Source organism: Lolium perenne, chromosome 7 (assembly GCF_019359855.2).
Source record: "Lolium perenne isolate Kyuss_39 chromosome 7, Kyuss_2.0, whole genome shotgun sequence".
NCBI classification, from domain to species: domain Eukaryota; kingdom Viridiplantae; phylum Streptophyta; class Magnoliopsida; order Poales; family Poaceae; genus Lolium; species Lolium perenne.
This window is the reverse complement of record NC_067250.2, coordinates 137,174,960-137,245,391: the sequence shown is the minus strand read 5'-3', so window position 1 is coordinate 137,245,391 and position 70,432 is coordinate 137,174,960. Positions and strand designations below refer to the sequence as shown.

Sequence of the window (70,432 nt, the reverse complement as noted above, 5' to 3'; positions counted from 1 at the left end):
CATTTCCATGGTAAGTACCTTACTAAGTACCATTATTGCACTTTTGGTAGTAAGGGAAAACAAAGACCTATTTACCAATTAGGAGTATGTTATCAAATTAGTCTTCAGTTGAGACTAGCAGCACCAGAAGAAGTCCCAATCATTGAATCTTCAATGAAAAAGGAAACAAGCTTATAATATTGGAGGAAATCATGGAAGTAAAGGAAGTAATAGTTGTTTGATGTCAAACCCTAATGGATTCCAGGAAGAATCTGGACAAGGGATATATTCAATTATATCAAGTGAGATCACCACGGAGTTCGAGAAAAGTCGTAGTCTGCACAAGTCAGATCCACACTCCGGAAACGTGAGAGAGTTCAAACTTCGAGGACGAAGTTTAGTTTAAGGGGTAGAGACTGTAATATCCCAGGTAATGGGGTTACAAAAATAGAGGAAACAGATGTGTGCATTGCATTCATGCATAGAAAATCTGGGGAATTTTCGCGCTTTAAAGTAAAACAGTCACAGTAACTGAAGTTTCACTTGACCTTGGTGGAATTGAAGTAGCTCATCAAGTCAAGCGCTACAAACCTCAACGTGACTTTGTTAAAACCTTGTTTTGGGTAAAGATGATTTGATCTAAGGGGTTAGATCAAATGGAACTAATAATCAACACAACAACACTTTACTCATAAAATCAACTACTTGATCTTATTGAAGATCACAACATGATATTCCTTGACATAACATATGAACATCCATTTAATTGGAAATCAAGTAACAGTAACTGGAGAAACTATTCTTCACTTATCTTCTCCATGTCTTAACACTATCCATGATCCTACCATGAAACCTCATGGTATTCATTCCACTTCAACATTGGAATTATCACAAGGAGATCCACTCAAGAAGTATATACTCTTCTACATTCCAAATTATTATACATGAAACCTAGAGAAGTGAGAGTTCTATATTATTTATTAGATAAGCAATGGCAAACCTTGGATATAAATATCCATATGATCACAACATCATTTTCAAGAGGAACCATAGAGTAGTATTCAAGTCCTTTCCAAATAAGAGAGACCATTCATATCAATCCTAGCTTTACCTATTTAAGAATAAAAGACAACCATTGAACTAAAGTATTAGGTTATAAACCATTTCACCATGGAATGGTTAGATAACCTATTATCATATGGAATAATACCATATCCATGAATTGATAAGGTAAGGAAGAGATTAACTCAATCAAGATAGCCAAGTGGAGTTTTAGACTTAACACCTATTGAGATATTGTGAGTACACCATAAACTCTAGAATAAACCATTCCTTTATAAGAGAGCCCCAAGCTATGGTGTTTCACTTAAGTAGTTGAGGCAACAATTGAATATGAGGGAGAGAACTATCCATATACTAGATGGTTATATCATCATTGATTAAGTAGAACCCTAACATAATATCTCAGACATTCTCCTGGGATACAAACTAATGAAGCAACCATAGCCATGTCCATCCTAGAAAGTAAAATAGAAGTGCTATACCTTAATTGATCAAGACAATGCTTGATCATGGAGGTGAGAACCTCATTTAATGAGAGATACCTTAGGAAGCCAAACCTTGATCATTATAAATTGAGTAATTATCATAAACCCTAAGAACTTGAGGTAAAGATATTAAGAACAAGTTGATCATGCCTAATCCATGATCATGCTCTTGAGATATGTGAGGATAAGTTAAATCCTACTTGAATAAGTAGATATCATTCACCACATGAAATCTTAGGGTAGTAACTAGTAAGAAACCCTAGGCTTATATCCCAACCTTAACTTATGAATCACTTGGTGATCATAAGTGCAACCCTATCACATCTATATTCCATTTATTCCTCAATTAAAAGACCTAAGAAAACCTTAGAGTCAAACTCCATACTTTACATAGTGAGAAACCATCCATTCATATGACCAAAGTTAACTATAAAAAGAACTATAACCAATGTAGTTACTTTAATGATAAATTGAGGAAAATAATAGAAGTTAATTGGTAGAAGATAAAACCAATTCTCAAATCCTTAGTAACTAGAGAAGCACATGAAATATTAAGCAAGTAACCATTTTATCATGCATTGGGAAGAGTAAATCTAGCCAATACAATATGGTGGTATCTCCTCTCTAGAAATAGGATTGCATCCCCATTAATATCTTATGCTTCAATTCATGAACATAAGAAAACCTTGTGCTATGTTTTCTAATTAAAACCCATAAGTGGTGATCAACCACTTATTCTCATAATTAAGACCAACCCATAATGAGAGTAGTATCTACTTTAGGTGTTATTAAATCTAATCCTAGTACCACCCTTGAAATATGGTTATAATCAAATCTACAAAACCTTAACAAGCAAGTGCTCACATAAAATTATGTACAAGTGACAACATTCCCAAATAAGAGGTCAAATCCTTAGACACATTTTAGTACATGAAATCATGCCATTAAAGCCACCTTCTTATTTGCAATTCAGTAATAAATATTACCTAGAAATTGTTTCTTGCAAAGTAATACCAAATAAAACTTACATATCACTAAGTGAGAAAATTATCATCGGAAAATAATTTGAATACTTTCAAGATGATATTCAAATTAATGTCCATAGGAATATTTAAATCCAAATAACCATAGTAATTAAGAAACCAATGTTTTAGTACATATTAAATTTGTTAATACACAACAGTAGTCTTTAAGTGCCTGGAATGAATATTACTTGAATTCAATCTATCAAATTTACAAAATTTGATTGAATTCATAACAGTATCTAAATTAACAAAATGGAAAACAGAAAAAAGCAAAACTGAAATAAATGAAGATGGAGAAACAAGCTCACCTGGCCGGAGCAGCCCAAGATAGCTCAAGAGAGCAGCCCAAAGAAGAACCCAAAGAGCAGCCCAAAGAAGAGCCCACCAGGCCAACCCAATCCAACTTAAATACCTGTTCACTTGCTTTAATAATCGTGCGAAGACGTGGTCTTCGTCTTCCTCGCATGGACGACACGGCGAAGGCGTGCACCACTTCGCCGGCCACCTCCTCGTCGAGGATAAGGGCGGACGGACGCCAAGGATCAAGCCTGAGGTGCTCATAACCCCTCACGCGTCCACCGCATCCAAAACCGCCAAGATTCGCGCCCAGTAGTAACACTGAACAAGTTGTGCATCCCGGCCAGTCGTCGCCGTCGTGCCGACGTTGCCGACCTCCCCGTGAGCTATAAAACCACCTGGAGGAGCGCCGTTGAATGCTTGATCTTCGACGCCTCACCACAATCTCTCTCAGGCCCTCAATCTCTCTCATTCTTCTTCAAACACCGGGGTCACTGTCGGAGAATTCTCCGGCTAGCCGCCGATTCAAGCCACCCCGGAGACCAGGGTTATGTCCAGCAGATGCACCTCGACTCGTAGAGCTTCTGGGAGGAAGCACGCATCCAGGGGAGCTTGGAGGAGTACGAATTTCGGTGTTCCCTTTCGCCTGGGTTCGCCGGGAAACTGGAGCTTGCCGTCGTCTCCGATCACAATCGAGGTCGTGTTGCGGTCAGAAACCCACCGGCGAGCAGCGACGGGCAACACAGGAGAGCCGGGAGCAACTTAGGGCTGCGGCTGGCCCTGGTCCCTCCGAGCGACGGCCCGCAAAGACTCTGGCACGCACGTCCGATGCTGGTGCAAGGGCGTGCCACCTGACCTATACCTGGTCAGGAAGGTGATGGAGATGCCTCGCTTAGTTTCCTGCATGGCATACACGTAAACATTAAATACGAGCCTCGGTCGGCTCTCAGGTTGTCCTGTGAATCGGCTCAAGGAGCCGATCCACCCATGATTCGCACGAGGTGTACGAATATATGGTGGTCCTGCTTGATCAAGATAAAGCTAAAACGATCTACGACGATTTGGGGTTTTCACCGCATAATCGGATCATCCTACTCGTGATTGGGCCTCGCGGTCACGCACGGTGATCGTAAGCCGATCCTAGACAAGGCCTAAAAACCAACACGAGGTTGATCCCCGGAACATCCTGTCTAGGGCTAGCAAACTACACCCTACGCGTCGCTGGATCCTCCAACCCTTTGTAAGGCCTAACTATGCAGATATTAAACTAATCCTTGAAGAACAAGGAGCAACCATAACGGATCGGATCTACTAAATAATGATCAAGCGGGGTGCCGCCCCTACACCTAAGATAGGTGTAAGGGCGGCTAGATGTCTAAGGGTTGCACTACGACAGCATATGATACGAAGAACAATGCTAACCCTAACACATCTAAGATAACTACGTTGCTCGCCATAAAAAAGGCTTCAGTACGAGCAACGCATGAACAACGAATAAACTTGTACTGCCTAGATCGCAAGATGCGATCTAGGCAGCATGATGCTTACCCGGAAGAAACCCTCGAGACAAGGGAGTTGGCGATGCGCCTAGATTGATTTGTGGTGAACGTGATTGTTGTTTATTTCATAAAGCCTAGATACATATTTATAGTCCGTAGACTTTCTAACGTGGGAACAATCCCCACCATGCACGAGACAAACTCTAACTAACCGACACGTATCCTACTATATTACAGATACACGGGCAAACTAGCCCAAACTTTGCATAACAGGCCGATTCACGTATTTCTTCCATGTATATTCTTCAAGTCCATCTTGATCGCGGCCCACCTCTGACTCGGTCAAATTCTGGTGATAACACATGCCCCCCTGGTTTTGGAATTGATAATTCCAAAATCACTCTGTTCTTTCTTCGTCGGGTCATGTCGTGGCAGAACCATCGCAGTATCCTTCATCATGATGCCTTGCCTTCTCAACTTCTCCGCGTGACACAGCGGTTTTTTGTTAAGCATCACTTCCTCGGAAACTGCTGTGGCATTGAATTTCCACTATATCCCCTTTTATTTAACCGCTCCAAACAGTTCGCTTCCGCATCCCCTTCGCATTAGCACTCCAAAAGCCCTCCTGCGCCACCATGTCTTCTTCCTCCTCTGCTTCATCGGATCTTTCCACCCAGTCCTCCTCTTCCCGCGAGCCGACGCCGAAGCAGAACCCGGAGGAGGTCCATGCGGCCAACACTCGCCGCGCCATCGAGGCCGGGGAGGAATCTAGCCATGATTTCTCCGTCTGGTCTGAGGACGACAAGTCCTTGACCGACGGGGAAAGTGACCTCCGCTTCCTCGCCGACGGGGAAACGGAGGAGGAGAGCGATGACGATCGCTTCTCCTGCGACGACTTCACCTCTCTCGAGGAGGAGGAGGAGGAGGAGGAGGAGGACGACACCTCCTCCGACGAGCCGCCGGCCAAACGCTTCTGTCCCTGGCCGGGAAACCTCAGCGACTTCGACAGCGACGACGATGACGCTGACGAGGAGGATGAGGACAATGAGGGCCCGGCCGGCGGCCGCTGGAGCAGCGACGACGAGCCCGCCGGGAGTAGCGCCGATAGCGGCGACGACGGCGACGACGAGGGCAGCGACGGCCCATAGATAGGACCATTAGCATAGGATCAGTAGTAGTAGACGGGGCAATGTATCCCCTAGTACTTCCTTTTGGGAGCAATCAGCTCTTTATGTAAGAAATCTTGCTTATCAATGAAGAATTTCCCCAATTTGATTTTGCCGATTTCCCTTGAGCCAATTTAGCCGATTTCCCCTCATACTGATTTTGCCGATTTGTCCACTTAGCCAATGCTTAATGAGCCGATAGCAACGCATCGGTCCTCTACAATCCATCCTTCAATTCTTCAACTGATGACCTTGAGATCTGGTGGATAATGTGGAGTCTTCAAGAGAGCCTTTAAATTCTTCCCACCAGGCCCAATGATCTTCTTCTGCAAGAACTCACCACTTTTGAAGAAGGTTGCAATGAAGGATCAGCCGATGACGCCCCAATCGGCTTCTAAAACAGAGCATCTACCGGGCCAGCTGCCCCCCGAGCCTCAGCCAAGGCGAGAATACTGGTGAGGATGCACAGATCAGACAAAAGGCTTTGAACTCAGGTAATTCTGAGACAGCCACCCTGCCGATTCAGCCGCTCTTGACCCCATTGATTGCCTCTTCCTCCGTTGAAAGCCGATATTGCAGACGAAACACCAACGGCTTAACGAGCAAAAGACCGCCTTGTACGCCAAAACTGACTTCTGACAGTCCTGCTGCAATCGGCTCATTGCAGCTGAGGAAGCTCTCACTGTTTGCCCCCTCGAGGAAGTAGAGGGCCTCACAGATGAACTGGACTTGGTGAAAATCCGCGTCTTGAACACGCAGCAGGTAGATCCTGTGTAATTGTACTAGAGTCGATGGCTGTGCATCGGCTTCGTTTCTTAGTTCTAAAGTCGATGTCCTTGCATCGGCTGTATATCATGAATTTTTTTTTACTGGCCGATTTTTTCTATCGGCCCCCAACATTTCACTGCACACATGTTCATCTGCACATGTTCATCTGATTAGGTGCCCCCCGAGCCGAATCTGTCAGGTAACTGCAGATATCGGCTCTGTAGTTAGCCAAGGCACTGTATTTGCACGTCGGCTCTGGTAGGACCAATGTTGATTTTTCCTAACTCATCAGCCGACGTAAAACCGCTGCCCAGTAGATCGATGTTGAACACAAGCAGAACATGTGGTGAGGATAATTTTGGCCGATTGCTGGAATCGGCCTCCATATTGAATCGCTCAACGAAGGTTTTGTAATGTTCCTTCATAGATCTTTGGGGCCGATCCCAAGGATTGGCCTCGCCACGTTTGCTCATCAGTTTGTTCTTGCTACACGGTCAGGCCGGTGGATAAGACCAGCCTAACCCTGCCCTTCGTCACGTCGATGCACTCGCAGTCGTCCAAATTGATACCTGAGAGTGGCTCTTGGCCTGCTGTTTCCCAAGCGTTCATGCCAGCCGTTGAAATCTCGGCTGAGTCATCGGCCTGGACGACCTCTACCTCATCTCCATCCCACTGTATTACGCATTGGTGCATCGTGGAGGGAATGCAACAGTTGGCGTGGATCCAATCTCTTCCTAGCAGAACAGCATAGGTGCTCTCGCTATCGACGATGAAGAATGTCGTAGGGATAGTTTTCCTTCCTACGGTCAGATCCACGTTCAGAACACCTTGTGCGTCAGACGCTTGGCCATTGAAATCGCTCAATGTCACGTTGGTCTTGATCAGATCCGAGCTAGAGCGTCCCAACCGACGTAGCATAGAGTATGGCATAATGTTGACTGCCGCTCCGGTGTCCACCAGCATCTTATTGACAGGCCTCCCATCGATATAACCTCGCAAATACAGGGCCTTCAGATGTCTGTAGCTTCTTTCTCGTGGCTTCTCAAAGATAACCGGCCGTGGGCCGCAGTCAAGTTGTGCCACAGGTGCCTCATCTAATCCTGGAGCACTGAACTCCGTAGGAAGGATGAACACCATGTTTGTGCCAGCCGATGTTTCATCATCGGCTTTCCTTTGCTTGGGGCGCCACTCCATTTTTTGAGGTCGACCCTCTTCATCCAGGGTTCGCTGAACTTTCGTGGCCAGATCAGGCCGCGCCTTCCTTAGCGTGTGCAGGTATAACCTTTCGGCTTCCTCCAAGCCGCGCAGTCGCTGAACCCTACGCTTTTGGGAACGGCTGAGTCCATCAGGGCACCACCTTGGCCGGTGGTACCTGTCTTCTTCTTCTTCTTCATCGTCTTCCAAATCCTCGAGATCTTCCACCCGAGGGGACTCAGCGTGTTTGCTTCGAGGTGGGAGAGGCCCTAGACGTTTGAACACGGACACGTTAGCTGCATCCTTCCTCTTCTGTCTACATTCAGGCGATTGCCGATTGTAGGCAATCGGCTCATTCCTGAATCCCAGCAGTGTCTGAAGAAGGGGCAGTCCCAGTGCCTATCCTCGTCGTCTTGCTTCCTCGATTCTTCCTTGGCACGGCGCTCGTACTCCTCCTCATCGCGATCATGCCGATGATGTCTCCTGGCGTCCCTAGCCAGACGGTCTTTATCATCATCGTCGCTGGATCGTCGGCGTCGGCTATATTGACTCATGTACTTGTTGAGGAGGTGATCGGAGAGAGGTCGCTGATATCTTACATTCTTTACTTCTCCCTCTGTGATGTAGCGCTTGCCATCGTGACAGAGCCGATCGCGTGGAGCGGCCTCCTCTGTGCCCTTGCTACGAGAGCAGCTGCCCTCGTCTCCGTCCTTGCCAGAGTGGTGTCCAGGTCCTACCATGTTGATGTTGAACGAGAATCCTGGCTGGCTGATACGTCTCCAACGTATCGATAATTTCTTATGTTCCATGCCACATTATTGATGTTATCTATATGTTTTATGCACACTTTATGTCATATTCGTGCATTTTCTGGAACTAACCTATTAACAAGATGCCGAAGTGCCGATTCTTTGTTTTTACTGTTTTTGGTTTGAGAAATCCTAGTAAGGAAATATTCTCGGAATTGGACGAAATCAACGCCCGGGGGCCTATTTTGCCACGAAGCTTCCGGAAGTCCGAAGACGAAACGAAGTGGGGCCACGGGGTGCCCAAACCCTAGGGCGGCGCGGCCCCCCTTGGCCGCGCCGGCCTATGGTGTGGGGCCCTGTGCCCCTCCCCGACTTGCCCTTCCGCCTACTTAAAGCCTCCGTGACGAAACCCCCGCATCGAGAGCCACGATACGGAAAACCTTCCAGAGACGCCGCCAACGCCGATCCCATCTCGGGGGATCCAGGAGATCGCCTCCGGCACCCTGCCGGAGAGGGGAATCATCTCCCGGAGGACTCTACGCCGCCATGGTCGCCTCCGGTGTGATGTGTGAGTAGTCTACCCCTGGACTATGGGTCCATAGCAGTAGCTAGATGGTTGTCTTCTCCCCATTGTGCTATCATTGTCGGATCTTGTGAGCTGCCTAACATGATCAAGATCATCTATCTGTAATTCTATATGTTGCGTTTGTTGGGATCCGATGAATAGAGAATACTTGTTATGTTGCTTATCAAAGTTATATCTATGTGTTGTTTATGATCTTGCATGCTCTCCGTTACTAGTAGATGCTCTGGCCAAGTAGATGCTTGTAACTCCAAGAGGGAGTATTTATGCTCGATAGTGGGTTCATGCCCGCATTGACACACGGGACGATGTGAGAAAGTTCTAAGGTTGTGTTGTCTTTGTTGTCACTAGGGATAAAACATTGATGCTATGTCTAAGGATGTAGTTGTTGATTACATTACGCACCATACTTAATGCAATTGTCTGTTGCTTTGCAACTTAATACTGGAAGGGGTTCGGATGATAACCTGAAGGTGGACTTTTTAGGCATAGATGCAGTTGGATGGCGGTCTATGTACTTTGTCGTAATGCCCAATTAAATCTCACTATACTCATCATGATATGTATGTGCATGGTCATGCCCTCTTTATTTGTCAATTGCCCAACTGTAATTTGTTCACCCAACATGCTGTTTATCTTATGGGAGAGACACCTCTAGTGAACTGTGGACCCCGGTCCAATTCTCTTTACTGAAATACAATCTCTGCAATACTTGTTTTACTGTTTTCGCAAACAATCATCTTCCACACAATACGGTTAATCCTTTGTTACAGCAAGCCGGTGAGATTGACAACCTCATCAAGCTTTCGTTGGGGCAAAGTACTTTGGTTGTGTTGTGCAGGTTCCACGTTGGCGCCGGAATCCCTGGTGTTGCGCCGCACTACATCCCGCCGCCATCAACCTTCAACGTGCTTCTTGGCTCCTCCTGGTTCGATAAACCTTGGTTTCTTTCTGAGGGAAAACTTGCTGCTGTGCGCATCATACCTTCCTCTTGGGGTTCCCAACGAACGTGTGAGTTACACGCCATCACTGGCAACCTTCAGGGTAAGTGCACTCCACCATGTTAACGGCGGGGAAGGGGTGGGTGTCGACCTTCATGGCGTACTGGTTAAAAATCAGACGTCCTTGTTCTATCGCCATTTGGATCTGCTGACGCCACACCCTGCAGTCGTTGGTGGCATGGGAGAACGAGTTATGCCATTTGCAGTATGGCTTTCCGTTCAGCTCCTGTACCGTGGGGATTTTGAGGCCTTCGGGTAACTTCAATCGCTTCTCCTTGAGTAGGAGGTCGAAGATTTGCTCAGTTTTAGTCACATCAAAATCGAACCCTGCGGGCGGACCTAGTGGCTTAACCCATTTGCGGTGGACACGGGGTTGCCTCCCGAGTCCATTCAGCCTTGCTACTTCTTGATCTCCCGCATGAGCCTTCGTCTTCATCCGCCTCAACCAGGACTACCGCACGCTTGAATTTGTCCTGGTACAAGTCCGGGTGGCGCTGTTCATATAACGACAGTTTCTGAACCATGTGCGCCAGTGAAGGGTAGTCTGCTTGGGAGGCCATATCCTTGATTTGTGATGCAAGGCCCACCACTGCCAACTCGACTGCTTCCTTTTCAGTCACACGAGCCGAATAACATCGGTGCCTTAGATTTCTGAAGCGCTGGACGTATTCTGCCACGGTTTCTCCACGCTTCTGACGTATTTGTGCTAGATCGGCAAGGCCAGACTCGGAAGCCTCTGAGTGATACTGCATGTGGAACTGTTCTTCCAACTGCTTCCAAGTCCGGATCGAGTCTGGTGGCAACGAAGTGTACCACCCGAAAGCCGATCCTGTGAGGGACTGTGCGAAGAACCTCACACGTAGCTCATCTGCTGCTGAGATCGTGCCCAGCTGTGCCAAGTATCGGCTCACATGCTCGATGGAGCTGGAACCATCTGATCCATTGAACTTGGAGAAATCAAGGAGCCGATATTTGGGTGGTAGCGGGATTAACTCGTACTCGTTGGGGTACGGCTTGGAATAGCCGATTGTCCTCCTTTTCGGCACCATGCCGAACTGGTCTCTCGATATGGTGCGATTTGATCCGCGTCTGGGCTGCAGGAGTCGAACTACGAAGATTCGCCGGAGTGGCATACTTAGCCAGCCATGCTTGCTTTTCCATCTCTCGAGCCAACCGCAGGAGCTGAGCTCTGGAGGTTTGTTGGAGTGGCGTACTTAGCTAGCCACGTCTGCTTCTCAAGATCTATCGCTGAAGTTCCTCCTGCTTTTCCAGAAGTCCCTGCTGTTGCGGCCTGGTTTGTGAGCGCCCAGTTACCGCAGTCTGGCACGTATGTGCACGTGTACCCGTGAGGGATCTTCTTAGGCGCCTCGTGCAAGAACTGGTAGTCACTAGGGTCACCACCGATCTTGTAGACGACGAATGCCGGTGAATTCGGCACTTCTGGTGCTGCCAACGCGAATGGCAGCGGTGGACGGGACTGGAGTGGCATCTCTCCTTGGTATGTCCCGAGAGCTGGTCCTGACGGAGAGTACTGGTGCCTCATGATCTCCTGGATCACCCGAAGAGCAACACGCTCCAAAGTGTTCACCAGGTTCTCAGAGTGGCGGTGCAGCGAGTGAGCCACCATGTAGTTAATCTCCTGACGCAGGGATCTGGTGCGTTCTTCTGACGGGGCGGACAGGTCTATTCCATCGAGCGCACCTTCAGGCGAGAACCCTTTCCACCTGATGCCATGTGAGCGGGTTCTGTGAAAGGAGCCGATGAGGTCGGCTTCGAGGATCGCTTTGACCTCGTCATACTTCTTCTTGAGCTCCTCGGTCAGATCCTCGTACGTGGATCGGAGTGCCGTCCGCCATCTCAGATGTAGATGGCGATGTGGTTGATGTCGAAGATTGTCCCACCGGGCGTGCCAGAATGTGTTGCGGTCAGAAACCCACCGGCGAGCAGCGACGGGCAACACAGGAGAGCCGGGAGCAACTTAGGGCTGCGGCTGGCCCTGGTCCTGATAGAATACGTGTTTGTTACGTATTAGGTGTTGTAACATGTAATCATGTAACTCTTGTAATCCCCTATATATATATACATCATATGGAGGCCGGCCGGTTTGTGCCGTGCAACTCACCCAAAACCAATCTTCCCTAAACTCTTTCATGGTATCAGAGCTTTGCTCCTGACCTAAACCTAATCCTCTCTTCCGCCTTCCTCCGCCGCCGCCATCTCGAGATCGCGTCATGGGCTCTTCGCCTGTTGCATCGGTGGCCACCACGGCCGCTCTCACGGTCTCCACTCGCCGGCCACTGAACAGCTCGTCCTCCGGATCCGCCGTGTATGCGCCGGCTGCGCCCGTCGTCTCTCGGCGTCGGCGATCACCATCAAGCTCACGGGAGAAAACTACCTATTCTCGGCGAGCTCAAGTCGCTCCTCTCGCTGCGGAGCCATCTTCTCATGGGGTACGTCGATGGGACGAAGCCCCGCCTCGCTTGAGATCGCCGTGTCCAATGGTGAGACCACGGTGCAGCAGCCTAACCCGGCGTACTCACTCTGGGTTCAGCAAGATCAATCCATCCTCTCGGCGTTCGTGTCCTCTATGACCGAAGGAGTCGTCAGGATGATCCTCTTTGCCGCCACTGCGCGCGAGGCATGGGAGACGCTTAGCGGTGCTTTTGCCTCCGTCTCCATCGCGCGATCGTCCGGCATCCGACAGCAGATGTCTGATCTCAAGAAGAACAATCTCTCTGTCAATGTCTATTTCCACCAGATGAAAGCCCTGGCGGATTCTCTCACTAGCATCGGTCAGCCACTTCGAGATGAGGAATTCGTCTCCTATCTGCTCGCTGGCCTGGACAAGGACTACGACGCGCTGTACCAAGTTGTGAACTCCCGCACCACCTGCATCCCTATACGGGACTTGTTCTCTCAGCTGATGGCTACTGAAACTCGGATTGCAGCTCGTCGTGCTGAAGCTGGAGCAGCCATGTACTACCCTGCGGCGCAAGTTGCCGCCCATGGGAGTGTCTATGGTGCTGGTGGCGACTCACAGATCGCGGCGTTTGGCGCCGCTCGCGGTGGTGGTGGCGGTGGCTTCCGCCCAACCTACCGCCCTGATTTTCGTCCGCCTCCGTCACCGGTAATGAAGATGGCCCCGGCCTCTGCTCCTTCTGGCTCTGGCAACAACAAGAAGAATGCCCCTCGCGTCGTATGCCAGCTTTGTGGTGTGGCTTTTCACACCGCCTCCAAGTGCTTCAAGCGCTTCAATTGGAGCTTCCTCGGGATTGGCAACGATGGCTCCAACACGGATCGCCAAGTTGCCATGGCAATGGCTGCGCAAGGTGGTGGCTACGGCGGGCAGCAGTCCGTCGATCCGGCTTGGTACGCAGACTCCGGAGCGACTCATCATGTCACACATGAGCTTGACCGCCTCACCACCAAGGAACCCTACTACGGCACAGATTTTGTTCATGCAGCAAACGGCAAAGGTATGCGTATACATAATGTTGGTCATGCACTGTTGCCTACTCCGTCATCTAAACCTTTACATCTCAATCGAATTCTGCATGTTCCTGATTCCACTAGCAATCTTTTGTCTATGAGTAAACTCTCTCGTGATAACAATGTTTTTATTGAACTTCATCCTTATGATCTCTTTGTCAAGGATCGGGACACGAGGGAGCCAGTTCTTAGAGGTCGTTGCCATGGTGGTCTCTATGAGATTAAAGCGCCAATTATCAAGCAAGCTCTCAGCAGTGTCAAGGTGTCACGTGATATGTGGCACAGTCGCCTAGGTCATCCTGCGTCCCAGATAGTTCAGCATGTTCTTCATAGTCATGATTTGCCTTCTAGTCATGAGTCCAATAAAATTAGACCAGTTTGTGATGCTTGTCAACAAGGGAAGAGTCATCAACTGCCCTTCTCCTTGTCTACTCGTGTAACAAAGTCTCCTTTAGAGATTATTTATTCCGATGTGTGGGGCCCTGCCCAAACTTCTGTCAGTGGACATCGTTTTTATGTGAGTTTTGTTGATGCTTACAGTCGCTTTACGTGGCTCTATTTGCTTAAACACAAATCTGATGTCTATGATGTGTTTCTTCAATTTCAAAAGCATGTTGAACGTCTCCTTAATTGTAAGATCAAACATGTTCAAACAGATTGGGGTGGGGAGTATGAAAAACTCCATCCTTTCTTTCATAATCTAGGCATCTCACATCGTGTTTCATGTCCACACACACATCAACAAAATGGCACTGCTGAACGCAAACACCGTCATATTGTAGAAACTGGTCTTACCTTGCTTGCTCATGCATCTTTGCCTTTGTGTTATTGGAATGATGCTTTCTCTACTGCGTGTTTTCTCATCAATCGACTTCCTAGCCGCACAATTGATATGAAAACTCCCCCTGAGCGTCTCTTGCGTGAAACCCCTGATTACACCTTTTTTAAGGTGTTTGGTTGCGCTTGTTGGCCTCATCTTCGCCCATACAATAATCACAAGCTTGATTTCCGCTCTAAAAAATGTGTATTTCTAGGCTACAGTACACTCCATAAGGGCTACAAGTGTCTCCATGTTCCATCCAATCGAGTCTATATCTCTAGGGATGTCATCTTTGACGAGACTGTCTTTCCTTTCTCCAACATGCCTGTGTCTCATACACCACCACCGATTCTGAGTCATCTCTTCTTTCACGACCACTTTATGGATAATGCATATGCACCGTCTTTGCTCGCTAATCATGGTGCAGTGCGGTCGTGGCGCCCGCTTGGAACTTTTGTCTGATGATCCTCCCCTTCACGTCGATCCTCAGCCTATGCATGGCTTGCATGGTGTTCCTGCTGCTGCCTCGGGATCTGCGCATGTGCATGGCGTGGAATCCTCCGCAGCGATGCGCCCGCCTGTCGCCGACTCGAGCCGCTCACCTAACTCGACTCCCTCCACTCCAGAATCTGCACGTGGTCACGCGGACCCGTCCTCTGACCCGCTGGATTCCTCGCCTGGAGCGCCGTCTCCTCTGTCGGCTACTGATCCTGCTGCTAGTGCCTCGCCCGTCGAGGCTGGTGCACCACCTGATTCGCCTGTCGCTGCAGCACCTGCTGCTCCCGTCAACTCGACAGTGGCGGACTCGTCTGCTGTTGCTGCCACCGGACCTACGACGCGCGCCCGGTGTGGTACTCGTCAGCCCAAGATTCGCACGGATGGGACTGTCACTTGGAGTGCTATTTTTTCCGCACGTGATGCTTCTAAGGACACTGTTGAACCCTCGGATTATCGTGCAGCGCTTCGTCTACCGCACTGGCGTGCTGCTATGGAGACAGAGTTCTCCGCCTTGCAGCGCAATGGCACATGGAACCTGGTTCCCCCTGTCTCTGGTGTTAATTTGATTGACTCTCGGTGGGTGTTCAAGGTGAAGCTTCATGCAGATGGTTCCATTGAGCGGTATAAAGCTCGCTTAGTGGCCAAAGGGTTCAAGCAGCGCTATGGTCTGGATTATGATGATACATTCAGTCCTGTGGTTAAGCCTGCGACAGTTCGCTTGTTGTTGTCTTTGGCTCTCTCTCACAGATGGCACATTCGTCAGCTGGACATTCAGAATGCTTTTCTTAATGGCTTTCTTGATGAGCAGGTCTATATGCGGCAGCCACCAGGTTTTGTTGATCCTGACAAACCTGATCATTACTGTCACCTTGTCAAGTCCCTCTATGGTCTGAAGCAAGCGCCTCGTGCTTGGCATGCTCGTCTCGGATTCGTTCTTGGCTCATTGGGCTTCTTGCCATCGGTCGCTGATACTTCACTCTTTATACTTCAGCGCCATGATCTTACCATGTATCTGTTGGTCTATGTGGATGATATCATTGTTCTCAGCTCGTCTCCTGGTGCTATTCCTAGGTTGATTGCTCAGTTGAGGTCTGAATTCTCTGTCAAGGATCTTGGTGTGTTACATTATTTTCTGGGCATTGAGGTACAGTCACCGTCACCTGGATGTCTCCTTCTTCGCCAACGCAAGTATGCTCTTGAGCTCTTGGCGCGGGCTGGCATGCTTAAATGCAGTCCTGCTACTACTCCCATGTCATCCTCTGAGCGCTTGTGCAGTGTTGATGGTGATGCTCTTTCGTCTGAGGATGCTACTCGCTATCGCAGTATTGTTGGTGGCCTTCAGTACCTCACTGTGACACGTCCGGATCTGTCCTTTGTTGTCAACAAGGTGTGCCAGTACCTTCATGAGCCTCGTACTCCTCATTGGTCTGCTGTTAAGCGGATACTTCGCTATGTGCGTTACACCATTGATCGTGGTCTACGCTTTGGGCTTCTCCTTCCACATTGTCGCCTTTTTCGATCTTGACTGGGCTGGCAATATGGATGATCGTCGCTCCACGGGGGGATATGCTATCTTCTATGGAGGAAATCTTATTGCCTGGAGTGCTCGCAAGCAGTCTACGGTCTCCAGATCGAGTACGGAGTCTGAGTATAAAGCTCTTGCGGATGCTACAGCGGAGCTTGTCTGGGTTCAGTCGTTGCTACGAGAGCTTGGTCGTCCTCAAGCTCAACCGCCAGTGTTGTGGTGTGATAACATTGGTGCTACATATTTGTCGTTGAACCCAGTCTTCCACGCGCGAACGAAGCACATTGAGGTAGACTTCCATTTTGTTCGTGAACGTGTGGCTCGGAAACAGCTCCAGATTCGATTTATTTCCTCCAAGGATCAAGTTGCAGATATCTTCACCAAGCCTCTTCCCTTGCCGCTGTTTGTACATTGTAGGCACAATCTCAACTTGTCTCAACCGGTTGAGATTGAGGGAGGGTGATAGAATACGTGTTTGTTACGTATTAGGTGTTGTAACGTGTAATCATATGGAGGCCGGCCGGTTTGTGCCGTGCAACTCACCCAAAACCAATCTTCCCTAAACTCTTTCAGGTCCCTCCGAGCGACGGCCCGCAAAGACTCCGGCACGCACGTCCGATGCTGGTGCAAGGGCGTGCCACCTGACCTATACCTGGTCAGGAAGGTGATGGAGATGCCTCGCTTAGTTTCCTGCATGGCATACACGTAAACATTAAATACGAGCCTCGATCGGCTCTCGGGGTTGTCTGTGAATCGGCTCAAGGAGCCGATCCACCCATGATTCGCACGAGGTGTACGAATATATGGTGGTCCTGCTTGATCAAGATAAAGCTAAAACGATCTACGACGATTTGGGGTTTTCACCGCATAATCGGATCATCCTACTCGTGATTGGGCCTCGCGGTCACGCACGGTGATCGTAAGCCGATCCTAGACAAGGCCTAAAAACCAACACGAGGTTGATCCCCGGAACATCCTGTCTAGGGCTAGCAAACTACACCCTACGCGTCGCTGGATCCTCCAACCCTTTGTAAGGCCTAACTATGCAGATATTAAACTAATCCTTGAAGAACAAGGAGCAACCATAACGGATCGGATCTACTAAATAATGATCAAGCGGGGTGCCGCCCCTACACCTAAGATAGGTGTAAGGGCGGCTAGATGTCTAAGGGTTGCACTACGATAGCATATGATACGAAGAACAATGCTAACCCTAACACATCTAAGATAACTACGTTGCTCGCCATCAAAAAGGCTTCAGTACGAGCAACGCATGAACAACGAATAAACTTGTACTGATGCGATCTAGGCAGCATGATGCTTACCCGGAAGAAACCCTCGAGACAAGGGAGTTGGCGATGCGCCTAGATTGATTTGTGGTGAACGTGATTGTTGTTTATTTCATAAAGCCTAGATACATATTTATAGTCCGTAGACTTTCTAACGTGGGAACAATCCCCACCGTGCACGAGACAAACTCTAACTAACCGACACGTATCCTACTATATTACAGATACACGGGCAAACTAGCCCAAACTTTGCATAACAGGCCGATTCACGTATTTCTTCCATGTATATTCTTCAAGTCCATCTTGATCGCGGCCCACCTCTGACTTGGTCAAATTCTGGTGATAACAGGTCGCCAATCATCCCGGAAGCCTTCTGGTGAGCAGACGCATCGATTGAGCCCTTACTCGCTTCCTGTGATGCATCCTAGCTTCATTTAGTCGCTTGGCCGGAGCCCGCCGCCGCAGATGGTGGTCGCCGGCGATGTTCCGGTGGTCGATTCGAGCAATACACCTCACCATCAGACTCAGCGTGTAGAGGGGGTCCGAATAGTACTAGCCGCGCGTCCTGGGGCGCCAGAAACCGGCGGCGCCGCCGCGTGCTGTCTCGCCGACGTTTAACCGCTGGTGAGGTCAAACGCCCGGTCAACATTGCCCAGTCACCGCTCGCGTGGCAATCAACGTGGCATTGGTCCCACTAGTCAGTGTGTACGGTTAGTTTTAGCTCGGTACAGTTAGCATTTACTATTCATTTAAAATACCAGAAAATATCAGAAACTTTGCAAATATCTAAAAAATCCATATTTGCTCAGAAAAATACAAATGAGATATTAAAATGTTCCTAAAAATAAACTCTACCCAATAAAAATATAAAATGAAATTTTTATTTTTAATAAAAATTCAATTATTTAATACTTGTTATTTAAGCCTTCAATTCTAATTCTAAATTCAATTAAAATTCAATAATTAGTAAAAATTTCAAAATTAAATAAAAACCAGTAAATAAATAAAGAAAACATTAAACTTAATTTTCCTTATTTGTTATTTTGTTAAATCATTATCAGAGAGATTTAAACCCTAATTAATAATTACCTTAATTATTAAATTCATTAAAAATAATAAAATGTCAAATCCAATATTATTTTTATTTCAAAATTATTAATAACTTCAACTTGATAATGAAGTTATTAATCCAAGAATTATAGGGTAATTAGGAAACCCTAGTTCCATTAGAAACAAAGTGATAACCTCATCATTTCATGTGTAAACCCAAAACCCTAATTCACTAGAAACCCTAGCTCCACTATTTTATGTGTGAAACCTAAATGGTTTCCAAACCTAAACCCCAAGTAACATGTGATCATGTCACTTCATTAGTTATCATAGATTCAGATCTAGCAACTAAATACTAGTTCAAATCCACATAAAATATGGGAACCCTATCACTACTAATTAGCATCCCATGTGTTCATCTTCATCAGACCTAAATAATCAAGTAGGGCCAACCAAGTGTAAAACCTAGATCCAATTACCAAAGAAATCATCCTTATTGACCCCTAATTAGCATCACACCATTGTGATGAACCTTAATAGCAACCATACCTACTATTTTACATTACAGAACCCTGTTCCACTAAACCCTACTAGTGTGAGATACTTATGAACCATCCTATTTAGGAACCAACCATTCTCTACTCAGAGATCCAATAGCTAATACAAGACAACCTCAAGCTTAATTGTTATACTTCTTATTATTTAAGAAGTATGTTCTTCAAAAGTTATTCTTTTGAAGTAAACAGAAAATCATCAACAACCCTGCTTATAAGAACCTATCAACCCTAGCTAGCTATCACCAACAAGATGAACCAACCCTGATAGCAACCTTGTACAACTAATTGCTTATGCTTAAGTAAAACCATATAAGCCTTAGATGCTGTTGAATCCAGCTCTGTTGGGATCCAACTCATTCTTACCCAGAAACTAGTTTGAAACCATCTTAAACCATAGAAATCCACAACCATAATTATCATACTTGTTCTTCATTAAAGAACATGTTCTTCAAAAGTTATTCTTTTGAAGAATACAACAAGTAATCATTAACCATGCCACCTAGTATTAAAATTGACAGCTGCTCTTTACTTATTATACAACCACTATTCTGGGTGTGCATGATTGTTACTATGCATTTTACCATCTGCTTATGATTCTAAAACAAAACAACCCTGAATAAGAACCTTGTTTGTGAATCACTCTAAAAGTGCAACACACTCTGAACAATCATTACAACTCACTGATCCTAAATCATCGGGGTTAGATCACACTTAGAACGATTGCATCTCATACTTATGCATTATTGCATCCTTGCCAATCTTTCAAACACCGTCCTTACCGGACGATGATGCTATTTCAGAATTTGGAGTTATTGCGTATCGAAGACCTTGTCTGCATAATCTTGCAGTCAAGAAAGGCAAGTTCATCACTTGCTCATGTCATTTGAGTATTTCTATCAAATTACTTGCAAAGTACTATGGTTATCACTATTGCATAAAAACCAAAACCACTATTTTCATAACTATGAATATGACTATGTGGTTGGCAATGGAACCATGGATTGTGTTGATATGGTGGAGGTTCCATTGCAAGGGTTATATCCATCTAGGATTAAACAACAAATGTCGATGATTCTTGTGCCGTAATACCCGTGTTAACCATAAGATCCGGAGTGGGACGGAGTAGTCAAAAGTGTTTCCACCTCTCGTTCATCAACGGACGCGCTTTACCGTAGTACACTTGTAATCCAAGGGGGCAAGCTGGTGAGGCTGGGGAGTCCTAAGTCCCCACGGCATTGTCCGTAGTACACTTGTCGCCCGAAGGAGCAAGATGGTGAGGCTGGGGAGTCCTAAGTCCCCACGGTATTGCGGTCTATGATGGGTTGCAGCTACCGGCGAAGGAGTTTGGTTCGATCCCAGACTGTCGTCGTGGTCGGGGTCCACCCTGAAATATATGGGAATCATGAGACCGGCGAGGACCCAGGGTCGGGGCATGCAACAAAGGGTGGGTGTTCGAGGTAGCGGAGGAACATGATTGGCTAGACCTTATACCGGGCCTCACACCAAAGGAAGTGTGGACGGGGAGTACGCCCGGTTGGCACCAAGGTTAAGATCTCTTATGGGTAAAGCAACACACCTCTGCAGAGTGTAATGAATCGTGACCTGTCACTCCCTGTTCCAGGATATGGAACTGCGAACGCGGCCGGAAAGGAGCTCCATGAAGTTCTAGTAAACCGGTGAAGGCTGACGGACATAGTTCTTCTGAATAAAAGCAACCTTTTGAAGAAATGGTTATGAAAACTTGCATTGGTATTAGACTTTCTGGTCTAGTGCCGTAGCTAGTGCATTAAACACCTCTTTCCTATAATGAACTTGTTGAGTACGCTCGTACTCATCCCACTCTTAAATCCCCTGCTTAGATATGAAGGCATCGAAGGAGGATCTACAGTGCAACTCGAAGGCCAAGGAGTCAACAACTACTTCAAGAGACAGGACCTTGTCGGAGGAGTCAGATACCACATCCAGCAAGAAGAAAACCTAGATTAGCAATAGAAAGGAACTAGCTTCCTAAACCTAGCTCCTATTTAGCTAGAATCTATTCATAGCCCCTATAGCTAATCAAATACTCTACAAATAGAGTTCGTGATAGGACTAGACTACGAGTCGTTCTTCTGGAGTTTATTTGCAGATTTACCTCATTGTAAAGTAGGAGGCTGTGCTGATCTTATGTAACAGAGTCTGTATGTAATTCTATAGACATGCCTTGGACCCGCATATGTTTCTGTTGTACCACTCTGAGCGATATAATACTAGTGGAACAGTATTTCATTGGTGTTATATCAGACTTGCATACTACACCATGCAGTGGTATGCCGGGTCACCACAGTCCAATTCCGAGAATATTTCCTTTGTAGGATTTCTAAAACTAAAAATAGCAGAAAACAGCAACTGGCTCTTCGGCATTTCGTCAATAGGTTAGTGCTGGAAAATGCGTAATAATGATATAAAGTGTGTATAAAACATGTGAGTATCATCATAAAAGTAGCATGGAACATAAGAAATTATAGATACGTTTGAGACGTATCAGCCAGCCGCGCCAAACCCTAACCCTAGGGGGAGGCAACACAAGGGGTGGCTTCCCTAGGTGGCCCACCTCCTCCTCCCCATCATTAAATTCACTAGCCTTTGCCATCTCTCTCTCCCTGTCCCCCTCGAGTTAGGAACGTGCATTCGGGAGACCTCTACACCATACGCACACCGTTATGCTGCTGGGACATCGGCCTGGATCAAATTCTTCCACTGGTTTGTTGGACCGGGGCCCGAAGGACGTCTATACACTGTACGTGCGTAGAACTACGGAGGCACGCCATTTGGAGCACTTCATCGTTTGGACTTCTTCACGACCTTGAGGTCGGCGTCGACGTACAACTTCATCAGCCCCCGCACCTCCAACAAAGCTAGGTTTCGGTTGCGCTGCATTGCGCCAAGCCGCAACCGGAATCCATGAAGACGTGACACATGGAGAGGAGGAGGAGAGATAGAGTAAACAGTTGCCCATGTTTGAACATGTCCAGTTTCGACAAGATGGGTCCGACCATTCCACCCACCATGTAATCCAAAACAATGGACACCACCATTCAGAAACACCTAGAGCGCGTCAATTGAACAACCGGTGTAGCATGTTATACTGTTACTTAATACATGTTGGTTTTCCCGAAAAGTTCGTAAGATGTGTCTTCTTAAAATCCTAGCCTAGTTTTTTTAACAAGAAGGGTCCCGAAGGACCTAGGGCTTCATATTATCAGCGGTGGAGTATATTTTACAGATAAGGGCAAAAAGAAACAAGAAAATTGCACGCCAGCCCTTGCAAATTGCACTGAGGACCTCAAGATAAAAGCAGAAAAAGCAATCAGGTCCAGCTCCTTGTTCACCGCGTCGAAGCTCGCCGGAGTCAACCGCTACGCCGCCGGGGACGAGACCACTTGGTGCGCAGAGGTGGGAGCCAACTCCAACAAGACTGTAGAGCCTCCGAGTCAGCACGAACGCTTGACGGAGGTAGTTGTTGCCAAGAGGACGGCTTGTCGCCGTCACACGAGGGTGGAGGGGCTGCCGTTCGGCCATGGGATACGGCGACATCGGCGCCGTGTAGATCCTCCGAGGGTCCTGCGGGTGGCCAAGATTTATTGCCACCACACAAGGCTGGAGGGGCTGCCTTTCAGCCATGAGATACGACGATAGAGGCGCCGTAGAGATCCTCCGAGTAGAAGGCGATGAAGATCCACCGGACCACCACCAATAGCCGCTGTCGATGATGCAGTCGTCCACCACCTCTCCTTCGCCACCAAGGCCGGCCGAGAGGAGGGGAGAAGCAGCACCACACCGGAGAAGGTGGCTGCGCTTATTGAAGAAGGGGCTCACCGTTAGAGGATACGCCGGCTCCTTCCTCCATGGAAGCTTACCGGAGCACTCTGCAGATGACTGATCTGCGCCGCGCAAATGCAGCAGAGCAGCCGAAGACCCCCACCACCCAGCAAATCAATTGTATTTTTCTATGTCTCCCTCCTCCTCCTCGCCTCCACGGCCGGCCAGAAAGAAAAGAGACAGAAAGACAGCAACAGAGATTGCTGGACGGCGACCCTTGACCTTATTGACGGAGATAATTGCGCCGTCGACGGAAATCAGCAGCTCCTCCCATCTGAGCTCGCCGAAGAAGATCCACCACCGGTTGCACCAGATCTGGTCAACTGAGATCTGTGCCCGCCTCCAAACTCTGGCACAACGGCCAAACCTATAGCTATATACACTACACGGGCTGGCACGGAGCCTCAGCCACTCTCCGACGGCAGCGCCGCCGGAGAGGGCCTTGGTCCGGCCAGAAGCGGCGGAGAACCCGCTCAGGTAGTGTAGCTAAGCGAGAGAGGGGGAGGGGGGAAATGCGGTGGCTAATTGCATTCTTCTCTAGTCAGAGGAATGAGAATAGCGGGGTGTACCCAATGGTGATTTTACGAAGCCTACTATTAATACAAAAGTTAGTAAATCTGGTATCCTAGAAAATATACGTACTAAAACTTGTATTCTTAAAATCAGTAGTTAATATTACCACCAAGAATGAAATTATATAAAATATTATCTAAACCATGTAAACTCATATCTTAAAATCGATAGTTTATCTCATCTATCCAAACAAGCACAAAGGATCAAATTATGTACAACACTGATCAAATCATCTTGTGACGTGGATGTCTCGATGACATGTACACAGGCCCTAGGATCTCCACCATTTACATTTATGCAACCAAAACCATGTGAAAAGAGTACAAAATGGTCCGATAAACCCAATTTGATAGGCGAGAGTCTTATAAGGAAAGCACGTACGAACAAAATTATGTGTAAAATGAAAACAATACCTAAAATTCCGCAATCAAAGAGGTTCTAGTTTGTTTTGAATTTGTAGATGGGCAAGCAGATTTGGTACTATCCTCAATCAAATTTGCTCCGTATTTAACTTTCAAATTGCACGGCTAATATATTAAGTTAAGAGAAATTAAAGCCCCTTTCCGCAAAACACCCAGATCCAGTGCGGGCGGCAGCGCCTCTCCCTCCATTAAAAAAACTTACGCAGAAGTGCCCCTAGCAGTTTTGTTATTTACGTCCACGCCCTCAGAGAAGAATACACATATCCATTCTCCCTCGCCCCTCCTCTATCCTCTCCCACCAGATCTGAGGCCGGCTACACGCGACGCCCACCACACGACTCGAGAGCCTCATCTAGGGTTAGGGTTTCCCCGCCATGGACGACGCGGCGGCGGCGAGGAGGTGGGTGCAGTGGGAGGAGGTCGTGGTATCCAACGACCGGGGCCGGCGCCTGGTGCACTACTACCTCCGCGGCGAGCCCGGCGCCGGCGGCGGGGAGGAGAGGGAGCTGGCGGTGGTGGGGCGGGAGCGGAGCCCGCGCCACATGTCGTACGCGGTGCAGGGCCGTTTCCTGCGCTCGCTGGCCGCCGCGGGCGACGGGTCGGCCGCGCCATCGCCGTCCCGGTCCCCTGCCGCGGCGGCGGAGGGCGCCCCGAGGAAGTGGCGGTCCAGGCGGGAGGTCGTCGATTGGCTCTCCTCTCTCGTTTCCGGTAAGATTCGCGCGCCTGCGTGGTTTCCGTGGGTGTTTTGGGCGGTGGATTTAGGCGGATTTCGTCCGGTGCCTCAGCAATCTTCTGATTTTTCGGTGTTCTTCTACCGATTTGGACGGGGATAACTGCCTGTACCATCGCGGTTTCTGTACGTGCGCTGATTTGATCGGATTTCGGGGTACAAAATTCCGTCTTGACGTTTCTGCTTTGCTTCACCGTCGGTGGTTCCGATGGGCATTTCCCGTGTTTTTTCGGTTACATCTGGTATTATTTTGCTCTGCTACACCTATCCGTGGATTCATGCCATTTCGTCATGCGTAGGTAGCCTGTCGGTTCCCGTTCCAGACGGTTTTCCCTCAAAACTGCAGTTCTTATTGCCTTGTCTCGCTTGTTTTAGGAGCGGTCTGTTTTATCGACCGGTCATTTCGTCTGTAGCTCTGGATGCCCTGCTTATGCGTCAGCATGGAGCCGACCTGTTGTTCACTTCTTTCTATTTCAGTGTCTAGGGTTACAGGTTTATGTCCCCCCACGTTGTAGTTCGTGTTACGCCCACTTAGCCTGATTTGAGGTTGAAAAGTATGCGACTTTTCTCGTGTTTTTGGCTGTCGCCTCTTTTCCATACGCATTAGTCATCCGAGAATAGAAGGCTTACTATTTTTATACAAACAGAATCTCTGCCTTCTGTTTCGTTTTTGTTAGTGCCTTTGCTCCGCTTGATTCTCGTATAGTTCTATCTGGAATAGGATGATGAATTGTCGGATTTGTCTAGTCTGGTATTATCTTTCATGTCCTGCAAGCACCTCTTTTGGACCTTCATGCTGGATTCAGCTTCCCCCGTGTGCGCCTTTTTACCTCTTATAGGAACACTATCGTTATCATACTAGCTTTGGAATTCTTCTATTTGGTTAGCCGTATATTTTTTCCAGAGTTTCTTGCTATTTCTGCGCTGGTTTACGCTTAATTCTAAAAAAGCCGCTATACATAAATTTTATAAAGTTTGGTTACATGCAAAACTCACGGCTTCTCCTTTTCCATAGGATTATGGAGAATAATACAGGTGTTAGCCATTGGAAGCCGCTGCTGGTTTCCTTTTTGGGTCAATCGTGTAAGGTTGCATTTGGAAATGTAGAGAAAAAAGAAGCAGCACCACGAATCGAAACTCAATCAGGTGCTATTTTGATCTTTCCTCCTCATGGTATCCCTTAGACTCCGTGGAGTCGGTCCATGAATAATGTATGGTATCTGCGATATACCAGATAGTTGCGGGACAAATCCTAGTTGGTTCCAGCAATGAGTTTTTCTGGAAACATTACCCACCGGCTGATAACCTACAGATTATGAAGACGTGAAAGAACATGCCTTATGACAATTACCGTTTTAGTGTAGTATACCTTAAACGAATAGTTACCCCAAAGTAAGTTTTGTTCCTAATTTTCTTTGTCGAGTGCTTTCTCCTTGTATTTTGCTGTGTATGTTCTGTCTAGATCTTGCTTGCTTCACCTTTTTTGTTTTCTTGGATGTATTGCTTTCATTTGGATCTCAGCTTGTTCTCCATGTTCTTGTTACAATTTTACCTTTTGGGTGTACTTCTTAACATGAATGATATGTTGCAGGTTGTAATGATGGGACTTACTCAATGGCTAATAGGTTCCATGGAAATTCGTATGATGACGTTGGTGTTGACTTTGTTGATGTTGCTGCCTCAATGGTTAGGAGTCATTTCCACTACCTCTTTCCTTTCTTCTCCATCAATTAATATCTGTGTTAATACATATTTTCTAATCCATATTCCTCCATGTGTATACTCAGGATGTTTCTACTACTCCATTAGTCGGGAACAGCTCGAAAGACTTAACATGGTTAGGTCCTGCATGGCACTGCCAAAAAAAATGGAAACACTACAGATCCTTCTGCCGTAGGGGAATTACTATTTCGGTATGTTTTTCATAGACTTTTGCTTGTCAATATGTTGCACTAAACCATGTGTGTTATCAAGTAATGGAGATTAAATGCTTGGTTGAACAAAATTCATCTGAACAGTGAAAACAAGTTTATCATTGTAGGTGGAGGCTGACCTGAAAATACAATAGAAAATGTTATCATAATTTCATCACTCACGAAATTAAGCTAGACTATAGGGAGAAAACCTATGTCCTTATGCTGTTAGTTTTCTTTGCATTCTGAATGTTAATTTTTGTTATTAGCAGTTGAATTTTGTTTGTTTTAAACCTCTGTTGATACAAGTCTATCTTTATAGGTGCATAATTTTGTCTACATCATGAGCGAAGAGAAGAAGCGACTCATTGCCTATGTGGAGGATCTGTATGAGGACTCAAATGCACTCAATATGGTCATTGTACGATGGTTTGACAAAGTTGATGAGGTTGGTGTTGAATTGCCCCCAAATGTTGATGACAGAGAGATTTTCTTTTCTCATGGTCTTCAAGATCTCAATGTTGAATGCATCGATGGATTGGCTGCAGTCCTTAGCGCTCAGCACTTCGAGAAGTTCCAGAGTGGCATGAAACACAGCTATTGGCAGCCTTACCTTTGCCGCCGTCAGATCAATAATGATGATGTCAAACCTTTTGACATCACGCAGTTGCAAGGGTATTGGAGTCAGGAATTGCTTAAGGCCATGTTTAATGCAGGTTCTTCTTTAAAGGTACGATTTAAGGTAACTAAAGGGGGGCCTAGTTCTGATGGAGCGCAGAAGAGGAAATCTGATGCGTTCAATGATGACAATTATCAACAGAGGCGTCTTCCTTCTGGTGGGTTCCTTTCGGATTCTGTAGATTTGGACCATAGCCTTCAAAAACAGCTAAATCCTGGTTGCCATGCTGAAATCCTGTCACAGGACAGTGGCATAAGGGGCTGTTGGTTTAGATGCTCAATCTTAAAGAGGCATAGAGATAAGATCAAGGTGCGATACCAAGATCTTCAGAATGCTGATGATACAGGAAATCTGGAGGTATATTTAGTGTAGCTGTACATAATCAGTCACTTCTTTTTCACCTTCATACTGTTGAGATTAATTTTGATTTCATTCTGTTGTCCAGGAGTGGGTTTTACTGACAAGGATCGCTAATCCTGATCAGTTGGGTATTCGCATCTCTGGAAGACCAATGGTTCGGCCACACCATGTGATGCAAGATAGCAAGGACCCATGCTCCATTGATATTGGTGCCCTTGTTGACGCATGGTGGAATAGTGGCTGGTGGGAGGGTATTGTATTGCAGTGTGGAAATGATGGACGTCTTCAAGTTTATTTTCCAGGTAATTACAATTAAGCTGCTACTATTAGTTGTGATTATCAAGTTCTAGTACCCCTGTATGAATATTTGAACTCACTGTGGAGTGTGGACCCTAACTTCAGTTCGTATGTTGTTTACCACAGGAGAAAAGCGGGTAGCCTATTTTGGTATATGTGATTTGAGGCAATCACTTGAGTGGGTCGGTGACAGATGGATTCCTTTGAAGGAACGAAAAGACATCTTGAGCCACTTGCCTCCTACTCCAGAATGTGAAGATGGAGCCTTTAGCAAACTAGTCGGCCAAAAGGATAGTCCTTCTACAGTACCAGAATCTGGCGAGAGGTGCGATGAGAAATCTTTGGGCAACAAGATCTCTCGGTGTCAGAAGCGTGTTCTGGCCGATCTCACGAATGATCTGAAGCTTGATAACCTGAAGTGGATGGCAAGAAAGCGGAGCAGAAGATGCAGCTCGAAAAGGCAGTCAGGCACTAGCAGCGGTAGCAGCAGCCAGGGAGATATGGAGGAGTCTAGTCCCTGTGGAATTAATTCAGTGCCTGATGAAGAAGTTTGCAAGAGCAATGGAGAGCCAATTTTCATCGGTTTGCCAGTTTCCAGCTTGGTGATTTCCAGGAGGATGATAGAGCACTAGCTGACTGACTTGCTCTTCCAGATTTCAACAGCCTCGGCGAGATGTGAGTTTTGCTGCATCCCCGTGTTATTTTGTCCTGGGATCTGGATCATAGAAATTTTGAAAGCTCATCCGCGCTGACATGTCTCTTTGGTGTCATCATGGCAAGTATACAGTTGTATTTACAACTAATTTATAGAGTTTTGGTTTTCCTTTTGTAGCCACAGTCTTGGTAGGATACAGTAGGAGTTAATTTTGTAGGGGGGAAATATGGCTTGAGTTGTAATCCCAGTTTGGCAGTTTCCAAAGTCCTTTTTGTTGGCATTGCAGTGATCTAAATTTATTCATAATTGTTATAGATGCTGGGCTTATCGAACAATTGATGTTATACTATAACAGAAATGAGATGAAAATACTTCCATTTCATTTTCTTTTGCTACAGAAGCGCTTCTGTAATGTGTTCGAGCTGTATTGAGACCTAGCTTATTCAAACAAAGCACATATGTAACACTACTCACTAGTGCCAATTTCGTTGCCAAAAACGTCTACGGTTCGATAATTTTGTTAGTGTTTAGTAAAAATAAAAGGTTAATCAACTTATTAAAACGGGAGTGGTGTTTTGGCTCATAGAGCGTATGCTCCTTTTGTTTGAATGCATCTTAGATATATTTTAAAATATTAAAATTAAAATACAAAATTTGCACGTGCTATGTGTGCACAACTTATCAGATCTCTAAAGATGAGATTTTTCGCATGATAAATTTTTCTCTTTTTTTAATACAGTAGATTACGAAAAACATCCCTTTTCGCAAAACTTGACAACTGTATATATATTATGAAGATGTGCATGTATAATTTTTTGTCAAATTTTTTTTGACACTTAGAAATATGTTTTTCTGGTATGAGGAGCATATACTCAGGCAGGAACCGAATTAAAATTTCTTATTAAAACCAAATAAATACAGGGCAGCTTGAAGTAACCAACCAAGATATACTCCAGTCGAGTAGTGAAACCCCACTCTGGCTGTAGATGCGGTCGTCGGGAGCAAGCGGCAACACCAGCACCACACTCGGCCACTCCACTCCCTTGTTGCCTCAAATCCAGCCGATGGAGGAGGGCGCCGGAATGCCGCCACGCCGCAGCGCAAGCCTCCATCCCCAAATCCAGCTGAGTGAGCAGGGAGCCGGCGTGACCTGCCGCCGCAGCCCGTGCATCCACCCCCAGATCCAGGCGAGTGAGGAGGGCGCCGGAGTGAGCCGCCCACGCAGCGGCGGCACGTCGTCCGTGGCGCCTGAATCCCCGACGTTCGACGACGATATGCTCCGGGAGATCCTCATCCGTCTCCCGCCTCAGCCGTCCTCCCTGCCCCGCGCCTCCGCCGTCTGCAGGCGCTGGCGGGGCCTCGTCGCCGACCCCAAGTTCCTCTGCAGCTTCCGCGCCCGCCACCGGAAGTCGCCCCTCCTCGGCTTCTTCGACAAACGAGGCTCCAGGATCGTCTTCACCCCCATCCTTGACCCTCCGGACCGCGTCCCTCCCGCGCGTCTCTCCCTTGGACGCTGCAGCAGCACCGACGATTACGACGTGCTCAATTGCCGCCACGGCCTCGTCCTCGTCAAGAACAGGTCGCGGACGGAGGTCGTGGTGTGCGACCCCGTCACCGGCGAGCAGCGCCGCCTGGCCGTTCCGCCGGAGTTCAAGACGGTCTTTTTCAACGGGGCAGTGCTCTGCACCGCCGCCGGCCAGGGCCACGTTCACGGCGGCTGCCACTCCGGCCCCTTCAAGGTGGTCTTGATGAGCATGTACAGAGACGTCAATCGACCCACCGTCCGTGTTTACTCCTCGGAGACTGGCTGGTGGGGCAATCTCATTTCTACACAGGCTTCGTATCAGCTTGGTGGCGATGCCGATAATCCCGCGGTCCTCCTTGGTCATGCACTTTACTGGTTGTCGAGGAGAGATGGAATAGTTGAGTTTGATCTGGATGGACAGAGCCTAGCTGTGATCACAGGGCCTCCTGTTACAAATAATATCCTCGGTCAAAACCATTCGATCATCCTGGCTGAGGATGGCGCCCTTGGCTTCGTTGTATTGTCTTTTCCTTGCTTCCATATGTGGCGGAGGAATATTAATGGTCACGGTGTTGCCACATGGGTGCCGTGGAGGACCATTGAAATGCATACAATTCTCGGCCTCCCTTCTCAGCTTGATGCAGGGTGGAAATGGCTGATGGGGTATGATCAGGATAATGATGTTGTATTTTTGCTTGTGGGCTACAGTGTTTACATGGTTCAACTTAAGTCGATGCAGCCCAGGAAACTTTACGAAACCAAGTATATCACTCAATGTCATCCTTTTACGAGTTTCTATACACAAGGTGAAAATGTCTCATCCTTAGTCCTTATATTGTAGGAGTAACCTATTCTGTTCATATTTTGTACATGATTGCTCAGCAACCTTCATTGTGATTCTTAACAACTTTAACTTACCAATTTCCCCTTTGCTAGGTAGACCAACTTATAGCCATATTCAATATATATTTTTGTTACAGATAGCTGCCTTCACTCTTTTTAGATACCAATGAAATTTCAAATTGTAAATCACTTGGCATGCTTGGAACCTTAAAGCTGGTTATAAATTTTATCCAGTGTGTTTATCTCATCTTGTTATCAATCTTAACCGCATAATAACTTCTGTTGAAATCCATACTTTCTGAAAAATTCTGTTTCTTGTCACTTGTTATTGAACACGCCTGCAAGTGACTAGTACATTTTTAGCACATACAAAAAAATTGCAGTTCATGTCTCTAACTAGGCTCTATTTCTTTCAAACTTAATATCCGGACACTTTTTTTTGCTATAGTTTATTAGTTTGAGCATGTTTTAAATTTATCTGCTCGACATGAGTTTACATGAGAAAAGTTGTAGACAGTATCTTTTATCTGCTGAAGTATTCATTACGAGGTTGCTATTTATATTGTTTTTTGCTATAGTTTATTAGTTTGAGCAGGTTTTAATTTTGTCTGCTCGACATGATGAGGCACGAGTTAACATGAGAAAAGTTCTAGACAATATCTGCTAAATTATTCATTATGAGCTTGCTATCTATACTCTTTTCAGGAATATGCTTTGCATGTTACAACATATCTGAGATTTGTTTTCAGTATTATTAGTATCCAAAGTTATTTACTCACTCCAATCCATATTTAGTGTCGCTGATTAGCAATTTTTTACTAAATCAGCGACACTTAATATGGATCGGAGGCTTATAAAACATATATGAGAAATGAGTTATTTTGCTCAAGTTATTGTCAGCTCATCTATGTAACTGACTAATTGTTGCGCTCTCTTATCCACTGTTATTAATTTCCTGACCATATGCTTAACTGTTATTAATTTCCTAACCATATGCTTCTAGGGACAACCATTAATGGTGGATCTAATAGAGCTGTACATAGGATGCTTGCCTAGTTTTATGGGCTAATGTTCTGAATGGTTCAGCTGTAAGATCATCTTTATATAGTTTGTGAATTTTAGACTCTTCTATTATTTTTTGTATGGAAAATATCCAGTTGCCAATGTGGGAGCTTGGACCCACAAATTGCTGTCCATTTGGCTATAGCCTATAGGGATTCACACATGTGAATAGCACAGAACAATTAAAATGATGGTGATGCCAAGGCAAAATGACTACTTCCTGGATCGTAAATGATATCCAGAACAGATGTTGAATATAGTGTCGATGTTAAAATTACCTGTGTGCCTGTCTGGTGGTCCCTAGAGTTCTCCCTAGTTGTTTGAGAATCGATAAGCAGACTGCAATATAGATCATTTGCTTATTGCCAACATTAATCACAACAATCAGCTGTGCACCTCAACAGATCAGTGTCAAAAATATTCCAGTAGATGTGGTGACAGATCTCTTCTTAATGTTTCGGAGTTGATCATTAGTTTGTACGCACGTCTTGTTCATATACTGTGTTGTGCATGTATCTGTATCAGGTTACTAATTTTCTATTGACGACTTCTTTTCCAGGTGAAGTAAGAGCTGCTGCGGTTGTCGGTTGTCATTGAGTTGGTAGTGGCGCATCAATTTGGGTCCACCATGTTTTGTGTTTATATGTTATCAGAGAAAAACTTACTGAGTGTGTCCCTTAGTCTAGCTAAGTTTCTAATGTGAAAGGATGCTTTTGAATACCTAACACAGGGAGTTTCAGCTTCTCCAAGTATCATCTCAAGTGGACACCGCCTTGTATGATTGTGCTTGCTAGGTCTTCTCTTCAGCAAGGAGAGTTTCTACCCCAAGCACCACCTTGACTTGTATTTTTTGTGTATCCTTCTCTCTTATCTGTGGTCTGGAATGCAAGTTATCGCTCCTTTTCTCATTGAGCTTAGTAGCAGGAAATAAAGGTTTCTCTGAAATAGCTACTGCTGTGCAGGATATTACACCAGAGATGGCCAGAACAAAGTGAAGCTGATGTAGTTGTTTTATAAAGTGGCTAGCTTGGTTGGAAACTTACACATGGAAACAAACTCTAACTTGTATGCACGGTTTCTGTCTACAAATCATTCGATGTTATTCCAGTGTTTACACTGACTGAAGTTGTGTTGGCAGAGCACTAAAACAAGTGCTTATCTGCTTTTTTTTTGCGATGAAGCTCCTCTAAAAGTAGCAATCACTGAAAATCAACTGGTCGTTTGTAGGTTCCATTGCCATTTTCTTGAAGCACAGACTCACAATGCCTCGTGAACAAAATTGTCATGCTTCTTCAGGTTGGGTACCACAGATAGATATACCATCAGGAGCTAGAGTTCTGTCAAACGGACAAACATCAGCAGAAGAACAAATTGCAGCTTTGCATCGTGAGGTTCGTTGATTTTGGATTCAAATTTATTCATTATTTTGAAACAAGGCAAAAGACTCATTTTCATCGATAAAGGAGGTTTAGAATCCAAAATCAAGGCAAAGCCATGACCCAAAAATAAACCCTAATCTTGCGTCATTACATTACACAACGCTTTGTCTCCGACAATCGACCACATATTCACTATGTCCTCTAATCCTGCAATCATCATTGCTGCTGTTGACGAGTGGATTTAGAAAAAACATGCGCATTTCTTTCTTTTCAAACTTCCCATGAGACGAGCATGGCAAGGAAAGCTATATATCCTTTCTTGATTGTCCTCTTTTAAGCACAAAGACGTGCCACCAATTGTGTACGGTTTGGGCTGTATGCCATCCACCCGGATCAATATCATGGATTTAGACCAAGCCCTAGTGCTCGCCGTATTGCATTTTCAAGATTCCGGGCGCCTGATCTTTCCGTGTCCACTATCCCATCTCATGTGGACGAGGGCAGATAACGAGGATTCAGCACCAGGAAAGGCAACCACATCTCTAGGTAGTAGGAAGGAAATGGACAACTAATCCGTGCAAGCCAGCCCTGCGTGCGTCGCTGGACCAGGATCTGATTCCAATCACCAGCAAGACAAGGACACAGCTGGGTGCCCGTCCGTTTCCGTCCACGACGAAACGAACAACCCCCGAAGAAAGCAAAATGCCAAGCAATACAACAACCGTCTGGATCCTCTTAACCCCAGCCCCAGCTCCATGCCACCATATATACCCCCCCTCGATCGCAAGGTTCTTTCCTTTTCACACCCCCCTTTGTTTGTTCTTTACGCCGTGCAACACATTCCACTTTCTTCTCCAACGAGGCGGAAGCCCGCCATCGCCGCCGCGGCTGTCCAGGGGAGGGGAGACTCATGAGCGACAAGGTGAGGACAGGGCGATGGTCCACGGTCATGGGCTTTGCTCCAAAGATATACTAGTACGTTAGTAGGAGTAACTGATGGCAAGTGTGTCCTGTGATGCGATTTCGCAGTTCTACTGCATGACGATGCGGATGAACATCGACTGCAGCGGGTGTTACCAGAAGATCCGGAGAGCTCTTCTCGAGATGCATGGTAAAAACAAAACAAAAAACCCGAAAACCTTTAACCCTCAGTCATTTCTTCGGTTTTAACAGTGATGGGTCCTAACTTGTGTGTGTGTGAACTGTTTACTGACAAGATATCGAGAGTCACCTGATCGAGCGGAAGCAGCAGAAGGTGAGCGTCTCCGGCGCCTTCGTGCCGCAGGACGTGGCGATCAAGCTCCGCAGGAGGACCAACCGCCGCGTTGAGATACTCGAGCTCAAGGAGGTCGACGCCGCCCCCTCGGGCCCCTGAGGGCTCAAGAGAACGAGCAGGAGCTATCTGCCAGTCCCATGCTATCTGAAGCTGCTGAAGATGAACCACTGAAGAAACGAGCAGACGAACAATGCAAAGCGTGAACATTGACGTCTACAGCATAGCAATAGTCAGCTTCATAGGTACTGTATATAATTATACATGGATATGATGATAGGCTAATGTTGCAACCGAGTTCTTTTATTATTACGAGAGATGACATTATGCAAATGAGAAGCCGCAGTCCTGTACGGCTGTACGCGGAGTTGCACAACTAGTTCCGTTGAAACAAAATATGCACGGTTAGTTGATATTAGCGCAGTACACACGTGCTGCTAAGAAACAACGATTTTCAGAGCATCAACTCCCCTTACACCCCTCTCATTCCAAAGATAGATAATCCAAGAAGTGCAAATGCTTTCAAGCCAATCTCCTTGCTTAAATGCGGAATCAAGATTATCACAAAACTTCTGGCCAGTAGACATCAAAAGATAATACTGAAGATTAATCGTACCAATCAATATGGGTTTTAAAAGAGTAAGTACATTCATGATAGTGTAGCTTGGCATTTGAATATCTTTATCAATGTCAACACTCAAAGAAGGAAGTTGTGCTAACATTGGATTTTGAGAAGACCTTTGATATAATTGAACACAACACAATCAACGAAATCCTGAAAATGAAGGGTTTTGGTCCAAAATGGTAATATTAGATGGATTTAATTTCCACGTCTGGGACTTCTTGAGTGATGCTCAATGGTGTACCGGATAAACAAATTTTCTGTAAGAGAGGAGTTAGACAAGGCGACCCGTTATCCCCACTTATTTTTTGTTTTGGCTGCAGATCTTCTTCAATCAGTCGTTAACAAAGCTCTTCATGATCATCTGATCCAAGTGTCTATACTCATTGTCTCCTGCCAAACTACCAGGTAATTCAGTACCCAGACGACACAATTTTGGTCTTACCAGCGTGTGAAATTCAGATTGGTGTAGTAAAAAATATTCTTGAGAGTTCCACTGCTTCAAGACGGGCTCAAGGTTAACTACCACAAATCTGTTATGGTACCAATTAATGTCTCTCACGATAAAATGAAGTTACTCATCACAAGCATATGGTGTTGCCGGTGACTACTTATATGAGTATGTCCGGATGAGCGAGTCCAGCTGCTTGGAAGCGACGTACAGATTCTGCAGAGCATTGATCGCTGTGTTTGGTGAAGAATTTCTGTGCCAACCTACTGTAGAGGACACAATCCCGTCTGTTATCAATCAACCCTTCCAGAGGTTTCCTGGGATGCTTGGCAGGTCGTACAAGGGCCATTCTGAGGGGTGCACAATGATTCTTGAAACTGTTGCTTCACATGACACATGTATTTGGCACTCACTCTTCGGAATGGGCTCACACAATGACATCAATGTGATACAGCGCTCTATGGTGTTTGGTAGGCTTGCGCAGGGACAGTCCCTGACGTGGATTTTGAGATCAACGGCCACCACTACAACAAAGGGTACTACCTTGTTGATGGTATCTATCCACCTTGGGCTACGCTCTTGAAGACAATCCATCGTCCCAATTCAGAGCAGGAGGCAAGCTTTTGCCAAAGAGCAGGAGGCAAGCTTTTGCCAAAGAGCAAGAGGTAGCCCGAAAAGATGTCGAGCGGGCGTTTGGTATCCTCCAAGCTCATTGGGCTATCGGTGGGCACCCTGCTAGAGCATGAAGTGTGCAAACCATGTGGGAGGTGACGACTGTTGAGGTAGAGCGGGATGATTCACTGTTTGATAATGATTGGAAAGGCCATGAAGAGTTGGTTGCTCCTCAAGGTGGTCCGGCTTCATTCCAGGATATCCTCCATGTGCACGAAATTCAGGACCAAACGGTTCACAACCAGCTCCAAGCTGATTTGGTTGACCACATGTGGGTGCATGTTGGCAACAATATTGCAAACAACAACAATGATGAAAATCCCGAAGAAAACAATGCCTAAGCCATTTGTATCATTTTACTTTTTATTTAAATAATTACTTTGTCATTTAATAGGTGGACAATAATTTTATGTAATAAATCTAGCTAATTTAAACTTATTTATATTTTTCTTATGATTTTATATGTCTTATATTGATTTTAAAGGCCAAGTGCCAAATACTTTGGCCGCGACCCATATCTCGCGTTGGGTGCAGCGCGCGACCCAAACGGCCGAACGGACGCTAGCCACTGTCTGCGCGCCCATCCAAACGGACGCGCCGATTTGGGTCTCACGGTTGGAGATGCGCTTAAGGCCCAACTTTCCACATAAGGTCTTCCAAAAGTAGCTACTTCCGATCCGATCCAATGGTCCATGGCAGTCCGCAAAGTTGCAAAGTTGAACGATCTACCTAAAAAAAACAATGCAGCAAAGTGGGAAGCCTTATCTCTCTTATGGTAAGGTATGAAGTGTGCTATTTTAGAAAAGTGATCTACCACAACAAATATAGTCTTTGCACGTTTTTGTTCTAGTAGGTAATCCTAAAAAGAAGTCCATTGTCCATACTAACTTCTTATCAACGTACATGTTGAATAGGCAATGGTGTATAGTAAGGGACCAAGCGAAATGGTTTTAGACTTAAGCTTTGTGGCATGTAATGCATCGATGAACATGCCGCTCCACGTGTCATAGTGGATTCCACCAACAACCCGATCTCACGTCTAACTTTTTAAAGGCTAAACAAGGACAAAACCCAGTGATGTAATACACCGTCGGATGTACTAGGAAACAGCAAATCACTTTTAAACGAAGCTGAGAAGCCAGATTCAGTAGGAAGCTAACTTTTGCAAACCTGAACTAGTCCCTTTCTGATCACCGATGCGAGTCACCAATCATGTCGCTGCCGAGTAACAAAAAATGTGAAAGAAAAAATGGGGCTGCATGGTGATCTAGACAGTACATTGGCAAGAATGCAAGTATTCCTAGCTGCTAGTAGCTCTTGCCACCAGCTGCTGTCAGAAATGGCTGGTGTATAAGCAAGAAACATCAGTGCAGCGTTGGCACATGACGAGAAGCAAGAAAAAGCAGTAGCCGTTAGTTACTGCAGGGTCTTGACAGCAGCCAGGGTCCGGGTTCCCTTGGAGTGGCATTAAAGGCTGCAGAGTTAGATGCAGAAGGACTGGAGGAGAGACACTAGCACGGTTGTTGCCTGGACTACGGGCAAGACAGCAAATGTGGCCGCGCGCACACGCCATTTTATGAGCCTTAACCCCCTCCTGTTCCTCCTTTTTGTCACGCCACAAGCGAGAGTTCAGTACTTGCGCCAGGACCGCTGCTTCTTCTCCTAAGGCTAGCTGAGCGAGAAGATGGGCATGGCGACGAGGTGCATCCTGCTCCTCCTCTCCGTCTCCGCCGTGTTCCTGCTGTTCAACTTCGAGGTCCTTGAGGGGGCTCTCCGTCTAGCAGGCCACGACGAGACTTGGATCGATGGCAGCACGGCCACGACCCATGACATCGTCGACCGTTTTGGTTTCCTCCCCAGGTTCAGGATGCTGATTGGTTTGCATCATCATCGAGCACGGCACCGAGGGCATCGGCAAAGCTCTGCAGCTCCAGCGCCATCACCGGCTCCAACCCATGAAGCGAGATCATCGTCGGCTCCTGCCCCTCATTTCCATCCGCAACGAAAGAGAATGCCTTCTGCCCGTCATCACAGCCACATTGCCCCAGCTAGAAGTTCAGTGCGCAGATTGGGAGACGGCCGCCACCATACCAGGCCCCCCAAAGCCGCCATTGTTGCTCTGGCAGTGGTTGGGGCATGCCTGCTTGCTCTTGGAGTCGCCATAGCAGCAATGTTGCTCAGAAGATCAAGGAAGTTACGGAAGGGGTGCTCAAAGCCGTTCAAACTGTTTTGCCATGGTTCAAGAGCCCAGAGGTCACCTTCTGCCACCAGAAAGGTCAGTTCTCACCCAAGCCCAGATCCACTCTACCTAAGTTCTGTCGTACAATGCCACGAGAACTATCCGATCCTTAAACAATCTTCTGAGTCCAAGAGCCTATCCATTATCAGCACCTCCTCAAAGAGCATAGAATTAATCACAAGTGATCATACTGTGAGAATTCAGAACTCCCCGCAGTCTGATGAAGCCGAGTCTTTCCATTCCATACCTTGTTCCCCTTCATCAACTGGTTCCATCACCGAGTTACCGCTGCATATCCGCGATAAAACTATGACCAGTCCATTTCCATCGTCTCCACATACAGATAATTCACCATCTAATTGTTCATATCGATCGTTTTCACCAGATTATAAATCTCACTTGCCTCCAAAGAGTCCACTACCTACCGCTTCCAATCACTTCAGTGTGCATGGCACTTCTCAGTCCCCTTCAGAAGAATTAGACGCAGAAAAAACTGAAGTAAACAGTCAAGTGATAGTAAAAACAAATGATGTTTCTGGGTTGACAGAGCGTCATGAGGCTCCAAAAGAAGCGCAGGCAAATTCCAAGTTCTGTAATCCACCAGAAACCAATTCGCCTTCCTATCACAAGGATGCCTCTTTCTATCACATGGATGCGTCTGCCTCCAGAACAACCATAGCATCCACCATGTCAAACACTAAGGAATCCACAGCAAGTTCAACTGAGGGAGCAAAACATCAAATGCCTAGTGTAATGACTGTACCGATATCACCACCACCACCTCCGCCGCCGAAAAGATCTCCCCCAAGTCTGGCCTGGAAGAACTCTGGACAGCCACCACTACCACCCGCGTTACCACTTCAGATACATGTTGGTAAAGACGGGTCCCCTCTTCCAAAGTTGAAACCTTTGCACTGGGACAAAGTAAGAGCAGCCCCAAACCGCTCCATGGTGTGGAATGATATAAGATCAAATTCCTTTGAATTCGAGTAAGACAATAGAAGAATCCTCCCTCAGTACTACACTAACATTGTATATGTTACTACTATCTTTTTATAATAGGAAATGTTATGCAGATTTGATGAGCAGATGATCAAGTCTTTGTTTGCATACAACTTTCAAGGCTTAGTGAAAGATGAAGACGCCACCAGCAGGACTTTACCTACCACTAAACATGTCATTGAACATCACCGACTTCAGAATACTACCATCTTATTGAAGACCTTAAATGCGACCACGGAACAAGTTCACAATGCTATAGCACAAGGTAAGCTTTATGATATCTGAGTTGCATTTATCAAGTTAAGGATAAACCGACCCTTTTGTGTGGTCTATCTCAGGCACGGGATTATCCGTACAACAACTGGAGGCGCTTGTCAAGATGAAACCTACCAAGGAAGAAGAGGAAAAACTACTGGTCTATGATGACGATATCGACATGCTAGATCCAGCAGAGAAATTTGTCAAGTTACTACTAGCTATACCATTGGCATTCCAAAGAATGGAGGTTATGCTCTACAAGGAAACTTTTGATGATGAGGTGGTTCATATCAAAATGTCCTTTGCAATGATTCAAGTAAGTGTAGACCATTTCAGTAACCTGTTGAGATATGGGCTGTTCTTCTTAACTTATATCTATTCTGTCTACTAGGGAGCTTGCACTGAACTCAGGTCAAGCAAGCTGTTATTAAGACTACTTGAAGCAGTACTCAAGACAGGGAACAGGATGAATATTGGAACACTAAGAGGTGGTGCAAATGCTTTCAGATTGGACGCGTTGCTGAAATTGGCAGATGTACGTGGGGCTGATGGAAAGACAACCCTTCTGCATTTTGTACTTCAAGAGTTGGCCCGTTCCAAAGGATCAAAGGCTGCAGAGAAGCTCGGTGAAACCCCCAGGTCTTGCCACGCCACACTAGCAGAACGGGAAGAATATTGCAAAACAGGTACAGAATTCGTCTCTGAGCTAAGTAACGAGCTAGGCAATGTCAAAAAGGTCGCAAGCATAGACTTGGATACTATGATGAAGTCAATTTCAAACCTATCACGTGGACTGGCTCAACTAAGAGATCTCATTGAGAAGGACCTGCCCAGAAATGACAGGAACAAGGAATTCCTGCAATACATGACAACCTTCCTAAATTATGCAGAAAACACTATGCAAGAGCTTGAAGTTGGCAAAGCTCAAGTCTTGCACCATGTTGGGGAGCTAACAGAGTATTATCACGGTGAGGTTGGCAAGGATGAGCCCAACCTGCTCCACATATTTGTCATCATAAAAGATTTTCTTGGTTTGCTGCATAGGGTGTGCCGTGAGATGAGGGGCAAAAAACAAAATCAACCTCTCAACCTAGTACTTCCACTGAGGTGAATAATTTGACATTCAGATTAATCAGCTGACCAATAACAAATTGACTGTTTTGTATGCAAGTATTTGTATAGTGATGTTACCATGGAGATCAGTTGGCATTAACTGACAGTTTGTGCATGTGTGTAAGGGTGATATCAGCATGTATTCTTTGATTTGTATGGCTGGGCTTTTCCATTTTGTTGAATATGTTCATAACTTGATGCTAATGGCTTAGAAGTTCTAAAATTCCTTATAGATACTTGAGAACATATAAGATTTTATGACTGAATTACTAATACAATGGACCAAGTGAAAAGCCGGCATGCCATCACACTTTTAAAATGGTACGGACCGAATTACATGTCATCACAAATTGGATTGTAGGAGTTATTGCTAGAATTCCGAAAAAGGCAATGAGATACTTCTGGACCTTGCTTATTCAAGTTATTTTTCTAACAAAATTCAGGACTGTATTCAATTTTTAAATAAAAAAACAGGGGTAAAAACATAGCAAGGAGACTAAAAATATAAAGAACTAAGGCAACATGATAGTTAGGAAACTATTATAACTTATTGCTTTCCAAAACTTCCATAACATTAACAGAGTAACCCCTCTTCACTGGTATCCATGTTCTGAAGTAAATACAGTACAAACAGCTCAAAAGCAATACTCCTTGAGTGCTCAAAGATACAAAAAATTGAACACATCGACAGACTTCCAATTTTTAATAAACTAATGACTGATCGGCACATATACCACTTACAAGAAAATCTTACAAAGTTAAGCTCTCAGGATCCTCAATAATCTTTGCAAAAGTTTGCAGGAAGGCTGCCAAATCAGCACCATAAACAATTCTGTGATCAGCTGTGACATTGACCTGAAAGAAGTTGGACCAACCAACTCAATTATATGGGATGGTAACTCCAGGTACTATTTTCTGCATAAAGGCTCACACAAAAACCAAATGAACATTGAAGACCTAAGTATTGCGGTCTCAAGTTCTACGTGTGGATTGTAATGTTTGCACAAAGATATTCATCATAATCTCAGGCCAGTATCAGGTACCTAGTACTAGTATATTGGCCCACATCAAATGTAAAACCAAATTGAAACTAGGTAACAGGTAGTCAACAGTTCTCTCACCCTACAGCAGATTATACAGGGTAAACGGCATTGTACTCGGACTTATAATTAGATTCCCGCTAATGTATCAGGTACCAAGTACTAGTATATGGCCTAGTACACGGCCTTGTGAACATAGTTTAACACAACCATATAAATGTTCTATGGCTGATGAATAATGAATCTGAAGAGTGTATGATCAAAACTATGTTGACTAAAATGTTTATTCAAATCAAATATGTAGCAATATTCATATTTAATGAACTTGACTGAAACTATTATGTGCCAGTGACAATTTTACCACTAAACACTGCTTTCATCTTGTTTCTGCTGGTAGTTTATCTGGCTATCTCACTGACATGTGTGATCTAAGTCTGCCGTCAGGGGGGAATTCAGTGGCAAAAACAGAAGGTCTTACATACAATCATGTTTGTGCTCACATCCAACTGGCATACATAGATTTCATTTGCATGTAACATATTGACAAGACTATGCAGTTAGGCACTTGGACAAACAATGACAAGTTAACCATGTCAACTCACACAAGTTATATGTGTGAAGTTTTTTTACAAAAGAAGGCGAATGTGAAAGACAACTTACCAGCATTTTGTTCTTGACACTAAAGAAACCGTCTTTGTCAGCCACCACTGTGGGTTTTGAGGCTCCAACAGCCATTATAGCTCCCTGCATTCATTCACATCCAAATTCTTAGAACTGAGTAAAGAGAAGGTGCCACTACGAACACTCAGGAAGGACTAGACAGTAAGTATATTATTGAAATGGAACTTCACCTGGCCAGGTGGAAGAATTGCATCAAATCTATCTACACCAAACATACCCAAGTTGGACAGTGTAAATGTACCTGCAAACCACAAAATAAATATTTAGGTAACTATAGTTTCCAATAATCATCGTAAGTTTGAATTGATGATCTAACATCTTATGCAGTGCAATAATTTGCATACCAGAGTTGTACTCATTTGGTTGGAGCTGTTTTGCGCGTGCCTTCTTGACTAGCTCCTTCCACTTTTGTGAGAGTAGATATATATCCAGCTGCATTGCGGAATTTCCTAAGCTATTTAGTAACCTAGCATGCTGCAATAGCTAAATGAAACCACATTTATCACCAAAGGTAGCTTGTACCTTATCAGCTTGCTCCAGGACGGGTGTAATGAGCCCGCCGTCAATGGCGACAGCCACGGCAATGTTGATGGAACTGTTGTAAGTGAAGCTCGACCCGTCCCTGCAGCTAGCGTAGACCACAGGGTACTGCGCAAGGGCCATAGCCGCGGCCTTGGCAAGCAATACAGTCATGGTCACTCCCTTTGGCTTGACCTGGTAAAACAAATTAATCCAACCATTAATAAAAATGAAGGGAAGAGTGTCACGAGCATTTGAGCACTGCACAAAGACCCCAGATGTAGCACCTTCTCATACAGCGCGTCGAGCTTATCGGTTAAAACGGGGTACCCGACACGGAATGTGGGCACAGACAGGCTCTCCACCATGTTCTTGCTCACTGCAGCCTGCATTGCAGTGAACGGAACCACGGTGGCACCAGGGACCAGGGGAAGCACGGCCGCCTGCGGCACAGCCTTCGCGGACGGAGCTGCCACAGGTGCAGCAGCAGGAGTACAAGCAACCTTTGTCTTGGGCTGGATGCCAGCGGCCGCCTCAACATCTGCCGGCGTAATTCGGCCGAACTGCCCGGTGCCGGTCACCTTGGCAAGGTCCACCCTGTGCTGCTTTGCCAGCTTCTTAGCCTGCGGTGTGGCGATTCCCTTGGTGCCAGTGGAAACTGGAGCAGGAGCAGCCACCGGAGCCTCCGCCGGCGGAGGCGGGGCGGGGGGAGCGGCCGCATCGGAAGGAGGAGAGGATGGCTGTCCGCTGGAGAGCGCCTGGGCCTGGGCGAGGGCGAGCGCGACGTCCTCGTCGGACTCGGCGAGCAGCGCGATGGGGGCGCCGACGGGCGCGGACTCCCCCGCGGGGACGAGGACGACGGCGACGATGCCGTCGTAGAAGGTCTCGACGTCCATGTCGGCCTTGTCGGACTCGACGACGACGACGGCGTCGCCCTTGTTGACGCGGTCGCCCTCCGCGGCGGTCCAGGACACGATCTTGCCCTCCGTCATGGTGGAGCTGAGCGCCGGCATGAAGATCTCCCGGATCTTGGCGCGGACCACCATCGGCCCGCGCCGCCGCGCGGCGGCCGCGCGCGGAGCCGGCGCGGCGAGGCGCAGGCGCGCGGACAGGGCGGAGGCGGAGAGCGAGAGGGGAGCCGGGGGTGCCGCCATTGGTGAGCTCGAGGCTGGAGACGGGGGCGAGGAGAGCGGGGTTTGGTTCGCTTGGGTATAAGCGGCGACGGAGGCGAGCCGAGGGCGGAGAAAGCAAGGCGAGGGGGCTTTGGAAACTCCGACGAGGAGGAGGTGGGCCGGGCCGACCGTCACTTACAAAGAGGGTACATGGGCCGGCCCACCTTCTGGGTAAAGGGATTTGCCCAGCCAGTGTTAGACTGCGCTGTGTGCATCCTCCTTTGGTGCTAGTGGTTTTGTGTGTTTTGAGGAATGTTCAAACACTTGTTTGGAACACTACAAAACCCTTTTTACCAAAAAAAAAATTGTTCAAACACTTGTTTGGAACACTAGTTTGCTAGTGTATTCAACATAAATGGATAAAAAGATAATCTTTGTTGATAGTTTGACTTGTATCACAAATAAAAAATCCAATATTTTTAGCAGAGAAGCTCCACCTGCCAGATCTAGTGCGGGGACGCGACTAACCAACCCCACATCGATCGGGACCCGATCGATCCTCTGCTACAAGATATCTTCTCTGTCGAGGAGATGGTTCGTTACCTGAAGCGGGGGGGGGGGGGGGGGTTGGAGCGTCAGCAACAGCGTCGTCTTGGAGCAGCGGCGCCGGTGGCGCCGGCGTCATCCTCTCATCGCCCGCGTCGCGGGCCAAAACCGGCCTACCGAATAGCTCAAACGTGTTTTAAGGTGTTTTCGGATGTTTTGATCGAGCCTGAAAAAACACTCCAAACCAGCCCAAACACTTCTCAAAACGTAACACCAAACGAGGTCTTAGGGAAGGTCCTATGCCCATGTTGGAGATATGCCCAAGAGGCAATAATAAAATAGTTATTATAATATATCTTTGTGTTTATGATAAATATTTGCATACCATGCTATAATTGTATTAACCGAAATATTGATACATGTGTGTTATGTAAACAACAAGGAGTCCCTAATAAGTCTCTTGTATAACTAGCTTGTTGATTAATAGATGATCATGGTTTCGTAATCATGAACATTGGATGTTATTAATAACAAGGTTATGTCATTAGGTGAATGATATAATGGATACACACCCAAATAAGCATAGCATAAGATCACGTCATTAAGTTCTGTTTGCTATTCGCTTTCGATACATAGTTACCAAGTCCTTCGACCATGAGATCATGTAAATCACTTATACCGGAAGGGTACTTTGATTACATCAAACGCCACTGCGTAAATGAGTGGTTATAAAGGTGGGATTAAGTATTCGGAAAGTATGAGTTGAGGCATATGGATCAAGAGTGGGATTTGTCCATCCCGATGACGGATAGATATACTATGGGCCCTCTCGGTGGAATGTCGCCCGATTAGCTTGCAAGCATGTGAATGGTTCACAAGAGATGATATGCCATGGTACGAGTAAAGAGTACTTGTCGGAGACGAGGTTGAACAAGGTATGGAGATGAAGGAGATATGCCCTAGAGGCAATAATAAAGTGGTTATTATTATATATCTTTATGTTTATGATAAATGTTTATATATCATGCTATAATTGTATTAACCGAAACATTAGTGCATGTGTGATATGTAGACAAACAAAGAAGTCCCTAGTATGCCTCTTAACTAGCTTGTTGATTAATAGATGATTAGTTTCATAATCATGAACATTGGATGTTATTAATAACAAGGTTATATCATTGTATGAATGATGTAATGGACACACCCGATTAAGCGTAGCATAAGATCTCGTCATTACGTTATTTGCTATAAGCTTTCGATACATAGTTACCTAGTCCTTATGACCATGAGATCATGTAAATCACTTATACCGGAAAGGTACTTTGATTACACCAAACGCCACTGCGTAAATGGGTGGTTATAAAGGTGGGATTAAGTATATGGAAAGTATGAGTTGAGGCATATGGATCAACAGTGGGATTTGTCCATCCCGATGACGGATAGATATACTCTGGGCCCTCTCGGTGGAATGTCGTCTAATGTCTTGCAAGCATATGAATAAGTTCATAAGAGACCACATACCACGATACGAGTAAAGAGTACTTGTCAGGAGATGAGGTTGAACAAGGTATAGAGTGATACCGAAGATCAAACCTCGGACAAGTAAAATATCGCGTGACAAAGGGAATTGGTATCGTATGTGAATGGTTCATTCGATCACTAAAGTCATCGTTGAATATGTGGGAGCCATTATGGATCTCCAGATCCCGCTATTGGTTATTGGTCGGAGTGAGTACTCAATCATGTCCGCATAGTTCGCGAACCGTAGGGTGACACACTTAAAGTTGGATGTTGAAATGGTAGAACTTGAATATGGAATGGAGTTCGAATATTTGTTCGGAGTCCCGGATGAGATCCCGGACATCACGAGGAGTTCCGGAATGGTCCGGAGAATAAGATTCATATATAGGATGTCATTTTATGTGAATTAAAATGATCCGGAAGGTTCTATGGAAGGTTCTAGAAGGTTCTAGAAAAGTCCGGAAGAAACCACCAAGGAAGGTGGAGTCCCTCCGGGACTCCACCTCCATGGCCGGCCAACCCTAGAGGGGGAGGAGTCCCAAGTGGACTCCCCCTATGGGGGCCGGCCACCCCCCCCCCCACATGGAAGGGGGGAATCCCACCCCAAATGGGATTCCCACCTTGGGTAGGTTTCTCTATCACATGGAAGGTTTTGGGTTCGGGTCTTATTCGGAGACTTGTAGTCCAACACTTGGGACTTCCACCTATATAATGAGGGGCCAAGGGGAGGGGGCCGGCCACCCCAAGACCACAACCTGGCCGCCCCCCTTGAGTGGCCGGCCACCCCCTCCCAAACCCTAGCCGCCCCCCTCTCCTCCATAAGCTCCCGCACGCTTAGCGAAGCTCCGCCGGAGTTCTCCACCGCCACCGACACCACGCCGTCGTGCTGTCGGATTCAAGAGGAGCTACTACTTCCGCTGCCCGCTGGAACGGGAGGTGGACGTCGTCTTCATCAACAACCGAACGTGTGACCGAGTACGGAGGTGCTGCCCGTTCGTGGCGCCGGTGATCAAGATCTTCTACGCGCTTTTGCAAGCGGCAAGTGAACGTCTACCGCAGCAACAAGAGCCTCATCTTGTAGGCTTTGGAATCTCTTCAAGGGTGAGACTCGATAATCCCCTCGTTGCTACCGTCTTCTAGATTGCATCTTGGCTTGGATTGCGTGTTCGCGGTAGGAAATTTTTTGTTTTCTATGCAACGTTATCCTACAGTGGTATCAGAGCCGTGTCTATGCATAGATGGTTGCACGAGTAGAACACAATGGTTTTGTGGGCGTTGATGCTCTTGTTATCTTTAGTTTGAGTACTTTGCATCTTTGTGGCATAGTGGGATGAAGCGGCTCGGACTAACTTTACATGACCGCGTTCATGAGACTTGTTCCTCGTTCGACATGCAACTTGTATTGCATAAGAGGCTTTGCGGGTGTCTGTCTCTCCTACTATAGTGAAGATTTAATTTACTCTTCTATTGAAAACATTAGTATCAACGTTGTGGTTCATGTTCGTAGGTAGATTAGATCTCTCTCGAAAACCCTAAACCACGTAAAATATGCAAACCAAATTAGAGACGTCTAACTTGTTTTTGCAGGGTTTGGTGATGTGATATGGCCATAATGTGATGATGAATATGTATGAGATGATCATTATTGTATTGTGGCAACCGGCAGGAGCCTTATGGTTGTCTTTAAATTTCATGTTGAGTAGTATTTCAAAGTAGTTGTAATAGTTGCTACATGGAGGACAATCATGAAGACGGCGCTGATACGTCTCCGACGTATCGATAATTTCTTATGTTCCATGCCACATTATTGATGTTATCTACATGTTTTATGCACACTTTATGTCATATTCGTGCATTTTCTGGAACTAACCTATTAACAAGATGCCGAAGTGCCGATTCTGTTTTCTGCTTGTTTTTGGTTTCAGAAATCCTAGTAAGGAAATATTCTCGGAATTGGACGAAATCAAAGCCCAGGGGCCTATTTTTCCACGGAGCTTCCAGAAGACCGAAGAACACACGAAGTGGGGCCACGAGGTGGCGACACCACGTGGCGGCGCGGCCCAGGGGGGGCCCGCGCCGCCCTATGGTGTGGCCCCCTCGTCTGGCCCCCGACTCTGCCCTTCCGCCTACAAATAGCCTCCGTGACCAAACCCCGCACCGAGAACCACGATACGGAAAACCTTCCCGGAGACGCCGCCGCCGCCGATCCCATCTCGGGGGATCCAGGAGATCGCCTCCGGCACCCTGCTGGAGAGGGGAATCATCTCCCGGAGGACTCTACGCCGCCATGGTCGCCTCCGGTGTGATGTGTGAGTAGTCTACCCCTGGACTATGGGTCCATAGCAGTAGCTAGATGGTTGTCTTCTCCCCATTGTGCTATCATTGTCGGATCTTGTGAGCTGCCTAACATGATCAAGATCATCTATCTGTAATTCTATATGTTGCGTTTGTTGGGATCCGATGAATAGAGAATACTTGTTATGTTGATTATCAAAGTTATGCTTATGTGTTGTTTATGATCTTGCATGCTCTCCGTTACTAGTAGATGCTCTAGCCAAGTAGATGCTTGTAACTCCAAGAGGGAGTACTTATGCTCGATAGTGGGTTCATGCCTGCATTGACACAGGACGATGTGAGAAAGTTCTAAGGTTGTGTTGTCTGTTGCCACTAGGGATAAAACATTGATGCTATGTCTAAGGATGTAGTTGTTGATTACATTACGCACCATACTTAATGCAATTGTCTGTTGCTTGCAACTTAATATCTGGAGGGTTCGGATGATAACTCGAAGGTGGACTTTTTAGGCATAGATGCGATTGGATGGCGGTCTATGTACTTTGTCGTAATGCCCAATTAAATCTCACTATACTCATCATGATATGTATGTGCATTGTCATGCTCTCTTTATTTGTCAATTGCCCAACTGTAATTTGTTCACCCAACATGCTGTTCGTCTTATGGGAGAGACACCTCTAGTGAACTGTGGACCCCGGTCCAATTCTCTTTCTTGAAATACAATCTCTGCAATATCGTTCTCTTGTTTTCGCAAACAATCATCTTCCACACAATACGGTTAACTCTTTGTTACTGACAAGCCGGTGAGATTGACAACCTCACTTTGTTTCGTTGGGGCAAAGTACTTTGGTTGTGTTGTGCGGGTTCCACGTTGGCGCCGGAATCCCTGGTGTTGCGCCGCACTACATCTCGCCGCCATCAACCTTCAACGTGCTTCTTGGCTCCTCCTGGTTCGATAAACCTTGGTTTCTTTCTCGAGGGAAAACTTGCTGCTGTGCGCATCATACCTTCCTCTTGGGGTTGCCCAACGAACGTGTGAAATACACGCCATCAAGCTCTTTTTCCGGCGCCGTTGCCGGGAGATCAAGACACATTTGCAAGGGGAGTCTCCACTTCTCAATCTCTTTACTTTGTTTTTGTCTTGCTTAGTTTTATTTACTACTTTGTTTGCTGCACTAAATCAAAATACAAAAAAATTAGTTGCTAGTTTTACTTTATTTGTTATCTTGTTTGCTATATCAAAAACACAAAAAAATTAGTTTACTTGCATTTACTTTATCTAGTTTGCTTTATTTACTACTACTAAAATGAGTAATCCTGAAGTTGAAGTTCGTACGTTTAAGCAACGAGGGGGAGAATGTTTGAGAGATGCTTGGTATAGAATTAGCGATGCTCATAATAGATGCACTAAGAAGCACTCCACTATTATTTTACTCAGAATTTTTATGTTGGTATCTCTAGTTGGAATAGATATGTTCTTGATAGTCTCGCAAAAGGTGACTTCTTAAGTACCCCTGCATTAGAAGCTAGTTGCATTATTGAGAGTTTATTTGGAATACCCTCTGTTGATAAAGTTAAAACTGAAATCTCTCTTGAAGATGTTATGAAAAAATTGGAAACCATAGAGAAAAATTTTCCAAGTATTGAAGCTAAATTGGAAATATTACTTGATAAAACTGATGAACTTGATAAATCCTTAGGAGGAATTGATGAAAGAATTAGTGTCCTAGGAACTAATGCTGTCCATGATGATCAAATCAATAGGATTGACGAACTTGAAAAAGCTATGGGAACCTTGGGTTCAACATTTTCTTCTCTTAAATATAAGGAGAAAGCTTATGTGGGTAAGGAGCAAAAGTTTATGTATGTCTCTAAAGTGCCTAGACCAAAGAAGTATTATTATAGGCCTAAAATTGACAAAGCCCTTAGTACCACTATGGATGGGGAGCTCATGATAACGATGCACCACCCTTTGATAATACTTGATGCACACTTTCTGCGCCTAGCTGAAAGGCGTTAAAGAAAAGCGCTTATGGGAGACAACCCATGTTTTTACCTACAGTACTTTGTTTTTATTTTGTGTCTTGGAAGTTGTTTACTACTGTAGCAACCTCTCCTTATCTTAGTTTTGTGTTTTGTTGTGCCAAGTTAAGCCGTTGATAGAAAAGTAAGTACTAGATTTGGATTACTGCACAGTTCCAGATTTCTTTGCTGTCACGAATCTGGGTCCACCTCCCTGTAGGTAGCTCAGAAAATTAAGCCAATTTACGTGCATGATCCTCAGATATGTATGCAACTTTCATTCAATTTGAGCATTTTCATTTGAGCAAGTCTGGTGCCATTTTAAAATTCGTCAATACGAACTGTTCTGTTTTGACAGATTCTGCCTTTTATTTCGCATTGCCTCTTTCGCTATGTTGGATGAATTTCTTTGATCCACTAATGTCCAGTAGCATTATGCAATGTCCAGAAGTGTTAAGAATGATTGTGTCACCTCTGAATATGTCAATTTATAATGTGCACTAACCCTCTAATGAGTTGTTTCGAGTTTGGTGTGGAGGAAGTTTTCAAGGATCAAGAGAGGAGTATGATGCAACATGATCAAGGAGAGTGAAAGCTCTAAGCTTGGGGATGCACCCGGTGGTTCACCCCTGCATATATCAAGAAGACTCAAGCGTCTAAGCTTGGGGATGCCCAAGGCATCCCCTTCTTCATCGACAACATTATCAGGTTCCTCCCCTGAAACTATATTTTTATTCCATCACATCTTATGTGCTTTTTCTTGGAGCGTCGGTTTGTTTTGTTTTTGTTTTGTTTGAATAAAATGGATCCTAGCATTCACTTTATGGGAGAGAGACACGCTCCGCTGTAGCATATGGACAAGTATGTCCTTGGTTTCTACTCATAGTATTCATGGCGAAGTTTCTCCTTCGTTAAATTGTTATATGGTTGGAATTGGAAAATGATACATGTAGTAATTGCTATAAATGTCTTGGGTAATGTGATACTTGGCAATTGTTGTGCTCATGTTTAAGCTCTTGCATCATATGCTTTGCACCCATTAATGAAGAAATACATAGAGCATGCTAAAATTTGGTTTGCATATTTGGTTTCTCTAAGGTCTAGATAATTTCTAGTATTGAGTTTGAACAACAAGGAAGATGGTGTGGAGTCTTATAATGTTTTCAATATGTCTTTTATGTGAGTTTTGCTGCACCGGTTCATCCTTGTGTTTGTTTCAAATAAGCCTTGCTAGCCTAAACCTTGTATCGAGAGGGAATACTTCTCATGCATCCAAAATACTTGAGCCAACCACTATGCCATTTGTGTCCACCATACCTACCTATGCTACATGGTATTTTCCAGCCATTCCAAAGTAAATTGCTTGAGTGCTACCTTTAAAATTCCATCATTCACCTTTGCAATATATAGCTCATGGGACAAATAGCTTAAAAACTATTGTGGTATTGAATATGTAATTATGCACTTTATCTCTTATTAAGTTGCTTGTTGTGCGATAACCATGTTTACTGGGGAACGCCATCAACTCATTGTTGAATTTCATGTGAGTTGCTATGCATGTTCGTCTTGTCTGAAGTAAGGGCGATCTACTCGAGTTGAATGGTTTGAGCATGCATATTGTGAGAGAAGAACATTGGGCCGCTAACCGAAGCCATGTTCCATGGTGGAAGTTTCAGTTTTGGACAAACATCCTCAAATCTCTAATGAGAAAAGAATTAATTGTTGTTGAATGCTTTAAGCATTAAAAGAGGAGTCCATTATCTGTTGTCTATGTTGTCCCGGTATGGATGTCTAAGTTGAGAATAATCAAAAGCGAGAAATCCAAATGCGAGCTTTCTCCTTAGACCTTTGTACAGGCGGCATAGAGGTACCCCTTTGTGATACTTGGTTAAAGCATATGTATTGCGGTGATAATCCAGGTAGTCCAAGCTAATTAGGACAAGGTGCGGGCACTATTAGTACACTATGCATGAGGCTTGCAACTTATAAGATATAATTTACATGATGCATATGCTTTATTACTACCGTTGACAAAATTGTTTCATGTTTTCAAAATCAAAGCTCTAGCACAAATATAGCAATCGATGCTTTTCCTCTATGAGGACCATTCTTTTACTTTCAATGTTGAGTCAGTTCACCTATTTCTCTCCACCTCAAAGAAGCAAACACTTGTGTGAACTGTGCATTGATTCCTACATACTTGCTTATTGCACTTATTATATTACTCTATGTTGACAATATCCATGAGATATACATGTTACAAGTTGAAAGCAACCGCTGAAACTTAATCTTCTTTTGTGTTGCTTCAATGCCTTTACTTTGAATTATTGCTTTATGAGTTAACTCTTATGCAAGACTTATTGATGCTTGTCTTGAAGTGCTATTCATGAAAAGTCTTTGCTATATGATTCACTTGTTTACTCATGTCATACACATTGTTTTGATCGCTGCATTCACTACATATGCTTTACAAATAGTATGATCAAGATTATGATGGCATGTCACTCCAGAAATTATGTGTGTTATCGTTTTACCTCGAGGAAAGCAGAACTAAGCTTGGGGATGCTGATACGTCTCCGACGTATCGATAATTTCTTATGTTCCATGCCACATTATTGATGTTATCTACATGTTTTATGCACACTTTATGTCATATTCGTGCATTTTCCGGAACTAACCTATTAACAAGATGCCGAAGTGCCGATTCTTTGTTTCTGCTGTTTTTGGTTTCAGAAATCCTAGTAAGGAAATATTCTCGGAATTGGACGAAATCAAAGCCCGGGGGCCTATTTTTCCACGGAGCTTCCGGAAGACCGAAGAACACACGAAGTGGGGCCACGAGGTGGCGACACCACGTGGCGGCGCGGCCCCAGGGGGCCCGTGCCGCCCTATGGTGTGGCCCCTCGTCTCGGCCCCCGACTGCGCCCTTCCGCCTACAAATAGCCTCCGTGACGAAAACCCCGCATCGAGAACCACGATACGGAAAACCTTCCAGAGACGCCGCCGCCGCCGATCCCATCTCGGGGATCCAGAGATCGCCTCCGGCACCCTGCCGGAGAGGGGAATCATCTCCCGGAGGACTCTACGCCGCCATGGTCGCCTCCGGTGTGATGTGTGAGTAGTCTACCCCTGGACTATGGGTCCATAGCAGTAGCTAGATGGTTGTCTTCTCCCCATTGTGCTATCATTGTCGGATCTTGTGAGCTGCCTAACATGATCAAGATCATCTATCTGTAATTCTATATGTTGCGTTTGTTGGGATCCGATGAATAGAGAATACTTGTTATGTTGATTATCAAAGTTATGCTTATGTGTTGTTTATGATCTTGCATGCTCTCCGTTACTAGTAGATGCTCTAGCCAAGTAGATGCTTGTAACTCCAAGAGGGAGTACTTATGCTCGATAGTGGGTTCATGCTGCATTGACACCGGGACAGTGTGAGAAAGTTCTAAGGTTGTGTTGTCTGTTGCCACTAGGGATAAAACATTGATGCTATGTCTAAGGATGTAGTTGTTGATTACATTACGCACCATACTTAATGCAATTGTCTGTTGCTTGCAACTTAATACCGGAGGGTTCGGATGATAACTTTGAAGGTGGACTTTTTAGGCATAGATGCAGTTGGATGGCGGTCTATGTACTTTGTCGTAATGCCCAATTAAATCTCACTATACTCATCATGATATGTATGTGCATTGTCATGCTCTCTTTATTTGTCAATTGCCCAACTGTAATTTGTTCACCCAACATGCTGTTCGTCTTATGGGAGAGACACCTCTAGTGAACTGTGGACCCCGGTCCAATTCTCTTTACTGAAATACAATCTCTTGCAATCTTGTTCTCTTGTTTTCTGCAAACAATCATCTTCCACACAATACGGTTAACTCTTTGTTACAGCAAGCCGGTGAGATTGACAACCTCACTGTTTCGTTGGGGCAAAGTACTTTGGTTGTGTTGTGCAGGTTCCACGTTGGCGCCGGAATCCCTGGTGTTGCGCCGCACTACATCCCGCCGCCATCAACCTTCAACGTGCTTCTTGGCTCCTCCTGGTTCGATAAACCTTGGTTTCTTTCTGAGGGAAAACTTGCTGCTGTGCGCATCATACCTTCCTCTTGGGGTTCCCAACGAACGTGTGAGTTACACGCCATCAGTGCCACAATCGGGCAGCACCTCCGTACTCGGTCACACGTTCGGTGTTGATGAAGATGACGTCCTTCTCCCCGTTCCAGCGGGCAGCGGAAGTAGTAGCTCCTCCTTGAATTCGGCAGCACGACGGCGTGGTGGCGGTGGCGGTGGAGATCTCCGGCGGAGCTTCGCTAAGCGTGCGGGAGAAGAGGAGGAGAGAGGGGGCAGCTAGGGTTTGGGAGAGGGGGTGGCCGGCCACCTAGGGGTGCGGCCAAGCTATGGGCTTGTGGTGGTCAGCCCCCTCTCCTATGCCCCTCATTATATAGGTGGAAGCCCCAAGTGTTGGACTACAAGTCTTCGAATAAGACCCGAACCAAAAACCTTCCATGTGTAGGGAAACCTACCCAAGGTGGGAATCCCACTTGGGGTGGGATTCCCCCCTTCCATGAGGGGGTTTGGCCGGCCACCCTTGGGGAGTCCACCTTGGACTCCTCCCCTTTAGGGTTGGCTGGCCATGCAAGGTGGAGTCCCTCCGGGACTCTACTTTCCATGGTGATTTCTTCCGGACTTTTCTAGAACCTTCTAGAACCTGCCATAAATGCACCGGATCATTTCCAAACTTGGAATATGACTTCCTATATATGAATCTTATTCTCCGGACCATTCCGAAACTCCTCGTGATGTCCGGGATCTCATCTGGGACTCCGAACAAATATTCGAACTCCATTCCATATTCAAGTTCTACCATTTCAACATCAAACCTTAAGTGTGTCACCCTACGGTTCGCGAACTATGCGGACATGGTTGAGTACTCACTCCGACCAATAACCAATAGCGGGATCTGGAGATCCATAATGGCTCCCACATATTCAACGATGACTTCAGTGATCGAATGAACCATTCACATACGATACCAATTCCCTTTGTCACGCGATATTTTACTTGTCCGAGGTTTGATCATCGGTATCACTCTATACCTTGTTCAACCTCGTCTTCTGACAAGTACTCTTTACTCGTACCGTGGTATGTGGTCTCTTATGAACTTATTCATATGCTTGCAAGACATTAGACGACATTCCACCGAGAGGGCCCAGAGCATATCTATCCGTCATCTGGATGGACAAATCCCACTATTGATCCATATGCTTCAACTCATACTTTCCAGATACTTAATCCCACCTTTATAACCACCCATTTACGCAGTGGCGTTTGGTGTAATCAAAGTACCTTTCCGGCATAAGTGATTTACATGATCTCATGGTCATAAGGACTAGGTAACTATGTATCGAAAGCTTATAGCAAATAACTTAATGACGTGATCTTATGCTACGCTTAATTGGGTGTGTCCATTACATCATTCATACAATGACATAACCTTGTTATTAATAACATCCAATGTTCATGATTATGAAACTAATCATCCATTAATCAACACACTATTTAAGAGGCATACTAGGGACTCTTTGTTGTCTACATATCACACATGTACTAATGTTTCGGTTAATACAATTATAGCATGATATATAAACATTTATCATAAACATAAAGATATATAATAACCACTTTTATTATTGCCTCTTGGGCATATCTCCTTCAGTCTCCCACTTGCACTAGAGTCAATAATCTAGATTACATTGTAAAGATATAACACCTTGGCGTTCTGGTGCTTTATCATGTTTTGCTCACGGGAGAGGTTTTAGTCAACGGATCTGACATGCTCAGAAACGTATGTATTTTCATTTGCGTCTCAACGCATCACTCATTTCCAAATGAGTCGGCATTAAATATGTTTGGTTTTCTGGTGGAACCTTAATTCCGCGGTCTGAAATATGTTACTAATATTGTCACACACAATATAGCTTCAAAGTTCTGACTCTGTCGGAACTACACCAAGTTCTCAAAGAACTTCTTGACTTAACATCCTCAGTCATTGTCAAAATAATGACATACTCTGCCTTCGTTTGTAGAATCCGTCACAATATTTAGAACTCTTCTAAATCTAACATAGACAACTTCTAGTTCATTGTGCTACCTTTAAAACAACACTTAGTCTAATTTGAGATTGAAATTCTATTTTTATATGTGACAAAACAAATATCAGTGTAATCACATTACAGCGATTTGTTTGTCATTTCTCCATACAAAACTATATATATATCCTTGGTTCTTCTAAAGTACTCAAGGATACTCTTACTGTCGTCCAATGATCATCTCATGAATCATTCTGGTATATGCTCATAACATTTTTGAGCACAGGACATCTGATTGTGTACATATTATTCGTGATCCATAATCACTCATGTGTTTTTACTCATTGAGTATCAGATACACTCAAGTCTTGTTAAAACTTCACATGACAAGAACATTTTCTTAATATTTCTACATTGAACTATTTCAATATCCATTCTATGTACTTTGACTTAAACTTATTTTGTGTTTCAATCTATCTTCATAGATCTTGACACTAGATATGTTTCAGTCCATATCCTTTCATTGAAATTAATTTCTCAATGAAACCTTTTAATCAAGTATATAATTACATCATTTATAACCAACTATATGTCACCTACATAAAGTATTATAAATGTGTCTTAGCGCTCCCACTTAATTTCTTGCAAACGCAAGCCTCTTCATCGTCTCTGATGAAATCAAAAACTCTTTGACTATTTCATCCAGTGAAGATTCAAACTCCGCTATACTTACTTCATCAAATTGAAGTTTGTATACCTATCTAGTATTCCACGGACCAGCAAAACTCTTGGTTGTATCTTGTATACACCTTTTAATACATACTTCTGATAAGTAATGTATTTTGCCATCCTACTAGCATATCTCATAAAAGAAATATGTAGTGATTACTAGAATAATCCACATAGACTTTAAGCATTGCTACGGAAGATCTAATCTTATCGTAGTCAACTCTTTGAACTTTGTCGTAAATAATTTTTCGACAAGTCGAGCTTCTTTAAGGATATTCCATCCAAGTCCATCAATTTTATAGATCCATTTACTTTCAAAAAGTATTTATCTATCTTGGATTTTATGGCATATAACCATTTTAACGGAGTCAGGGCCCATCATAACTTCTTTGTTTGTAATTGGTTTATCATTGTTCAAAATCAATCCTTTGTTCACAAATCATTTATTTGATCACAAAGTAAACCATACCTACAAGGTTCAATATGTACTTCGATCTCCATGGCTAAAACACTTTGTAGTCATGGGAGCCATGTTCGTCATGGTCGCCAGGAACCAATTTCCGATCTTTGCGCTACTCTGATCATTATGCTCAGGTTCATAAACCTTATCAAGTTCTATTGTCCTCCCACTCAAATACTTCGCTAGAAAACAATTTCTTGGAAATAAGCAAGTAACACTAACAAACACTTTTGTCGTTTACTTCATAGTGGAAAGAATTCCCAATCAATTCTTTGGGATAACCAACAAAGACATTCATCCGATTTTGGTTGTTAACTTTTAGACCAAAATTTAAAGAAAGGACTATTAGGGTTTATACCCATGCCATAACTCGTATGGTGTCATTTCTACGGATCATGATGATGCTCTATTCAGTGTAAAAGCGGTAGTCACTAAAGCATAATCCACAAAAATATAATGGCGTCATAATATTTTATCTCATCATTAATCCAACAAGGCTTGGATACATCTCTCGGATACTATATCATCATTATGATGCTCCAAGAAATGTGAGTTGTAGAACAATTTCATGACTCTCTTAGATGTTCGCTAAAACTCGTAATTCAAATATTTTCACCATGATCCAATCATAGATATTTGACTTTTCTATTACGATGATTTCCACTTCATGCTGAAATTTATTTGAATCCATTCAAATGTTTCAAACTTCTTCCTTATTGAATATATCCACATATATATACTCAATTAATTGTTGAAAGTTTTCATGAAGTAGAAGAATCTCCCGCACACAACTATGCCCAGTGAACCACATACATCATCATGTATTTTTCACTAAGTTAGTTGCCCGTTCAACTCTTGGCCTATGAACGGTATTTTAATCATTCTCTTTAGAAAAGATTTGCAAGCGCCAAATGATTCAAAAATCAAATGACTCCAAAATCCATTTGCATGGAGTTCCTTCATGTGTTCCTTTCTAACATGACCTAAATGGCGGTTCCACAAATAAGTGGAATTCAAATCATTTGCCTTATGGCATTTTAGCGTCAGTGTTATGTATGTGTGTTTCACCATTAAGATTTATAATAACTCATCCATCGTACATGGAGTAATGTCATAATTTGAACAACTCATTGTTTTAATTTGACCAGAGCAAAATAACAATTATTAAGTTCTTTATTATAAATTCTAAGGGCTAGATAGAATGCCAACGATGAACATAATAACACTTTATTTTGTTCCAGACGTGCATTCCTATCATATTCCTTGTCAGTCACTTAGGCCATTGTATTCTTGTATTGCGTTGTTTTGTATGACACTTCATACCAACCAATATAGTACTAATACCCAAGAATTTCATAGTGTGACTTAACTAGGAATACAGCCATAACATGTATATCATTTATGTACACCTGAGCTAGACTTTCTAGTCTTTTCTTTTCTTTTTTCCAAAATATCTTTTGCAGTTTCTCTTTTAGCTTTCCTCATTATTCAGAAAAACACTTCAACATCATTAACTTCTAGGTTTGTCGGTCAAATACCAATAACCTTGAGGCTCTTACTTTGAAGTTGATCATCATATGACAAGTGTTCCAGATTTCACTATTAGTAACTTTGTAATATGATGAACAATTTCACTCATAATTTTATCCATCATATCATGACGACTTTCCGAGACCATGTCTGTACATGCTAGGCTCGTAAAGTTTTAACCTTGGTATTTGCATGTGCAAATCTAGCTTGCACCCGTTGTATGCACACGTAGAATCTATCACACCCGATTATCACGTGATGCTTCGAAACGACGAGTCTTAGTAACGGTGCATTTTAAGGATGGTCACTTCATGGATATGCGAATATCGTTAGTGCCCCAATAGTTGGAGAATTGCGACGCCTTTGCGTCATCAACCTTCGTACATTCCCATAAAACTTATGAGTTCATGTAGTCTCACCAAATTATATTCTATCATCTTGCAATAAGGTCTTTAGATATCACATATATCTCATACCTTGATTATTACTGAAAACTAAATTTTTAGCTCCTTACTTTTCAAACAGATTTGAACTTCAAGTTTCAGGGAGACAAGATAATTTTAGGTACTAATTGAAACCATAGCTCTTTGAATCAACAATGTGAGGTTTACTAAAAGTTTGCAATAGGACTTAATCAATTCTTGATTCTTTAACAATACGGTACCAGACCGTAAAGTTTCTTGTCAGATTTTAACAGTATTTCTATCTCAATTACAAGACTAGCGCATAGTAGTAAACGGATGCCAATACTACAAAATTTAATTCAAAATACTACTCAGACTATGTTTATGATAATTAGTTCATGTTTTAATCTAATTACTAATGAACTCCCACTTAATACAACATCCCTCATAGTTGTTAAGTGGTACACGATCCAAATTCACTACACCAAAACCGATCATCACGTGAGATGATGTAGCTTCAATGGTGAACATCAACATGTTGATCATATCATCCATATGACTCATGTTCAACCTTTCGGTTTCCGTTGTCCCGAGGCCATGTCTGTACATGCTAGGCTCGTCAAGCAAACCCAAGTATTCCGCGTGTGCAACATGGCTTACACCCGTTGTATGTTGAGTTTATCACACCCGATCATCACGAGATGCTTCAAAACGTCAAACAATTCAACGGTGCATACGAGGGGAGAACACTTTATTATCTTGATATTAATGTGAGGGATCATCTTATAATGCTACCGTCGCGTTCTAAGCAAAATAAGATGCATAAAGGATTAACATCACATGCAATTCATATGTGATATGATATGGCCCTTTAGTCTTTGCGCCTTCGATCTTCATCTCCAAAGCACGGACATGATCTCCATCATCAACGGGCATGATCTCCATCATCATCGGCGTAGCGTCAAGGTTCATGGCGCCGTCTTCATGGTTGTTAACCTCATGTAGCAACTATTACAACTACTTTGAAATACTACTCAACATGAAATTTAAAGACAACCATAAGGCTCCTGCCGGTTGCCACAATACAATAATGATCATCTCATACATATTCATCATCACATTATGGCCATATCACATCACCAAACCCTGCAAAAACAAGTTAGACGTCTCTAATTTGGTTTGCATATTTTACGTGGTTTAGGGTTTTCGAGTAAGATCTAATCTACCTACGAACATGAACCACAACGGTGATACTAGTGTTGTCAATAGAAGAGTAAATTGAATCTTCACTATAGTAGGAGAGACAGACACCCGCAAAGCCTCTTATGCAATACAAGTTGCATGTCGAACGAGGAACAAGTCTCATGAACGCGGTCATGTAAAGTTAGTCCGAGCCGCTTCATCCCACTATGCCACAAAGATGCAAAGTACTCAAACTAAAGATAACAAGAGCATCAACGCCCACAAAACCATTGTGTTCTACTCGTGCAACCATCTATGCATAGACACGGCTCTGATACCACCGTAGGGATTCGTTGCATAGAAAACAAAAAATTTCCTACCGCGAGAACGCAATCCAAGCCAAGATGCAATCTAGAAGATGGGAGCAGCGAGGGGATGAACGAGACTAACCCTTGAAGATTTCCAAAACTTATAAGAGTAGGCTCTTATTGCTGCGGTAGACGATCACTTGCCGCTTGCAAAAGCGCGTAGAAGATCTTGATCACGGTGCCACAATCGGGCAGCACCTCCGTACTCGGTCACACGTTCGGTGTTGATGAAGACGACGTCCTTCTCCCCGTTCCAGCGGGCAGCGGAAGTAGTAGCTCCTCCTTGAATCCGGCAGCACGACGGCGTGGTGGCGGTGGCGGTGGAGATCTCCGGCGGAGCTTCGCTAAGCGTGCGGGAGAAGAGGAGGAGAGAGGGGGCGGCTAGGGTTTGGGAGACGGGATGGCCGGCCACCTAGGGGTGCGGCCAAGCTATGGGCTTGTGGTGGTCAGCCCCCTCTCCTATGCCCCTCATTATATAGGTGGAAGCCCCAAGTGTTGGACTACAAGTCTTCGAATAAGACCCGAACCAAAAACCTTCCATGTGTAGGGAAACCTACCCAAGGTGGGAATCCCACTTGGGGTGGGATTCCCCCCTTCCATGAGGGGGTTTGGCCGGCCACCCTTGGGGAGTCCACCTTGGACTCCTCCCCTTTAGGGTTGGCTGGCCATGCAAGGTGGAGTCCCTCCGGGACTCTACTTTCCATGGTGATTTCTTCCGGACTTTTCTAGAACCTTCTAGAACCTGCCATAAATGCACCGGATCATTTCCAAACTTGGAATATGACTTCCTATATATGAATCTTATTCTCCGGACCATTCCGGAACTCCTCGTGATGTCCGGGATCTCATCCGGGACTCCGAACAAATATTCGAACTCCATTCCATATTCAAGTTCTACCATTTCAACATCAAACCTTAAGTGTGTCACCCTACGGTTCGCGAACTATGCGGACATAGTTGAGTACTCACTCCGACCAATAACCAATAGCGGGATCTGGAGATCCATAATGGCTCCCACATATTCAACGATGACTTCAGTGATCGAATGAACCATTCACATACGATACCAATTCCCTTTGTCACGCGATATTTTACTTGTCCGAGGTTTGATCATCGGTATCACTCTATACCTTGTTCAACCTCATCTTCTGACAAGTACTCTTTACTCGTACCGTGGTATGTGGTCTCTTATGAACTTATTTATATGCTTGCAAGACATTAGACGACATTCCACCGAGAGGGCCCAGAGCATATCTATCCGTCATCTGGATGGACAAATCCCACTGTTGATCCATATGCTTCAACTCATACTTTCCAGATACTTAATCCCACCTTTATAACCACCCATTTACGCAGTGGCGTTTGGTGTAATCAAAGTACCCTTCCGGCATAAGTGATTTACATGATCTCATGGTCATAAGGACTAGGTAACTATGTATCGAAAGCTTATAGCAAATAACTTAATGACGTGATCTTATGCTACGCTTAATTGGGTGTGTCCATTACATCATTCATACAATGACATAACCTTGTTATTAATAACATCCAATGTTCATGATTATGAAACTAATCATCCATTAATCAACAAGCTAGTTAAGAGGCATACTAGGGACTCTTTGTTGTCTACATATCACACATGTACTAATGTTTCGGTTAATACAATTATAGCATGATATATAAACATTTATCATAAACATAAAGATATATAATAACCACTTTTATTATTGCCTCTTGGGCATATCTCCTTCAGATCCCTCACTAAATCTCAAGATAATAAAGTGTTCATCCTTAGTAGCACCGTTACCAAGACTTGTCGTTTCGAAGCATCTCGTGATGATCGGGTGTGATAGAATCAACAAGTACATACAACGGGTGCAAGACAGTTTTGCACGTGCGGATACTAAGGTGGCCTTGATGAGCCTAGCATGTACAGACATGGTCTCGGAACACATGATACCGAAAGGTAGAGCATGAATCATATGGTTGATATGATGAACACTTTGAGTGTTCGCCATTGAAATCACACCTTGTCTCGTGATGATCGGACTTAGGTGCGGTGGATTTGGTTTGTGTGATCACTAAGACAATGCGAGGGATATTGTTTTGAGTGGGAGTTCACCTAGATTTTTAATTATGTTGAATTAAAATTTGAACTCAATTTATCATAAACTTAGTCTAAACTTTTGCAAATATATGTTGTAGAGATGGCGTCCCCAATCAATTTTAACCAGTTCCTAGAGAAAGAAAAACTTAAGAGCAACGGTAGCAACTTCACCGACTGGTTCCGTCATGTGAGGATTTTCCTCTCTGGCGGAAATCTGCAATATGTGCTTGATGCACCGCTAGGTGACCCTCCTGCAAAAACTGAAACCGATGAAGTAAAAACTGTTTACGAGACTCGGAAAACTCGGTACTCTCAAGTTCAGTGTGCCATCCCGTGCGATGCGAATCCGATCTTCAAAAACGTTTTGAGCACCACGATCCTCATGAGTTGATGAAAGAGCTGAAAGCTATTTTTGAGACTCATGCGGCTGGAATGCTATGAAGCATCGAAACATTTCTTCAAACTGTATGATGGAAGAAGGCAGCTCCGTTAGTGAGCACATGCTCGCCATGACCGGGCATGCGAAGAAACTCGATGACTTGGGAATAGTGATTCCTAACAGATCGGGATTAATCGTGTCCTTCAATCACTGCCACCAAGTTACAAGAACTTTGTGATGAACTACAATATGCAGAACATGAACAAGGAGTTACCTGAACTCTTTGGCATGCTAAAAGCTGTTGAGATTGAGATCAAGAAAGAGCACCAAGTGTTGATGGTCAACAAGACCACCAGTTTCAAGAAACAGGGCAAGTCTAAGGGAAAATTCAAGAAGGGTGGCAAGAAAGCTGCCACGCCTCCTATGAAACCTAAGAATGGCCCTAAGCACGATCTTGAGTGCTATTCTGCAAGGAGAAGGGACAACTGGAAGCGTAATTGCTCCAAGTATCCGGCTGATCGAAGAGCGGCCTTGTCAAGAAGAAGAAAGAAGGTATATCGATATACATGTTATAGATGTTTATCTCACTAGTCCTCGTTCTAGTACACTGGTATTTGATACTGGTTCGGTTGCTCATATTTGTAACTCGAAACAGGAACTAAAGAATAAACGAAGACTACTGAAAGATGAAGTGACGATGCGCGTTGGAAACGGATCCAAGGTCAATGTGATCGCAGTCGGCACACTTCCTCTACATCTACCTTCGGGATTAGTTTTAAGCCTAAATAATTGTTATTTTGTACCCGCGTTGAGCATGAACATTATATCTGGATCTTGTTTAATGCAAGACGGTTATTCATTCAAGTCTGAGAATAATGGTTGTTCTATTTTTATGAATAATATCTTTTATGGTCGAGCACCGTAAAAGAATGGCTTATTTCTGTTAGATCTCGATAGTAGTGATACGCATATACATAACATTGATGCTAAGCGAATTAAATTGAATGATAATTCTACTTATATGTGGTAATCGCTGCCTTGGTCATATTGGAGTGAAACGCATGAAGAAACTCCATCTTGATGGATTATTTGAATCACTTGACTTTGAGTCACTTGATAGATGCGAAGCATGTCTAATGGGTAAAATGACTAAGACTCCATTTTCTCAGGTATGATGGAGCGAGCCATCGACTTATTGGAAATCATACATACTGATGTGTGCGGACCAATGAGCGTAGCATCGCGCGGTGGTTATCGTTATGTTCTAACCTTCACAGATGATCTGAGTAGATATGGGTATATCTATTTCATGAAACATAAATCCAAAACTTTCGAGAAGTTTAAGGAATTTCAAAGTGAAGTAGAAAATCAACGTAACAAGAAGATTAAATTTCTACGATCTGATCGTGGAGGTGAATATCTGAGTTATGAGTTTGGCATGCATTTAAAGAAATGCGGAATACTTTCACAATTGACACCGCCGGAAACACCTCAATGAAACGGTGTGTCCGAACGTCGTAATCGAACTCTCTTAGATATGGTTCGTTCTATGATGTCTCTTACTGATTTGTCGTTATCATTTTGGAGTTATGCATTAGAGACAACCGCATTCACTTTAAATAGAGCACCATCAAAATCCGTAGAAACGACACCGTATGAATTATGGTTTAATAAGAAACCTAAGCTATCGTTCCTGAAAGTTTGGGGTTGCGAAGCCTATGTAAAGAAGTTACAACCGGACAAGCTAGAACCCAAAGCGGAGAAATGCGTCTTCATAGGATACCCTAAGGAAACTATAGGGTACACTTTCTATCACAAATCCGAAGGCAAAATCTTTGTTGCTAAGAACGGAACCTTTCTTGAGAAAGAATTTCTCACTAAAGAAGTGACTGGAAGAAAAGTAGAACTCGATGAGATTGATGAATCTATACTCGTTGATCGTAGTAGCGCGATGCGGAAGTTGTACCTGTACCGCCTACACCGGCAACAGAGGAAGCTAATGATAATGATCATGAAACTTCGAACGAGGAAACTACTGAACCTCACAAATCGACAAGGGAGCGTGCCACTCCTGATTGGTATGATCCTTGTCTAAATATCATGATTGTGGATAACAATGATGAGGACCCTGCGACGTATGAAGAAGCGATGATGAGCCCATATTCCAACAAATGGCAAGAAGCCATGAAATCCGAAATGGGATCCATGTATGATAACAAAGTATGGACTTTGGTAGACTTACCTGATAGCCGAAAGGCTGTCGAAAATAAATGGATCTTCAAGAGAAAAACAGATGCTGATGGTAATATTACTGTCTATAAAGCTCGACTTGTCGCAAAAGGTTTCCGACAAATTCAAGGAGTTGACTACGATGAGACTTTCTCACCTGTAGCGAAGCTAAAATCTGTGAGGATTTTGTTAGCAATAGCTGCATTTTTCGATTATGAGATTTGGCAGATGGATGTCAAAATGGCGTTCCTTAATGGAGACATTGAGGAAGAGTTGTATATGGTACAACCCAAAGGTTTTGTCGATCCTAAAAATGCTGACAAAGTATGCAAACTTCAGCGTTCAATCTATGGACTGAAGCAAGCATCGAGAAGTTGGAACCGACGCTTTGATAAGGTGATCAAAGACTTCGGGTTTATACAGTGTCATGGAGAGGCCTGTATTTACAAGAAAGTGAGTGGGAGCTCTGTAGCATTCCTGATATTATATGTAGATGACATATTATTGATCGGGAATGATATAGAACTATTAAGGAGTGTAAAAGGTTATTTGAATAATAGTTTTTCAATGAAAGACCTTGGTGAAGCATCGTATATATTAGGCATCAACATTTATAGAGATAGATCAAGACGCCTAATAGGGCTATCACAGAGTACATATCTGGACAAGATTCTAAAGAAGTTTAGAATGGACGAAAGTAAGAAAGGGTTCTTACCTATGTTACCAGGCAAGGTCTTGAGTAAGACTCAAGGACCGGCTACGGCAGAAGAAAGAGAAAGGATGAGTAATATCCCCTATGCCTCGGCAGTAGGATCTATCATGTATGCCATGCTATGTACTAGACCGGATATAGCACATGTTGTTAGTTTGACTAGCAGATATCAAAGTGATCCAGGAATGGAACACTGGACAGCGGTCAAGAATATCCTGAAGTAATTAAAAAGAACTAAGGATATGTTTCTTTGTTATGGAGGTGACCAATAGCTCGTTGTAAGTGGTTACACCGATGCAAGTTGGAACACTGATCCTGATGACTCTAAGTCACAGTCTGGGTACGTGTTTATATTGAACGGTGCTGCAGTAAGCTGGGCAAGCTCGAAGCAGTGCACGGTGACGAAGTCTTCAACAGAATCAGAGTACATAGCGGCTTCAGAGGCTTCATCAGAAGCGGTATGGATGAAGAGGTTCATTGTAGAGCTCGGTGTGGTTCCTAGTGCATTGGACCCATTAATCATTTAGTGTGATAACATGGGTGCCATCGCCAATGCACAAGAGCCAAGGTCACACAAGAGGCTGAAGCATATCAAGCTGCGTTACCACTCGATTCGCGAGTACATCGAAGATGGAGAAGTAAATATTTGCAAAGTACACACTGATCTGAATGTAGCAGATCCGTTGACTAAAGCTCTCCCTAGGGCAAAGCATGACCAACACCAGAATGCCATGGATGTTAGGTATATTACAATATAATCTAGATTATTGACTCTAGTGCAAGTGGGAGACTGAAGGAGATATGCCCTAGAGGCAATAATAAAGTGGTTATTATTATATATCTTTATGTTTATGATAAATGTTTATATATCATGCTATAATTGTATTAACCGAAACATTAGTGCATGTGTGATATGTAGACAAACAAAGAAGTCCCTAGTATGCCTCTTAACTAGCTTGTTGATTAATAGATGATTAGTTTCATAATCATGAACATTGGATGTTATTAATAACAAGGTTATATCATTGTATGAATGATGTAATGGACACACCCGATTAAGCGTAGCATAAGATCTCGTCATTAAGTTATTTGCTATAAGCTTTCGATACATAGTTACCTAGTCCTTATGACCATGAGATCATGTAAATCACTTATACCGGAAAGGTACTTTGATTACACCAAACGCCACTGCGTAAATGGGTGGTTATAAAGGTGGGATTAAGTATCTGGAAAGTATGAGTTGAAGCATATGGATCAATAGTGGGATTTGTCCATCCAGATGACGGATAGATATGCTCTGGGCCCTCTCGGTGGAATATCGTCTAATGTCTTGCAAGCATATGAATAAGTTCATAAGAGACCACATACCATGATACGAGTAAAGAGTACTTGTCAGGAGATGAGGTTGAACAAGGTATAGAGTGATACCGAAGATCAAACCTCGGACAAGTAAAATATCATGTGACAAAGGGAATTGGTATCGTATGTGAATGGTTCATTCGATCACTAAAGTCATCGTTGAATATGTGGGAGCCATTATGGATCTCCAGATCCCGCTATTGGTTATTGGTCGGAGTGAGTACTCAACCATGTCCGCATAGTTCGCGAACCGTAGGGTGACACACTTAAAGTTGGATGTTGAAATGGTAGAACTTGAATATGGAATGGAGTTCGAATATTTGTTCGGAGTCCCGGATGAGATCCCGGACATCACGAGGAGTTCCGGAATGGTCCGGAGAATAAGATTCATATATAGGATGTCGTTTTATGTGAATTAAAATGATCCGGAAGGTTCTATGGAAGGTTCTAGAAGGTTCTAGAAAAGTCCGGAAGAAACCACCAATGAAGGTGGAGTCCCGGAGGGACTCCACCTCCATGGCCGGCCAACCCTAGAGGGGGAGGAGTCCCAAGTGGACTCCCCCTATGGGGGCCGGCCACCCCCCCACATGGAAGGGGGGAATCCCACCCCAAGTGGGATTCCCACCTTGGGTAGGTTTCCCTATCACATGGAAGGTTTTGGGTTCGGGTCTTATTCGGAGACTTGTAGTCCAACACTTGGGGCTTCCACCTATATAATGAGGGGCCAAGGGGAGGGGGCCGGCCACCCCAAGACCACAACCTGGCCGCCCCCCTTGAGTGGCCGGCCACCCCCTCCCAAACCCTAGCCGCCCCCTCTCCTCCATAAGCTCCCGCACGCTTAGCGAAGCTCCATCGGAGTTCTCCACCGCCACCGACACCACGCCGTCGTGCTGTCGGATTCAAGAGGAGCTACTACTTCCGCTGCCCGCTGGAACGGGAGGTGGACGTCGTCTTCATCAACAACCGAACGTGTGACCGAGTACGGAGGTGCTGCCCGTTCGTGGCGCCGGTGATCAAGATCTTCTACGCGCTTTTGCAAGCGGCAAGTGAACGTCTACCGCAGCAACAAGAGCCTCATCTTGTAGGCTTTGAAGTCTCTTCAAGGGTGAGACTCGATAATCCCCTCATTGCTACCGTCTTCTAGATAGCATCTTGGCTTGGATTGCGTGTTCGCGGTAGGAAATTTTTTGTTTTATATGCAACGTTATCCTACAGGAGATACCGATGATCAAACCTCGGACAAGTAAAATATCGCGAGACAAAGGGAATCGATATCGTATGTAAATGGTTCAATCGATCACTAAGTTATCGTTGAATATGTGGGAGCCATTATGGATCTCCAGATCCCGCTATTGGTTATTGGTCGGAGAGGAGTCTCGACCATGTCTGCATAGTTCACGAACCGTAGGGTGACACACTTAAGGTTTGATGTCGTTTTAAGTAGATATGGAATATGGAATGGAGTTCGAATGTTTGTTCGGAGTCTCGGATGGGATCCAAGACATCACGAGGAGGTCTGGAATGATCCGGAGAATAAGATTCATATATAGGAAGTCACTTTCCAAGTTTGGAAATGATCCGATGCATTTAAGGAAGGTGCTAGAATGTTCTAGAATCTTCCGGAAGAAATCACCATGGAAGGTGGAGTCCCGGTTGGACTCCACCAACCCTAACCAGCCAACCAAGTGGGAGGGTGGAGTCCATGGTGGAATCCACCTCCTTGGCCGGCCAACAAAGGGGGAAGGGAAGAGTCCCTGTCCCTCTAGGTTTCGTCCATATGGCAGTTTTTGAATTGGGGTCTTATTCAGATCTTTGGGGCAAACCCTTGGGTGTTCCACCTATATAATAAGGAGGAGAGGGAGGGACAGACTACACAAGTTGGCCGCATCACCTAGGCCCCCCCAAGGCCGGCGCCCAAGAGAGCCCCCTCTCCCAAACCCTAGCACACCTCCCTCGATCTTACACCTCTCGTAGCGCTTACGCCCTGCCGGTGATCTCCACCACTACCATCACCATGCCGTCGTGCTGGCGAGATTCCGAGGAGGATCTACTACATCTGCTGCCCGCTGGAACGGGGTGAAGGACGTCGTCATCAACACCGAACGTGTGACCGAGTACGGAGGTGCTGCCCGACTGTGGCACCGTAGATCTTCTACGTGCTTTTGAAAGCGACAAGTGAT

The 70,432-nt window shown here is 44.8% G+C and overlaps 6 protein-coding genes across 10 annotated transcripts; 5 read left to right on the top strand and 1 right to left on the bottom strand.

Moving 5' to 3' along the window:
- The first annotated feature begins 24,178 nt into the window (after positions 1-24,178).
- On the top strand, positions 24,179-28,905 carry LOC127301739 (uncharacterized). Of its 3 annotated transcripts, none has more exons than XM_051332004.2 (7): positions 24,179-24,600; positions 26,214-26,308; positions 26,410-26,535; positions 26,858-27,265; positions 27,356-27,571; positions 27,660-27,876; positions 27,998-28,905. In XM_051332004.2, the coding sequence occupies exons 1-7, from the start codon at positions 24,267-24,269 to the stop codon at positions 28,501-28,503; spliced, it is 1,902 nt and encodes a 633-aa protein (XP_051187964.1). In that variant the 5' UTR covers positions 24,179-24,266; the 3' UTR covers positions 28,504-28,905. The 3 variants fall into 3 exon arrangements, with proteins under 3 accessions (XP_051187964.1, XP_051187963.1, XP_051187965.1); XM_051332005.2 differs by adding an exon at positions 25,638-25,768 and having other exon boundaries at positions 24,468-24,600; positions 26,858-27,571; XM_051332003.2 differs by having other exon boundaries at positions 26,858-27,571.
- Positions 28,906-29,430: 525 nt separating this feature from the next.
- On the top strand, positions 29,431-32,864 carry LOC127301737 (uncharacterized). Of its 2 annotated transcripts, none has more exons than XM_071823103.1 (2): positions 29,431-30,857; positions 31,898-32,864. In XM_071823103.1, exons 1-2 carry the CDS (start codon positions 29,513-29,515, stop codon positions 31,948-31,950), a joined length of 1,398 nt encoding a protein of 465 aa, XP_071679204.1. In that variant the 5' UTR covers positions 29,431-29,512; the 3' UTR covers positions 31,951-32,864. The 2 variants fall into 2 exon arrangements, with proteins under 2 accessions (XP_071679204.1, XP_051187960.1); XM_051332000.2 differs by having other exon boundaries at positions 29,432-30,857; positions 32,516-32,864.
- Positions 32,865-32,899: 35 nt separating this feature from the next.
- On the top strand, positions 32,900-35,006 carry LOC127301738 (heavy metal-associated isoprenylated plant protein 25). 2 transcript variants are annotated; one of them, XM_051332001.2, is made up of 4 exons: positions 32,900-33,021; positions 33,184-33,347; positions 34,365-34,446; positions 34,553-35,006. In XM_051332001.2, exons 2-4 carry the CDS (start codon positions 33,219-33,221, stop codon positions 34,708-34,710), a joined length of 369 nt encoding a protein of 122 aa, XP_051187961.1. In that variant the 5' UTR covers positions 32,900-33,021; positions 33,184-33,218; the 3' UTR covers positions 34,711-35,006. The 2 variants fall into 2 exon arrangements, with proteins under 2 accessions (XP_051187961.1, XP_071679205.1); XM_071823104.1 differs by lacking the exons at positions 32,900-33,021; positions 33,184-33,347 and adding an exon at positions 33,840-34,257 and having other exon boundaries at positions 34,553-34,996.
- Positions 35,007-35,859: 853 nt separating this feature from the next.
- LOC139833715 (uncharacterized) lies at positions 35,860-36,350 on the top strand. The gene is made up of 2 exons (XM_071824059.1): positions 35,860-36,079; positions 36,166-36,350. The coding sequence occupies exons 1-2, from the start codon at positions 35,860-35,862 to the stop codon at positions 36,348-36,350; spliced, it is 405 nt and encodes a 134-aa protein (XP_071680160.1).
- A 642-nt stretch (positions 36,351-36,992) lies between these two features.
- LOC127301736 (formin-like protein 9) lies at positions 36,993-41,197 on the top strand. The gene is made up of 4 exons (XM_051331998.2): positions 36,993-39,581; positions 39,669-39,859; positions 39,933-40,168; positions 40,244-41,197. The coding sequence occupies exons 1-4, from the start codon at positions 38,038-38,040 to the stop codon at positions 40,961-40,963; spliced, it is 2,691 nt and encodes an 896-aa protein (XP_051187958.1). The 5' UTR covers positions 36,993-38,037; the 3' UTR covers positions 40,964-41,197.
- A 297-nt stretch (positions 41,198-41,494) lies between these two features.
- On the bottom strand, positions 41,495-44,443 carry LOC127301735 (dihydrolipoyllysine-residue acetyltransferase component 4 of pyruvate dehydrogenase complex, chloroplastic). The gene is made up of 6 exons (XM_051331997.2): positions 43,493-44,443; positions 43,209-43,400; positions 43,031-43,118; positions 42,857-42,927; positions 42,666-42,749; positions 41,495-41,820 (listed from the first exon to the last, which is right to left on the bottom strand). Exons 1-6 carry the CDS (start codon positions 44,357-44,359, stop codon positions 41,716-41,718), a joined length of 1,407 nt encoding a protein of 468 aa, XP_051187957.1. The 5' UTR covers positions 44,360-44,443; the 3' UTR covers positions 41,495-41,715.
- Positions 44,444-70,432: the final 25,989 nt, after the last annotated feature.

Coding starts and splice junctions, on each gene's coding strand:
- LOC127301737 (XM_071823103.1), top strand. CDS start 29,513: ATGCGGTCGTCGGGAGCAAGCGGCAACACCAGCACCACACTCGGCCAC. Junction 30,858..31,897: donor TACGAGTTTCTATACACAAG/GTGAAAATGTCT, acceptor ATATGCTTCTAG/GGACAACCATTAATGGTGGA.
- LOC127301738 (XM_051332001.2), top strand. CDS start 33,219: ATGCCTCGTGAACAAAATTGTCATGCTTCTTCAGGTTGGGTACCACAG. Junction 33,348..34,364: donor TTGCAGCTTTGCATCGTGAG/GTTCGTTGATTT, acceptor GCGATTTCGCAG/TTCTACTGCATGACGATGCG. Junction 34,447..34,552: donor AGCTCTTCTCGAGATGCATG/GTAAAAACAAAA, acceptor TTTACTGACAAG/ATATCGAGAGTCACCTGATC.
- LOC127301735 (XM_051331997.2), bottom strand. CDS start 44,359: ATGGCGGCACCCCCGGCTCCCCTCTCGCTCTCCGCCTCCGCCCTGTCC. Junction 43,119..43,208: donor TCCTGGAGCAAGCTGATAAG/GTACAAGCTACC, acceptor TCCGCAATGCAG/CTGGATATATATCTACTCTC. Junction 42,750..42,856: donor CAATTCTTCCACCTGGCCAG/GTGAAGTTCCAT, acceptor GAATGAATGCAG/GGAGCTATAATGGCTGTTGG.
- LOC139833715 (XM_071824059.1), top strand. CDS start 35,860: ATGAGCGAGTCCAGCTGCTTGGAAGCGACGTACAGATTCTGCAGAGCA. Junction 36,080..36,165: donor TGTTGCTTCACATGACACAT/GTATTTGGCACT, acceptor AGGCTTGCGCAG/GGACAGTCCCTGACGTGGAT.
- LOC127301739 (XM_051332003.2), top strand. CDS start 24,267: ATGGACGACGCGGCGGCGGCGAGGAGGTGGGTGCAGTGGGAGGAGGTC. Junction 26,536..26,857: donor GTAGGGGAATTACTATTTCG/GTATGTTTTTCA, acceptor CTATCTTTATAG/GTGCATAATTTTGTCTACAT. Junction 27,877..27,997: donor TCTTCAAGTTTATTTTCCAG/GTAATTACAATT, acceptor TGTTTACCACAG/GAGAAAAGCGGGTAGCCTAT.
- LOC127301736 (XM_051331998.2), top strand. CDS start 38,038: ATGGGCATGGCGACGAGGTGCATCCTGCTCCTCCTCTCCGTCTCCGCC. Junction 39,860..39,932: donor TCACAATGCTATAGCACAAG/GTAAGCTTTATG, acceptor GGTCTATCTCAG/GCACGGGATTATCCGTACAA. Junction 40,169..40,243: donor TGTCCTTTGCAATGATTCAA/GTAAGTGTAGAC, acceptor TCTGTCTACTAG/GGAGCTTGCACTGAACTCAG.